The sequence below is a fragment of the Octopus sinensis genome, linkage group LG2 (genome assembly GCF_006345805.1).
Source record: "Octopus sinensis linkage group LG2, ASM634580v1, whole genome shotgun sequence".
Classification (NCBI taxonomy): Eukaryota; Metazoa; Mollusca; class Cephalopoda; order Octopoda; family Octopodidae; genus Octopus; species Octopus sinensis.
Window position 1 is genome coordinate 8,903,500 of NC_042998.1, and position 72,089 is coordinate 8,975,588.

A 72,089-nucleotide genomic window follows, 5' to 3' on the forward strand; every position below is an offset into this window, starting at 1 on the left:
TCTGCCTCCCTTTGGGAGTTATACAAATCTACAATATAGGATTTCTTCAATTACAATTTACCTAGGATTTTTAAGAGTACAATGCATCGCGTCATGCCAGGTCCAGTTTTTAAAATTTAAACTCCAATTAAGCAAAATTTACAGAAAACTCACATTCTGGTGTGTGTGTCAAATGCTTTTCTTAGTCTGGTTTACACCACACGCAAACGCACACACACAGTGGGCAATGAATAAAATGAAAGTAATTCACTTACTGTAGTGAGTGATTCTTTCACTCTGCCGCCCACTTCCTCTTTCCACACATAGACACGCAAATATATAAATAAAATTGTAAGCTAACGTGCGTGTGTGTGAGTGTGTGTGCGCGTGTGTGAGGGTGCGTGTGTGTGTGTGTGTGCGTGTGCGTGAGTGTGTGACAGGAAAGTTTTTTACTACGAATATAAGACCTATATCCAAGTAGCAGAAAGATAAGACAGTAAGGTGTGATTTGAGGGAGATTTGGCTGCTATTTCTACCATGTCTAGCTGCCATGTAGTGGTCTCCCTCATAGGCTCATACATACATATATACATAGATAAGACAGTAAGGTGTGATTTGGGGGAAATTTGGCTGCTATTTCTACCAGGTCTAGCTACCATGTAGAAGTCCCCCTCATTGGCTCATATATATATACATACATAAGACAGTAAGGTGTGATTTGAGGGAGATTTGGCTGCTGTTTCTACCAGGTCTGTTAGGCCTTCTCATGTAAACTCAAGCTTTCTCATGCCTTGAACATAAGACCAAAGCAGAGAATGTATTCTTTTATTCTTCTGCTTTTTCCAGCCATTGGTCTGTGGCCATGCTGGGGCAATGCCTTGAAGAATTGTAGTTTAATGAATCAACTCCAGTTTTATTTTTGTAAGCATTGTACTTATTCTATCTGTTTCCTTTGTCAAACCACTAGTGGACAGGGATGTAAACAAACCAACATTCGTTGTCAAGCAGTGGTGGAGGACAATCACAAGCACAGACACGCACACACACACACACATACATGCATACACATATACACACATACATACATACATGCATATATATATATATATGTGTATATATATATTGCAGCGTGGAAGGTGTTTGTAAGCCATTTAAGAAACACACAAAAACCGTTACATTCACTTCAACATTTAAATTTAATTTGCCAAAATATTTTCGTCGCTTTGAGACCGCGACCTGTTCACTGACAAAAATATCGTGCTTAACAGGTCGTGGTCTCAAAGCGACGAAAATATTTTGACAAATTAAATTTAAATGTTGAAGTGAATCTAACGGTTTTTATGTGTTTCTTAAATGGCTTATAAACACCTTCAACGCTGCAACTGTTTTCGTTCCAGCACACGATCTCAGATCAAGTCACTTGCTATGCAAGTACACATCTGTAACTATATATATATTTATATATATATATATATATATGTATATTGGTAAAAACAGTAAGATAACAAAAGAAAGAAAGAGACCTCAATATTATGTAAATAGAGGAAATCTTTATATATAAAAGTGAGGTTGTGTGTCTGTCTCCTACGATTTAGATTCCTAACTACTCCCACATTTTGCGGTGCAGTTTAACCAAAACCGGGTATCTTATAGTCGTGATTTATATCGAGACCGTCTGGGTATTAGCGCGCATATACGATGAGTCTACGATTTAAAAAAAATTTACCATAAATTTTTCCCATTTTTAATCCATTTTTGACATATATAAGGGAAGTAACTCTCTAAAATTTATTATTAAATCTCAGAACGTAAAAAGCTACAGTAACAACCCTCCCCCTTTGTGGTTAGCCATATTGAGATGGCTATTATACTTTACATCTCTAAAAATGCTTATATAATTATTTCCCTTACAAACCCGAGCAACGCCGGGCGATACTGCTAGTATATATATATATATATATATATATATATATATATATATATATATATATATATATATATATATATATATATATATATATATATATATATATGGGACTAATAGGTGTAAAACGTCGATTTGTCTGTTTCGACGTTGAGTAGAACACTGGCACAGTTTAGGCAACCTGTTTTCATCCAAGGGATCTACTTCAGGAGCTCCGCAGTGTCAGCTAGGGTAATTATATTAATTAAGTAACGAGCAGATGGTATAAAACTCTACACTGTAAAACGTTTGATTCGATCCGTCTTGCTATTGTCATTTATGTGTGGGACTCCATGCAAAATGTTGTGCTACATCGATTTTGCTGTCTCGATCTCATCCGGTACATTGATAGATAAAGTTCTGTCTCACTTAAGATCTCGATTCTCGGCTGTTATTTTGTTAAAGTTTAATATCGAAACTATCTTCTTGTTATTTAATTAATATAATTACTGTGTGCGTGTGTGTGTGTGTGTGCGTGTGTGAGCGTGGGTGTGAGTGTAGATATATGTCCCTTTATGTCTGTGTTTCTACCCCCCCCCCCACCATCAGTGGACAACCGGAAACACTAGAAAAAGTTCAAATCAGGCAACTTAGCGGTTCGTCAAAAGTACCCGATAGAATAAAACCTGCACTTCCAAAAATTAGATCTTGGGTTCGATTTCTTCGTGTAAAATCCCTTAAAGTGGTGCTCAAGCATGGCCGCAGACAAATGACAGAAAGAAGTAACAGAATAAAAGAAGAAAAAATAAGTGTTTGAGAGAGAGAGAAAGAGAGAGAGGGAAGGATTGATAAAATCAACAAAACTTACCTTAAAATTTTGTTCTGTTTTTATCTGTATCCTAGTTACAACAAAACGCAGTGACAACAAAAACTTCTCTGATTCTGCCCGTCACTCACTCCCCTTCCCTTTGTTATTATAATATACTCTACGGGTACGATATCACGCAATCTATTTTATCTTTAACAAAATATCTGCGGCAAGGTCACGGAAATAGTTAACATTGTATAATGGAGAGTGGGAATAATTCAATTGTTATTATTATTTTTATTGTTAAAGTGAAAGTATCTGACATAAAATAGAGAAATATTTTTGTTTCACTTTTAACACGTAATACTGAAATAGTGGAGAAGATATGATATTGCTATGGGCTCGCTCTAGGCAAGAAGTTGAACATTTTTTTTTGCCCATGAAACTACATGGACCCAAAGTAAGGCATGTGTAAAATTTGAATGAAATTGGTTGTGTAGTTCTCAAGTTTTAGGAAATCGTAGTGGAGAAGATATGATATTGCTGTGGGCTCGCCCTAGGCAAAAAGTTAAATTTTTTTGCCGATGACACTCCCCATACCCTAAGTAAGGCATGTGTAAAATTTGAATGAAATTGATTGTGTAGTTCTCAAGTTTTAGGGAAACACACAGACAGACAGACAGACACACATTCTCAGTTTTATATATATAAAGATTTATTCATATGATATATGTGTTTGTGAGTGTATGTATGTATATATGTGTATATGTTTATGTATCTCTTATTATAAAAGGCAGATTTTATCTGCCTCCCTTTGGGAGTTATACAAATCTACAATATAGGATTTCTTCAATTACAATTTACCTTTTATTTTTAAGAGTACAATGCATCGCGTCATGCCAGGTCCAGTTTATAAAATTTAAACTCCAGTTAAGCAAAGTTTACAGAAAACTCACATTCTGGTGTGTGTGTCAAATGCTTTTCTTAGTCTGGTTTACACCACACGCAAACGCACACACACAGTGGGCAACGAATAAAATGAAAGTAATTGACTTACTGTAGTGAGTGATTCTTTCACTCTGCCTCCCACTTCCTCTTTCCACACAGACACGCAAATATATAAATAAAATTGTAAGCTAACGTGCGTGTGTGTGAGTGGGTGTGTGTGGGTGTGCGCGTGTGTGTGTGGGTGAGGGTGCGTGTGTGTGTGTGTCTGTGTGTGTGCGTGTGCGTTAGTGTGTGACAGGAAAGTTTTTTTACGACGAGTATAACACCTATATCCAAGTAGCGGAAAGATAAGACAGTAAGGTGTGATTTGAGGGAGATTTGGCTGCTATTTCTACCATGTCTAGCTGCCATGTAGGGGTCTCCCTCATAGGCTCATACATACATATATACATAGATAAGACAGTAAGATGTGATTTGGGGGAAATTTGGCTGCTATTTCTACCAGGTCTAGCTGCCATGTAGGGGTCTCCCTCATAGGCTCATACATACATATATACATAGATAAGACAGTAAGGTGTGATTTGGGGGAAATTTGTCTGCTATTTCTACCAGGTCTAGCTGCCATGTAGGGGTCTCTCTCATTGGCTCATACATACATATATACATAGATAAGACAGTAAGGTGTCTATGGGACAGGTATGTAAACAAACCAACATTCGTTGTCAAGCAGTGGTGGAGGACAATCACAAGCACAGACACGCACACACACACATATACATGCATACACATATACACACATACATACATATATATATATGTGTGTATATATATATTGCAGCGTTGAAGGTGTTTGTAAGCCATTTAAGAAACACACAAAAACCGTTACATCCACTTCAACATTTAAATTTAATTTGCCAAAATATTTTCGTCGCTTTCAGACCGCGACCTGTTCGCTGACAAAAATATCGTGCTTAACAGGTCGTGGTCTCAAAGCGACGAAAATATTTTGACAAATTAAATTTAAATGTTGAAGTGAATCTAACGGTTTTTGTGTGTTTCTTAAATGGCTTATAAACACCTTCAACGCTGCAACTGTTTTCGTTCCAGCACACGATCTCAGATCAAGTCACTTGCTATGCAAGTACATCTCTGTAACTATATATATATTTATATATATATATATATGTATATTGGTAAAAACAGTAAGATAACAAAAGAAAGAAAGAGACCTCAATATTATGTAAATAGAGGAATCTTTATATATAAAAGTGAGGTTGTGTGTCTGTCTCCTACGATTTAGATTCCTAACAACTCCCACATTTTGCGGTGCAGTTTAACCAAAACCGGGTATCTTATAGTCGTGATTCATATCGAGACCGTCTGGGTATTAGCGCGCGTCTACGATGAGTCTACGATTTAAAAAAAATTTACCATCAATTTTTCCCATTTTTAATCCATTTTTGACATATATAAGGGAAGTAACTCTCTAAAATTTATTATTAAATCTCAGAACGTAAAAACCTACAGTAACACCCCTCCCCCTTTGTGGTTAGCCATATTGAGATGGCTATTATACTTTACATCTCTAAAAATGCTTATATAATTATTTCCCTTACAAACCCGAGCAACGCCGGGCGATACTGCTAGTATATATATATATATATCTCTTATTATAAAAGGCAGATTTTATCTGCCTCCCTTTGGGAGTTATACAAATCTACAATATAGGATTTCTTCAATTACAATTTACCTAGGATTTTTAAGAGTACAATGCATCGCGTCATGCCATGTCCAGTTTTTAAAATTTCAACTCCAATTAAGCAAAATTTACAGAAAACTCACATTCTGGTGTGTGTGTCAAATGCTTTTCTTAGTCTGGTTTACACCACACGCAAACGCACACACACAGTGGGCAATGAATAAAATGAAAGTAATTCACTTACTGTAGTGAGTGATTCTTTTACTCTGCCGCCCACTTCCTCTTTCCACACATAGACACGCAAATATATAAATAAAATTGTAAGCTAACGTGCGTGTGTGTGAGTGTGTGTGCGCGTGTGTGAGGGTGCGTGTGTGTGTGTTTGTGCGTGTGCGTGAGTGTGTGACAGGAAAGTTTTTTACTACGAATATAAGACCTATATCCAAGTAGCAGAAAGATAAGACAGTAAGGTGTGATTTGAGGGAGATTTGGCTGCTATTTCTACCATGTCTAGCTGCCATGTAGGGGTCTCCCTCATAGGCTCATACATACATATATACATAGATAAGACAGTAAGGTGTGATTTGGGGGAAATTTGGCTGCTATTTCTACCAGGTCTAGCTACCATGTAGAAGTCCCCCTCATTGGCTCATATATATATACATACATAAGACGGTAAGGTGTGATTTGAGGGAGATTTGGCTGCTGTTTCTACCAGGTCTGTTAGGCCTTCTCATGTAAACTCAAGCTTTCTCATGCCTTGAACATAAGACCAAAGCAGAGAATGTATTCTTTTATTCTTCTGCTTTTTCCAGCCATTGGTCTGTGGCCATGCTGGGGCAATGCCTTGAAGAATTGTAGTTTAATGAATCAACTCCAGTTTTATTTTTGTAAGCATTGTACTTATTCTATCTGTTTCCTTTGTCAAACCACTAGGTGACAGGGATGTAAACAAACCAACATTCGTTGTCAAGCAGTGGTGGAGGACAATCACAAGCACAGACACGCACACACACACATACATGCATACACATATACACACATACATACATACATACATACATACATATATATATATATGTGTATATATATATTGCAGCCTGGAAGGTGTTTCTAAGCCATTTAAGAAACACACAAAAACCGTTACATTCACTTCAACATTTAAATTTAATTTGCCAAAATATTTTCGTCGCTTTGAGACCGCGACCTGTTCACTGACAAAAATATCGTGCTTAACAGGTCGTGGTCTCAAAGCGACGAAAATATTTTGACAAATTAAATTTAAATGTTGAAGTGAATCTAACGGTTTTTGTGTTTCTTAAATGGCTTATAAACACCTTCAACGCTGCAGCTGTTTTCGTTCCAGCACACGATCTCAGATCAAGTCACTTGCTATGCAAGTACATCTCTGTAACTATATATATATTTATATATATATATATATGTATATATGTATATTGGTAAAAACAGTAAGATAACAAAAGAAAGAAAGAGACCTCAATATTATGTAAATAGAGGAAATCTTTATATATAAAAGTGAGGTTGTATGTCTGTCTCCTACGATTTAGATTCCTAACAACTCCCACATTTTGCGGTGCAGTTTAACCAAAACCGGGTATCTTATAGTCGTGATTTATATCGAGACCGTCTGGGTATTAGCGCGCATATACGATGAGTCTACGATTTAAAAAAAATTTACCATAAATTTTTCCCATTTTTAATCCATTTTTGACATATATAAGGGAAGTAACTCTCTAAAATTTATTATTAAATCTCAGAACGTAAAAAGCTACAGTAACAACCCTCCCCCTTTGTGGTTAGCCATATTGAGATGGCTATTATACTTTACATCTCTAAAAATGCTTATATAATTATTTCCCTTACAAACCCGAGCAACGCCGGGCGATACTGCTAGTATATATATATATATATATATATATATATATATATATATATATATATATATATATATATATATATATATATATATATGGGACTAATAGGTGTAAAACGTCGATTTGTCTGTTTCGACGTTGAGTAGAACACTGGCACAGTTTAGGCAACCTGTTTTCATCCAAGGGATCTACTTCAGGAGCTCCGCAGTGTCAGCTAGGGTAATTATATTAATTAAGTAACGAGCAGATGGTATAAAACTCTACACTGTAAAACGTTTGATTCGATCCGTCTTGCTATTGTCATTTATGTGTGGGACTCCATGCAAAATGTTGTGCTACATCGATTTTGCTGTCTCGATCTCATCCGGTACATTGATAGATAAAGTTCTGTCTCACTTAAGATCTCGATTCTCGGCTGTTATTTTGTTAAAGTTTAATATCGAAACTATCTTCTTGTTATTTAATTAATATAATTACTGTGTGCGTGTGTGTGTGTGTGTGCGTGTGTGAGCGTGGGTGTGAGTGTAGATATATGTCCCTTTATGTCTGTGTTTCTACCCCCCCCCACCATCAGTGGACAACCGGAAACACTAGAAAAAGTTCAAATCAGGCAACTTAGCGGTTCGTCAAAAGTACCCGATAGAATAAAACCTGCACTTCCAAAATTAGGTCTTGGGTTCGATTTCTTCGTGTAAAATCCCTTAAAGTGGTGCTCAAGCATGGCCGCAGACAAATGACAGAAAGAAGTAACAGAATAAAAGAAGAAAAAATAAGTGTTTGAGAGAGAGAGAAAGAGAGAGAGGGAAGGATTGATAAACTCAACAAAACTTACCTTAAAATTTTGTTCTGTTTTTATCTGTATCCTAGTTACAACAAAACGCAGTGACAACAAAAACTTCTCTGATTCTGCCCGTCACTCACTCCCCTTCCCTTTGTTATTATAATATACTCTACGGGTACGATATCACGCAATCTATTTTATCTTTAACAAAATATCTGCGGCAAGGTCACGGAAATAGTTAACATTGTATAATGGAGAGTGGGAATAATTCAATTGTTATTATTATTTTTATTGTTAAAGTGAAAGTATCTGACATAAAATAGAGAAATGTTTTTGTTTCACTTTTAACACGTAATACTGAAATAGTGGAGAAGATATGATATTGCTATGGGCTCGCCCTAGGCAAGAAGTTGAACATTTTTTTGCCCATGAAACTACATGGACCCAAAGTAAGGCATGTGTAAAATTTGAATGAAATTGGTTGTGTAGTTCTCAAGTTTTAGGGAATCGTAGTGGAGAAGATATGATTTTGTTGTGGGCTCGCCCAAGGCAAAAAGTTTAAAATGTTTTTGCCGATGACACTCCCCATACCCTAAGTAAGGCATGAGTAAAATTTGAATGAAATTGATTGTGTAGTTCTCAAGTTTTAGGGAAACACACAGACAGACAGACAGACACACATTCTCAGTTTTATATATATAAAGATTTATTCATATGATATATGTGTTTGTGAGTGTATGTATGTATATATGTGTATATGTTTATGTATGTGTATATAAATGTATATGTATATATATTTATTTATGTGTGTGGGGAGGTATATATGTGTATGTGTATGTATTGCGTATCGTATGTATATATATATATGTATATATAAACAAATCAAATTGCGATAAAATAAAAATAATTATAATCGCTGGTATTACTAACACAAGCCATATATTTTTCATATATCAGTACATTAAGGCGAAATATGTGCTAGGAATACAGAAGCTTGATAAATTAAGTGAAATGAAGATAAAAACATTTACTAAACCGGTAATTCTCAGACTGCAGTTTCTTTCTTTTCAGCAATAAAGATAATTTATTTGCTCAGGGAGAATTCTTCAGTGAGACCCTGTCTTTCTGGGACCCTAACTCACTAGAAGCATGTGCTTCTAATGATTTACTCTCCCTAACTAATCATATCACTGCGCAGACTCCGAACGTCCCGACAAAACTAGGGAATTCTGGTATATCGCCTGGCGCTCGTAATTTATCGAGAAATATGTAAACAAATCAATATATATGTATATATATGTATATATGTATACGCATGTACAGTTATACCTCAAATTATGATAAGTATTTTAAGAGACATTGGTTTTGATCACTAATTTTAGCTTATAATTAAAAGAGTAATTTGGGAAGAATTTAATAGTACGTCGGGGGGTTACTATAATTTTTTTAATATATTTATAAATCATATAAGATTTTTAGAGTATATATAATAATTAGTGGCTTTTAATTATTTAATTTATTTAGTATTAAGTATATTATTTTGGTGTGGAATCCCGAGTTTGACTAAGCACATTTTTTGCGCACGTGAGTTTTAAATTGGTTTTAATCAGCGGTGAGTTTTAGTCACCGTTGGTGTAAATGAAGGGTGATAAATCCATCCCATCCCCAGCATGAAGCGCTGATTCCTTAAAAAAGACTACCAGAAACTCCAGATACATATACATATGGCTGAAAGCGGGCCAGTGAAAGAATGTTTAAAAAAACACCAATTTATCGTGAATTACTTCCAATTTCTCGATTCGGATCTTTTCATTATCGTGGCCAGGACCGCAGATCTTTCTAGTTAACTAAATAATTTGAAACTTCGTGTACTGGTAGAGTGTCTCAAAACAAGACACTAATTCCAACTTGTTTATTTGAGAAAAATCTATTTTATGACTTTAATCGTACATTAAATCTGCGAATTTTAACCAATCATGTTGTCTGTATTGATCTAAAATTATTCGCTGCATAGTGTTAACTGTGACGTAGAAAGCTATTTTATCGTAAACAACTTTTTCGTACACAAATTTTATCGTACACAGCTTTTTCAGTTCCCTAGAATTATATTTGAAACAAAATAAAAGAAAAAGATTCATACGCATAAATATCCATCCTTAGACATCAGAAAGATTAGAAATGCAACAAAAATTTAAAATACCGTATCTTTACCTTTCAAACTTCGTGGAGTATATATAAAATTTGTGTAGATCCTGAGTATATATAAAATGAGTGTTTAAATTATTTTTCATTGTTTGCATTGGTTATGCATATATTTATTTTTATACACACACACATGTATACAAACAAATGCATATATATATACTAGCAGTATCGCCCGGCGTTGCTCGGGTTTGTAAGGGAAATAATTATATAAGCATTTTTAGATATGTAAAGTATAATAGTCATCTCAATATGGCTAACCACAAAGGGGGAGGGGTGTTACTGTAGCTTTTTACGTTCTGAGATTTAATAATAAATTTTAGAGAGTTACTTCCCTTATATATGTCAAAAAGGATTAAAAATGGGAAAAATTGATGGTAAATTTTTTTTTAAATCGTAAACTCATCGTAGACGCGCGCTAATACCCAGACGGTCTCGATATGAAGCACGACTATAAGATACCCGGTTTTGGTTAAACTGCACCGCAAAATGTGGGAGTAGTTAGGAATCTAAATCGTAGGAGACAGACACACAACCTCACTTTTATATATAAAGATTTCCTCTATTTACATAATATTGAGGTCTCTTTCTTTCTTTTGTTATCTTACTGTTTTTACCAATATACATATATATATATAAATATATATATAGTTACAGAGATGTACTTGCATAGCAAGTGACTTGATCTGAGATCGTGTGCTGGAACGAAAACAGTTGCAGCGTTGAAGGTGTTTATAAGCCATTTAAGAAACACACAAAAACCGTTAGATTCACTGCAACATTTAAATTTAATTTGTCAAAATATTTTCGTCGCTTTGAGACCGCGACCTGTTAGCACGATGTTTTTGTCAGTGAACAGGTTGCGGTCTCAAAGGGAGGAAAATATTTTGGCAAATTAAATTTAAATGTTGAAGTGAATGTAACGGTTTTTGTGTGTTTCTTAAATGGCTTACAAACACCTTCCACGCTGCAATATATATACACATATATATATATGTATGTATGTATGTATATATGTGTGTATATGTGTATGCATGTATGTGTGTGTGTGTGCGTGTCTGTGCTTGTGATTGTCCTCCACCACTGCTTGACAACGAATGTTGGTTTGTTTACATCCCTGTCACCTAGTGGTTTGACAAAGAAAACAGATAGAATAAGTACAATGCTTACAAAAATAAACTGGAGTTGATTCATTAAACTACAATTCTTCAAGGCATTGCCCCAGCATGGCCACAGACCAATGGCTGGAAAAAGCAGAAGAATAAAAGAATACATTCTCTGCTTTGGTCTTATGTTCAAGGCATGAGAAAGCTTGAGTTTACATGAGAAGGCCTAACAGACCTGGTAGAAACAGCAGCCAAATCTCCCACAAATCACACCTTACTGTCTTATGTATGTATATATATATATGAGCCAATGAGGGGGACCTCTACATGGTAGCTAGACCTGGTAGAAATAGCAGCCAAATTTCCCCCAAATCACACCTTACTGTCTTATCTATGTATATATGTATGTATGAGCCTATGAGGGAGACCCCTACATGGCAGCTAGACATGGTAGAAATAGCAGCCAAATCTCCCTCAAATCACACCTTACTGTCTTATGTATGTATATATATATATATATACAAGCCACTACGGTTATTTAATGTAAAGTCTTCCTGAAATCACTCTCGCTATTTACTCTCTTCCAAGAACATTTTCACTCACTCTTATCTGTTAGCTTCCCATACATTTTACTCATGTATCTATCAGCGTCATAGACAGAAACAAATATTACATCGCCATCGCATTCTATTTTCTACCTGTCAACACACAGTGAATTAGTTTCACTTTATTCGTTGCACACTGTGTGTGTGCGTTTGCGTGTGCTGTAAACCAGACTAAGAAAAGCATTTGACATACACACCAGAATGTGAGTTTTCTGTAAATTTTGCTTAATTGGAGTTTAAATTTTAAAAACTGGACCTGGCATGACCCGATGCATTGTACTCTTAAAAATCCTAGGTAAATTGTAATTGAAGAAATCCTATATTGTAGATTTCTATAAGATACAAAGGGAGGCAGATAAAATCTGCTTTTTATAATAAGAGATGTCCTGATACATTTCCTGCTGTGGCTGTGTAGTCCTATCCTGGACAAACACTCCCTCTGGCAGGTACCGCAAATATAGCGGAGACTGTTCCTGGCTGGTTGTAGTGCCATAGTCTCTTGTTTACGTCTCTTCCTTTCTTTCCATTTCTCCTCTCTCTCTCTCTCTGTCACTCTTTTGTATTCCCTCTTTTACTGTACGTCGCCATTCTCCACGGTTGCCGGCAACTGCCTCCCAACCGCTAATATTGATGTTGCAGGCCTTCATATCCCTTTTGCAAACATCCCTGTAACGTAAGATCGGTCTACCCACAGACCTAGTACCCCTAGCAAGCTCTCCGTAGAGTATGTCCTTGGGAATTCTGCCATCTTTCAAACGGCTAACATGCCCAAGCCATCTCATACATCTTTGTGTGAGGAGTGCAAACATGCTTGGTATTCCTGCTTGCCTGAAGACATCTTTGTTGGGGATATGATTCTGCCATTTGATGCGGAGGATTTTTCGGAGGCAGCGCAGGTGAAAGATGTTTAGGCGACGCTCTTGGCGTGTGTATAGCGTCCAGGTCTCGCTTCCATACAGTAGAGTGCTGAGTACACATGCCTGGTAGATCTTCATTTTCGTGGTATGTATGTATATATATGTATGTATATATATATATGTATATATATATATGTATATATATGTAAATATATATATATATGTATATATATGTATATATATATATGTATATATATATGTATATATATACATATGTAAATATATATATATGTAAATATATATATATATGTGTAAATATATATATATATATGTAAATATATATATACATATGTAAATATATATATATATATATATATATATATATATATATATATATGTGAATATATATATATGTAAATATATATATATATGTAAATATATATATATATATGTAAATATATATATATATATATATATATATATGTAAATATATATGTATATATGTATATATATATGTATGTATATATATATGTATATATATATATATGTATATATATATATATGTAAATATATATGTATATATATATGTAAATATATATGTATATATATATATGTATATATATATATATGTATATATATGTATATACATATATATATGTAAATATATGTGTATATATATATATATATATATATATATATATATATATATATATATATATATATATATATATATATACTAAGCAATAAAGGGTTTAGCAACGAATTGCCTTACCACATACCGAATTTAGAAATAGCAGTCAAAGAGTTATAGCTATTTCTTCTACTAAAAAGGGAGATCTCAGTAAAAACAGCAATTGGAAGGCAGACACAAACAGGTAAGAGAGAATGAATTGACGGCAATCTATCATACAATTTTAAGTTATCTACGGACGTACGTTTCGAAATCAAGCTTTTAGGAAAGTATAAGAATTAAATATTAAATAATTCTATCTCACCAAAACTTCTTTTCTCTTCAGCGTAGAATACTATAATCATAAATGATTATATATTGAATTTTGAGATACTAGAAGGCACCAACTCAACTCAGTATCAGAGCGAGCTAGAATCCGCAACTAGTATCACCAAATTCAATGTGTGAATGAAAAGATTGTGTCACCAGCCCCTTCCCACCCGCGTGTAGCCAAAACAAGATGCTGTGGTCATCTACTGAGATAAAATATGGTTATCCGTAATAATGAAGGGTGAAATTAATTAATTTGGAATAATTATCAATTACACCAAGTAGTCTTCGGCATGTAAAAGCCTCATTCGAGGAAAATTTAAGTAATACTAAGCAATAAAGTGTTTAGCAACGAATTACCTTACCACATACCGAATTTAGAAATAGCAGTCAAAGAGTTATAGCTATAATTATTCCAAATTAATTAATTTCACCCTTCATTATTACGGATAACCATATTTTATCTCAGTAGATGACCACAGCATCTTGTTTTGGCTACACGCGGGTGGGAAGGGGCTGGTGACACAATCTTTTCATTCACACATTGAATTTGGTGATACTAGTTGCGGATTCTAGCTCGCTCTGATACTGAGTTGAGTTGGTGCCTTCTAGTATCTCAAAATTCAATATATAATCATTTATGATTATAGTATTCTACGCTGAAGAGAAAAGAAGTTTTGGTGAGATAGAATTATTTAATATTTAATTCTTATACTTTCCTAAAAACTTGATTTCGAAACGTACGTCCGTAGATAACTTAAAATTGTATGATAGATTGCCGTCAATTCATTCTCTCTTACCTGTTTGTGTCTGCCTTCCAATTGCTGTTTTTACTGAGATCTCCCTTTTTAGTAGAAGAAATAGCTATAACTCTTTGACTGCTATTTCTAAATTCGGTATGTGGTAAGGCAATTCGTTGCTAAACCCTTTATTGCTTAGTATTACTTAAATTTTCCTCGAATGAGGCTTTTACATGCCGAAGACTACTTGGTGTAATTGATAATTATTCCAATTAATTAATTTCACCCTTCATTATTACGGATATATATATATATATGTAAATATAACTAGCCAGCCAGGACACCAACCGACAAACCAGCCAACCAACCGATTATGACCAACCGACATACCAGCCAACCAGATGACCCACCGACCAACCAGCCAACCAGGACACCAACCGACAAACCAGCCAACCAACCGTTTATGACCAACCGACATACCAGCCAACCAGATGACCCACCGACAAACCAGCCAACCAGGACACCAACCGACAAACCAGCCAACCAACCGATTATGACCAACCGACATACCAGCCAACCAGATGACCCACCGACCAACCAGCCAACCAGGACACCAACCGACAAACCAGCCAACCAGCTGATTATGACCAACCGACATACCAGCCAACCAGATGACCCACCGACCAACCAGCCAACCAGGAATCAACCGACAAACCAGCCAACCAGCTGATTATGACCAATCGACATACCAGCCAGCTAGCTGACCCACCGACCTGTCCACTAACCGACAAACCAGCCAACCAGCAACTCACTGACAAACCAACCAACCTTTAACCAACTGAAAAACCAGCCAACCAGAAGTCCATCCGACAAACCAGCCATGACCAACTGATCCACGACCAGCCGACAAACCTGCCAACAATGCGACCCACCGACCAACCGACAAACCAGCCAACCAACCGTCTAACCAGCCAACCAGCCAGAACTTTTGTTGGCTGTTATTTTTATATAAACGTCACTGAATAAAATATGGATTGGTCACGACTGGATGTCTTCGATCATTGACCTGTTCGATTAGGCTTTCGTGAGGGCTGGACATCAACAACAACAACAAAATATATTTAATACGACTGATTTTCTCTAGAATTAGGAACCAGGCGTTGTTTGCGTGAGGAAGGCAGGGGCATTTTGAAATAGCAGCAACAGGTCGGGAAGAAGAAGAGTTTCCACTTTGATTTTAATATACGTCAATGCATTCTAAGTAGAGAGTTTAATGTAACATTCTTTCTTTTAGTTTTTACTTCCGTCTCACAAAAAATTTGACTGTCGGTTAAATTCCGAATTCATAAATATATAAAGTGATCAACGTCGATACAGACAAAATCGCAGATGACAGCTTCAGATAAAATCGCAGACGACAGCTTCAGATAAAATCGCAGACGACAGCTTCAGATCAAAGAAGGCAAAAGCGTCACAGTCTAAATAGCAAACAACAGAAGAAAATGACTCGCTATTTATTATTTTTACTACTGGTTTCCACTGTCAATGCGGGTTGCCAACAAGAGGAAAATTGTTTGTCTCCGAATTGCTACTGCAGCAGCAAATGGTTTCCAAAAATGAACGTTACAGATATACCCCAGATGGTATACTTCGGGTTCGACGATGCAGTTAATTCCTTAATTAACGAATATTATGATGAAATATTCACCAATAACCGTAATAATCCCAATGGCTGCCCTATCACGATGTCTCTTTATGTATCTGATCTTTATACAGACTACAAATTGGTCAAAAAATACTATGATGCTGGTCATGAAATTGGTGTTCATGGTGTTAATGACAAGAGAATAGATACTGCTGCACATCTTTCAGAAGAGGCCAAACAACAAAGAGACAACTTAATTAAACATGCGGAAGTCAAGACAGACGATATAGTTGGATGGCGAAGTCCGTTTTTAACTTCAGCAGGTGAGGAACAACCTCGAATATAAACAATCTGGGGTTTAAATATGATATAACGGTTACTTACGATGGAAGCCCTCCCAATGACATTATTTGGCCTTCTACATTAGACTACCCTTGGCCCTATACTTGTTTCTTAAACTGTCCGCGCAAAACAGTTAAAGGATTCTGGCTTGTTCCTGTCATTCCTTTGCAGGGTAAAAATAATAACTATAAATGCACGTATGTTGACGGTGTTTACATCAACCCAACAATGAAACGGAAGCTTTTGATTACCTTTGGAATAATTTCAATGCCTATTATACGAGTTCTCGTGCCCCATTCGGCCTCAATATGCATGCGGCATGGTTTGCTTATTCGCCTTACAAAGTTTCTGCAGTGAACAAATTTTTAGAAAAAATTCTTGCTTTAAAAGATGTTTATGTAGTTAGTGTTAAACAGGTATTAGAATGGATGGAAAAGCCCACACCATTATCAAAACTCAAAGATTTCAAACCATGGTCTTGCGCCAATCCAAAATTCTAAAAAAAATACAAAAGAAAAGAAAACGAATTAAAGCACGTAGAAATGAACATTTCAAATTACATATTTTTTAAACTTTTTCTCGGAGAAAACTTAATGTTCTTAAAAACGCTTGTCTATAGCAGAAAGGGTTGTTGTTGGTGTTGGTGTTGGTGTTGGTGTTGGTGTTGGTTGTTATTATTATTATTATTATTATTATTATTATTATTATTATTCTATGTTTGACTTCTGTTACATATTTCTTTTTTACTTTTTCTCGGAGAAAACTTAATATTCTTAAAAACGCTTGCGACGTCGTAAAATTCACCTGAAAACGATCACTCGGTTATTTCAGTTATATAGACTCTGTGCGTTGGAAACAACAAGTTCGAAACATTTATGTTTCAAAATTAATTGAACCTGTATGCGGTTCACTTGACTTACTCACATATGAATATAGAAGACTATTTAAAGCAAATCTTGAAGAACTTTAAAGGATATGCGTTTTATATGTATTTCTTTCCATTAATAATTTATAGAAAAGATATCTTGAAAATTTGACGAAAATAAAGGAAGCAAAACCTGACTTGCAGTTTATTTGGCATTATTTTTTTATGTCTAAAACATTTATAACCACAAAATACGAATGTAAATTAAGTATTGCCTACTTTATTCAATTGTAAATTAACGTAAATTAAAGAATTCTTTTTATAAAGTCAATATTGTGTTATCAGTCGCTACTAAATCTGCCATCATCATTTTATTTCAACAAAGCTTTCTTGTTCGTGAAATTTTTGTGAAATTTCAGTAAAAGGATACCACCACGAATATGGACAGCATAAGTTAAACTATTCTATTTCTAAATCGGTACTACTTAAGAAGAGTGGTCCCGGTGCGCGCACTCGCGTACTCGCGCATCCGCGATAACAAGATGTGACTAGTCGATCCTTACTTTGTGCTTTTGTGTTTTATTTACTTTGTTTAAAAAAATTATATACTTTGTGTTTTTGTATTTCATTTAAATACTTCTAAAATGTAACTGCACGTAATTGTGGGCGATTGGTTTCCTCCTTCGTCTTGGACTTTCCTCTTTCCGAAGAAGCGCTTTGCCCGAAACCTAAAACTACTACTCTTTCCCTTCTCTGAGGATACTTATTATACATTGCTCGTGGTACGTCCACACGTCCGTTTTTCATATTTTTTCTCTGTTTTCTTGATTGCCTATACACATACACACAAACGCACGCACATACATACATGCGTGTGTGTATGCATATGTGTATGCATGTACATGTATGTATGTATATTTGTGTATATTTATGCGTATATTTGTGTATGTATGTATGTGTGTGTGTATGTATGTGCATGTATGTGTGTGTGCATGTATGTGTGTGTGCATGTATGTGTATGTGTGTATGTATATGTGTGTATGTATGTGTATATATATGTAAATATGTGTATATATGTGTATATATATATGTAAATATGTGTATGTATATATATATGTATATATATGTAAATATATGTATGTATATATATATGTGTAAGTGTATACGTGTGTGTATGTATGTGTGTGTGTATATATGTGTGTGTGTGAGTATATACGTGTGTGTAAAGTATATACGTGTATATACGTCTGTATATATACGTGTATATATATGTGCGTATATATACGTGTATATATATGTGTATATATGTATATGTGTGTGCATGTATATATATGTGTGCATGTATATATATATGTGTGTGTGTATATATATGTGTGTGTATATATATGTGTGTGTATATATATATGTGTGTGTATATATATGTGTGTGTGTGTGTATATATATGTGTGTGTGTGTATATATATATATATATATATATACACACACACACATATATATACACTATCCTATCAGACTATGAATGACTAAATTGCAACAGGTATATATATAGCCCATTCTCTGTATTAGAGTGCATTGTTATACGATTCTATTGCTTTTCCTTATTAGAATATTGCGTACGGTTCACTCTTTCTGAATATCCCCGTATATATATATATATATATATATATATATATATATACGGGGATATTCAGAAAGAGTGAACCGTACGCAATATTCTAATAAGGAAAAGCAATAGAATCGTATAACAATGCACTCTAATACAGAGAATGGGCTATATATATACCTGTTGCAATTTAGTCATTCATAGTCTGATAGGATATTTCGGAATAAAATACCTTCTTCAGATATTCTTAGATGGAGTCGCTGCTAATGCATGCACATACAAACATACATACATACATACACACACACACACATACATGAATGCATACTTACATACATACATACACATACACACACACATACATACAAACATACATACACATTCACACATGCATACATACATACATGCATACATACACACACGCGCACATACACACACACACACACATACATACATTCATGCATACAAACATACATATACACATACATACGTACACACATACACAGATACATACATATATATATATATACGCCTAATAGTTCGCGTTACTTTCGTTACCAGTCGATTGAAATAGCTTGTGCAAGGGAGACAACTTTTAATAGATTAAAAGAAAACCCATCGCTCCAGAGTTTGTGCAAAATACATTTGGGTAATTCAAGTTTCGGTCGGCGGTTCACAAATTTTTCTTCTTTCCGTACCCCTAGGAAATGCCGAGTCAGTCTCAATAGCTGTATTGCAAAACTGATGGAATCGTGTGTCAGAGAAACACTCTGGAACTTCTGGAGCTCTCACAGTCTCATCCGACCCTCACAATATGGATTTGTCCCTAACTCCAGCTGCAGTGACCAGCTTGTCGAGTTCCTTGAGGACATTACTCAGATCACTGACAGTGGCTCATGGGTGGATGTTGTCTACCTTGACTTTGCTAAGGCTTTCAACTCTGTGCCACACAAAAGGCTTATGGTGAAACTCTCTGCAATGGGTGTGGGGGATGACCTTTTTAACTGGTTGAAATCCTTCATCCTCAGCCGAAAGGAGGTAGTCACAGTTCTAGGACAGCACTCTACACCATATGAGATGTCATCGGGTGTACCACAGGGATCTGTCCTTGGCCCCCTCTTGTTTGTGGCATACATTAACGACATAGATGCCAATTTAAAGAATGCCACAGTATTGAAATATGCAGACGACATCAAGCTGTACCTTGAAATCAAGAGGACAGATCCTGATGTCTACAACTCTTTCCTGCAATCAGACCTGGACACAATGCAGCAATGGATCACAGACTGGCAACTGAAACTGGCTGTGGACAAGTGTACCACCATGCATTTTGGGAGAAAAAACCCTGCGTTCACATACTCCCTCCACAACACTGATATCAAGAAATCCTCTTGCGAGCGTGACCTAGGCATCACTGTCAGCAGTGATCTGCGTTGGTCAAAGCATATCTCTAAGATTGTCAGGAAGGCCGAGGGTGTCTTGGCATCACTCAGCAGGTCTTTTGTTAGCCGCTCTCCAGCCATCTATTTAAAACTGTATACAGCTATGGTACGACCACACTTGGAATTCGCATCATCAGTTTGGAACCCCTATCTTGCACAGAACATTGACCTCCTGGAATCTGTCCAGAGACGTGCAACCAAACGCATACCCTCCATCAGACACCTACCATATTCTGAGCGCCTTGTTTCCCTGGGCATGGATTCACTGAAGCTCCGGCGTTTGGCGACGGACTTGGTAAACACCCACAAAGTTATCAACCACCTCACCAACAACAACACTGAACACCTTTTTGATCTCCATGTGTCTAACACACGTGGACATGCCTACAAAGTCAGAAAACAATACAGCTCCCATGACTTTCGGAAACATTTTTTCACGCTCAGAGTTGCTGAAGCATGGAATAAACTGCCTGCGTCAGTTGTTGACTGCCATGACACTGCATCTTTTAAGGCCCTCATGCTTTCCGAAATCCGCCGAAACTTCACCTGATTATATATACACTTTAGATGAGTTGTAGTGCACCTGAGCACTGTACACAATTATTATTATTATTATTCTACAGAATATAAAAGAACTCTCGAACGCAGAAAGGCTATGAAAACAGCTTCGAAAATCGGATAAATACCCTTTAGAAGACGGGAAAAAAAGTGGCCAGTAAGCCTCCACGGGAATTCGAACTCTGCACTTCTCAAATTCTGGCTGAGCGCTCTATACCATTTAGCTAAGAGATCCCTAAGAAAAGATGTATGTCTGTATTTTATGTATGTATGTATGTATGCATGCATGCATGCATGCATGTATCTATGTATGTATGTATGTGTGTATGTGTGTATGTATGTATGTATACATGTATGTATTATACATGCATGTATGTATGTATGTATGTATACATGCATGTATGTATGTATGCATGTATGTATGCATGTATACATGTATGTGTGTATGTATGTATGTATGTATATATACATGCATGTATGTATGTATGTATTGTAAGAATGAATGAATGTATGTGTGTATATATATGTGTGTATATATATATATATATATACTACAAAATTAGAAAATGGAGAAACATACTCAAATCAATAAAACATCAACCATCAGATGATACCCAATTAATACTTTATTACACCATTACATAACAGTAAAGGCATTATACAAAATATATTGTAAATATAAATAGACAAGGAAATAGAAATATAAAATATAAAATATGCGACAGGGAAAGTCGCAAATTATACGGTCTCTTGTATCTGCAGTTTATTAAACCAAATGCAGAAGTCGCACAATCACATGGTTCCAGCGAATACTTCGGTAAGCACTCTGTCTTATAAACCCAGCTAGCAGGATGTCCAATCAAGATAACAGCAAACCGTTTAGGCTATTACTACTGTGTAACTGGTGCAAACTGTTAATCCGATATTCGTCACTAATAATTAATTTGGTGTATTAATCACAGGGTATAACACTAATGGAATAAAGAATGAAGGATTATATTCATACAATTCTTCTTTAGCTTACATACGTTTCAGATGATTCAGTGAGATGTAACCATTGTATATTCTGGCCTGCATGCTAAATCTTTTCATTAACTAATCGACTAATCAATTAGTATATTGAACAGATATCTCCCGAGCAATCTTCGCCAAAGTTTTTAAAGTATTTGTTAGATGTTTTCTGAAATATATACGCAATCAGATATAGGCGCAGGAGTGGCTGTGTGGTAAGTAGCTTGTCTACCAACCACATGGTTCCGGGTTCAGTCCCACTGCATGGCACTTTGGGCAAGTGTCTTCTACTATAGCCTCGGGCCGACCAAAGCCTTGTGAGTGGATTTGGTAGACGGAAACTGAAAGAAGTCCGTCGTATATATGTATATATATATATATATATATATATATATGCGTGTGTGTGTTTGTGTGTCTGTGTTTGTCCCCCTAGCATTGCTTGACAACCGATGCTGGTGTGTTTATGTCCCCGTTACTTAGCGGTTCGGCAAAAGAGGCCGATAGAATAAGTACTAGGCTTACAACAGAATAAGTCCCGTGGTCGAGTTACTCGATAAAAGGCGGTGCTCCAGCATGGCCGCAGCCAAATGACTGAAACAAGTAAATGAGTAAAAGAGTAGTCAGAATTAGCGGAAAAGGATAGCTAAAAGAGAACATATCAGATTTCCTCTCATTATTTATTATCTTGTAGCGAGTTCATACTTTTGGGAGGTAAACTTTTTATCAGATACCAGGGAAATGAAGTCTGTAAGAAAACGATAAGAATATAGCCTGCTTAATGACTACATTAATTTGTCCGTTAAGGAGGGGAATGTATTTAAGTGTGTGAGGTTATTTGAGTGCAAACCAATTCTCGGTAGACGACTGAATGTAATAACATGGTCTTTCTAGATTATTTAAGAATTTCAAGTTTACAACCATCAGACAAAATTTTCTATTTATTTCGTATGAAATAAATAGAAAATGTTATGGGAACTCGGTACATATTACGGCTAATATCCAGTGTTGTACGAAAGTAGTTTCACGGATCTTGTCAATCTAAGTCACAGATTTTATAAATAATCTTTCTTAAATAAACAGTTTGAAACTTCGGATACTTGTTGAATGTGTCATAGGTTTTTCTATTCTGTACATAAAAAAGTTTGGCTACTTTTTCTAGCAGGTCATGCAACCACATACAGGCTCCGTCGATGGTCTGTCTCAGTAATAATTTTCTTGTTATTTAGCCTCAAATCAACCCTGATACAGCAAACCTATGTTGCTATAAAAACATCTCTGGTTATTAAAGAAGGGTTTTGTTAGGGGAGTGGACCCGGAAGTTATTGTTCGCAAACAGCAGCAGTAATTTTTTTCAGCTGAATACACGTAATTGATTGGTTTAAATTACCCAAATACGACAACTTTAACACGAAATAACTTCTAAAATACAAAATTTCGTTCAAAACGTTAGGAATAAACCCTGTTCTATGTGACACATTCTACCAGTATCCGAAGTTTCAAAGTGTTTAGTTAAGAAAAATTAATTTAAAAATCTGGTCATCAAATTGAAAAGATCCTTCCATTCCTTAACTCTTGTATATGTGTGTATATATATATCAAGGATTGAACAAACAGAACATAACAAGGAGAGAAAGTTAGACGAAAGCAGAGCAAACAGGAAACAAGATGAAAACTTAACGGGCGGGGAATATAGACAAGGACACAATGCACGACATATTCGCAGCTGAGTTTTCCGCGTCAGTCAATGACCAAAATATCATCGTGGTTTTGCGCCAATATCATTGAGACTACTCAATCTTGGAGGTGCCAGTGCTGTTAAGCTACTGGAAAAAAGCTAGCGAGTGTATACTGAAACAGAAACAAATAAGACCTTATATAAGTACAACAGATGAAGATTTATGCATACATAACAATGCGAAGCCTTACGGCTATATACAACAGGAGAAAAAATAATTATAATTATACAAATACCACAAATACAACAGAAAGAGCTTTGATAACTGGCTCTCCGTCGAATACAACGACGAGTATTCCAGAAACAGCTTGCTCGTGAAATTGACGGGCTGGGCACAACACGAACTCACTTATACATAACGTAGTGCTCAATAAAGATTCAACGTGACACAGATTTACAGCTACAACTCATTTTTTTTTCCAGCTGAGTGAACTGGAACAACGTGAATTAAAATGTCTTACTCAAGGACTCAGCGAACTTATAAGTGAACAAAACACCTCCACTATTCTACGCGCCTTCACACACACACACACACACACACACACAAATACACATCCACACACACATACATACATATATATGTGTATCATCATCATCATCATCATCGTTTAACGTCCGTTTTCCGCGCTAGCACGGGTTGGACGGTTCGACCGGGGTCTGGGAAGCCAGGGCTGCACCAGGCTCCAGTCTGATCTGGCAGTGTTTCTACAGCTGGATGCCCTTCCTAACGCCAACCACTCCGCGAGTGTAGTATGTGTGTGTGTGTGTATATATATATATATATATATATATATATATATATATATATATATATATATATATATATATTCTCTCTTTTATCTCTTTTACTTGTTTCAGTCATTTGACTGCGGCCATGCTGGAGCACCGCCTTTAGTCGATCAAATCGACCCCAGGACTTATTCTTTGTAAGCCCAGTACTTATTCTATCGGTCTCTTTTGCCGAACCGCTAAGTGACGGGGACGTAAACACACCAGCATCGGTTGTCAGGCAATGCTAGGGGGACAAACACAGACACACAAACACACACACATATATATATATATATATATATATATATATATATATAATATATATATATATATATATATACATATATACGACAGGCTTCTTTCAGTTTCCGTCTACCAAATCCACTCACAAGGCATTGGTCAGCCCGGGGCTATAGCAGAAGACACTTGCCCAAGATGCCACGCAGTGGGACTGAACCCGCAACCATGTGGTTGGTTAGCAAGCTACTTACCACACAGCCATATATATATATACACATTATTTTTTTCATTTATTTGTTTCAATCATTAGAATGTGGCCATGCTGGAGCACCGTCTTGAAACAATTTAGTCGAATGAATTGACCCCAGTACTATTTTAAAGCCTGGTACTTATTCTATCGGTCTCTTTTCCCGAACCACTGAATTACGAGGAGATAGACAAACCAACATTGGTTTTCTTTCACTCTCCGTCTACCAAATCCACTCGTAAGGCTTTGGTCGGCCTAAGGCAATATAGAAAACACTTGTCCAAGGTGCCACGCAGTGGGACTGAACCCGGGGCCATGTGGTTGGGAGGCAAGCATCTTTACCATAGATAGATAGATAGATAGATAGATAGATAGATAGTAATATCCATACATATAATATATATATATGTGCGACCGCACATCACCTGTCAACTATCGCCCAGTCAGTCTCAATAGCTGTATTGCAAAACTGATGGAATCGTGTGTCAGAGAAACACTTTGGAACTTCTGGAGCTCTCACAGTCTCATCCGACCCTCACAATATGGATTTGTCCCTAACTCCAGCTGCAGTGATCAGCTTGTCGAGTTCCTTGAGGACATTACTCAGATCACTGACAGTGGCTCATGGGTGGATGTTGTCTACCTTGACTTTGCTAAGGCTTTCAACTCTGTGCCACACAAAAGGCTTATGGTGAAACTCTCTGCAATGGGTATGAGGGATGATCTTTTTAACTGGTTGAAATCCTTCATTCTCAGCCGAAAGGAGGTAGTCACAGTTCTAGGACAGCATTCTACACCATATGAGATGTCATCGGGTGTACCACAGGGATCTGTCCTTGGTCCCCTCTTGTTTGTGGCATACATTAATGATATAGATGCCAATTTAAAGAATGCCACAGTATTGAAATATGCAGACGACATCAAGCTGTACCTTGAAATCAAGAGGACAGATCCTGTTGTCTACAGCTCTTTCCTGCAATCAGACCTGGACACAATGCAGCAATGGATCACAGACTGGCAACTGAAACTGGCTGTGGACAAGTGTACCACCATGCATTTTGGGAGAAAAAACCCTGCGTCCACATACTCCCTCCACACACTGATATAAAAAAATCCTCTTGCGAGCGTGACCTAGGCATCACTGTCAGCAGTGATTTGCGTTGGACAAAGCATATCTCTAAAATTGTCAAGAAAGCCGTGGGTGTCTTGGCATCACTCAGCAAGACTTTTGTTAGCCGCTCTCCAGCCATCTATTTAAAACTGTATACAGCTATGGTACGACCACACTTGGAATTCGCATCATCAGTTTGGAACCCCTATCTTGCTCAGAACATTGACCTCCTGGAATCTGTTCAGAGACGCGCAACCAAACGCATACCCTCCATCAGACACCTACCATACTCTGAGCGCCTTGTTTCCCTGGGCATGGATTCACTGAAGCTCCGGCGTCTGGCGATGGACTTGGTAAACACCCACAAAGTTATCAACCACCTCACCAGCAACAACACTGAACACCTTTTTGATCTCCATGTGTCTAACACACGTGGACATGCCTACAAAGTCAGAAAACAACACAACTCCCATGACTTTCGGAAACATTTTTTCACGCTCAGAGTTGCTGAAGCATGGAACAAACTGCCTGCGTCAGTTGTTGACTGCCATGACACTGCATCCTTTAAGGCCCTCATGCTTTCCGAAATCCGCCGAAACTACACCTGATTATACATACACTTTAGATGAGTTGTAGTGCACCTGAGCACTGTACACAATGTTTTTATTAATATTATTATTATTATATACAGGGTGCGATGGGTAAACTGTCGCCATTTTATAATTTCAATTTTGCGCATGCGCATTGTTTGTTCTTGATTTTGTCGACCACATAGTATAATAGGGTCAGTTGGGTACCGTTTGTGAGAAAAACAGCACCATGAAGCAATTCACTCTGCCAGAAATTTTGAAACGACGTGCTGTGCTGCTTGGCATTCGCAACGGAAGTTCCAATACGAACATTTCAGAGTGTTTGGGCATCAATCTGAGGACATTGCAGTCTGAGGACATGTACCGAGAAAGATAAAAATTAAACATCTAGTCAGAATCATGGTGTATGGAGTGAACACTAGTGACAGCGACGTTATGCCTCCATTCATCTTCCCATACGGTCTCAGACTCAACACAGAGGCCTACATCAAGTGCCTGGAGGAGGTAGTGCTGCCCTGGGTCAAGATGGTGGCTGCTGGAAAACCCTGTGTCTGATAACTGGACTCTACACCATGCCACACAAACAGGAGAACCAAGTCATGGCAGTCAGACAATTCCTGTGACCACATCGCCCCCAAACTCTGACCACCTACCTCCTCCGACTACAACCTCCTTGATTATTATGTGTGGGGCGCAGTTGAGCAAAAGACCAACAAAACTCCTTGAAACACCAAAGATGGACTGAAGGCAAGCGTTATGGCGGCATTCACCAACTTAAACAAGAAGACTGTCCAAAAGAGTTGCAGAAGATTCCGAAGTTATCTGGAGTCCAGGGTTGAAGCAAAATGGCGAGTTTATTGAATAAATTTAATATTTAGTATTTTTGATATTTTTATGTAATTTTGGTAAATACATCTGTAGTGGATCTTGCAAGCATGAAGTGGATTCGATCCACCAAATTAAAATTAACACTCCAACAGAACTTTTCCCACGGTGGAACAATGGGTTTTCTTTGACAGCAGTTTTACATTTTCCATGTGCCTTTAGCTAGGCCGAAATCATTTCTTCACCACTTGACTCTTTCCAAAAGCTAGAATAGAGATAACAAGGCCACCAACTAAATCTATTGTTCTCAATGATATATCTATCCTTCTGGATAGTTATATAAGCAGGCACACCCCAAGCAAAAATGAGTTAGTCACAGTCGGTGACGACTCAATGACAACGAAATCTGGCTGACCAGCTACAATCTTGGCCAGAAGGAGAAATGAAGTTTACTGTCAGCAACTGTGAGACAACACCCTACAATTCTCTCTAGCTCTAATTCTGTTCTCTTACAACATCATACTATCTATCTCTGTAATTACTACTAAACAATGAAGAGGATACAAACACAAACTTTATTTCGCATGCTTTTGGGTTTATCATAACCTGTTCGTCGAGGCAAGGTATTGTAACGTAACGGTAAATAGATATTTCCTTAAAACTTCATGCATTGTTCATCTTTCACATCCTACAGTATGCAATTATAATAACAAAAAACTTTATTGTTACATATCTGTTAAAATGAAACGTCAGTGTTATTTTCATTTCTGCGTAATTTAGACGACAGTTTATTCACCGCACTCAGTATATATATATATATATATATATATATATATATATATATATATATAATAGAAAAGAGTGAAAAAAACTACAGAAGGCTTGTTTTATAAGGTTAAAGAATATATTTAAGTCGTTATGTTAGAAGAATGTTATAAAATTTTTCTTACAGTAAAACTATGTTACTGTATGAAACATTTTATAACATTCTTCTAACATAACGACTTAAATATATTCTTTAACCTTATAAAACAAGCCTTCTGTAGTTTTTTTTCACTCTTTTCTATTTTGTGTATGTGTACTCCCATCGCATTTCTGATCTAAAATTCTAAAATGCCGACCTAAATTAGTAATCAGTTAGAAGGTGGGATATTTATTATTCGTATAAAACTTTCGGTCGACACCGGTGACAAAAGAGTAAACTACACCGGTAAACAACTGTTTAAGTATATTTATTGCGTTGTATTTTGAAAAAGTGTACTAATTAAGGTAAGTGCTTAAAGCCTTAATTATTTTCATTATTCTGTGTGATTTAAGTATTATTATTGTCCTTTTTTATGTTTTGAATTTATGTTGTGAATTTACTTGTATATTTTACAATCAAAGTTGAGGAAAATCAACGAAATGACATGTGTCCTTTGCATTCTTTTATTGTTTGATGTCACATTACGGAAAGATAGATGTAGCGTTTAGTTTGTCACTTGACAATTTGTCTGGATTGTTGTTTAGCCCTGAATCAGCCTCTATTATTCATATATATATATATATATATATATATATAGGCTGTGTGGTAAGTAGCTTGCTTATGAACTACATGGTTCCGGGTTCAGTCCCACTGCGTGGCACCTTGGGCAAGTGTCTTCTACTATAGCCTCGGGCCGACCAAAGCCTTGTGAGTGGATTTGGTAGACGGAAACTGAAAGAAGCCCGTCGTATATATGTATATATATATATATATATATATATATATATATATATGTGTGTGTGTGTGTGTGCCTGTGTTTGTCCCCTAGTATTGCTTGACAACCGATGCTGGTGTGTTTACGTCCACGTAACTTAGCGGTTCGGCAAAAGAGACCGAGAGAATAAGTACTAGGCTTACAAAAGAATAAGTCCCGGGGTCGATTTGCTCGACTAAAGGCGGTGCTCCAACATGGCCGCAGTAAATGACTGAAACAAGTAAAAGAGTAAAGAGTATATATATCATCCAAAGCGTAGCTAGCAATTTTTTCCAGGTACCGTCTATCAGGAACCGGCAAAGATTTACTATTACAACCGTCAGAGTTGCTGAAGCATGGAACAAACTGCATCGTTTAAGGCCCTCATGCTTTCCGAAATCCGCCGAAACTACACCTGATTGTCCCCCTTCCATACTCATACACATATGTATATGTTATGACTCATGCACTGTTCTTTTCCTGACGCTTGTACTTTACCCTATGTACTATACATACACTTTAGATGAGTTGTAGTGCACCTGAGCACTGTACACAATGTTTTATTATTATTATACTTTCAACGAGTGATTTTCGATTATTTTTGATGGTCAGATTCGTTCAAAACATCAAAACCCATGGGCAGACTTAAATTCATCCTTCAAATTTAGACGGGTTTAATACTAAAAATTTATCCAAGAACTTCATTATAAAACGGGACCTAGCTTCTTCGTTTTGTATATAAAGTTTAGCTGCTGTTTCAACAAAATAGAACAACCACACTGAATCCTCCCTGAAGTGGTTCATATGTTGGTTAAACTAAAGCGTTATTTGTTGTTGAATGTAATACTTTTATTGTCTTTTGGGGCAAAATGAGTAAGACAAGATAATATAAATTTGCCTCATCAGTTCTCCAGAATTACATTTGAAAAAAGATTCAGACACGTCAATATTCATCTATAGACATCAGAAATGCAAAAGAAAATTAAAAAAATTAATATCTAGGTCAACTGAAAGAGGATCATGGAAAAATGACACATGATATGCAATTAACAAAACTTGACTAAATCTAAAAACTCAGCATAAAATATTCTTTATAGGTTCTTCATGATCTGGTGGAGTGGCTCTCTCCCTGATGTCTTTAAGCACCATGCAGTTAAAGAGAAGAAACTATTGAAATTAATTATTACTCATTTTGCCCCGATTTGGACTTTTTTTTTTATTGAAAATTATAAAATTAGACATTAAGTTGGGGAAAATTGACTTGGAATCCATAATCGAATATTGATGGTTCAACATCAAAAATTATCCAGATATTTTATTAGCAATCTCAGTTATAATCGAGTCAAGGAAAATTTTCTTGAAACAAAAGTACCTGTCACCTGACTATGTTTTAAATTCTCTGTGTAAAGAGATATTCTTTAAGGAGAAAATCGGAAATTACTCATTTTGCCCCACTCTCCTATTGATGTACTAAAATTTTTGTGTTTCTTTTTGTATTAGTTTAATCGTATTTAACTACTTTATTTTTTAGTTGTGACTCATGTCTCTGGCAGATGAATTGTTGGCTGATTTAGAAGAGGGTGGAGAAAACTTGGAAACTCAAGACATTGAGCAAGAAGATGTTACCGAGGTGTCTGATACAGTTATGGAAGTTGACACTACCAAACATTCTGTGCGGAGTGTTGCCAAGCTCCGAGATAGCACAGAGGTTCGTGATTTACATTAATTATATTTCTTTAGTTAAAAGACAGCCAATAGTATTAAACATATTGAAACTACAAGCATCTGCCAACATTTATCATATACTTCCATTCAATTTCTGTGATAGGGATAGGACTTTTGCTATTATTATTAATGGAGTTGAAGAATCTGTCAACAATACGGAGACTATTTATGCATATATATATATATTCCTCCCTTGGACACACAAAGACCTGTTGAGGCAAGCGAAGTCGATATCGAACCTCATCCGACGACTGGCACCTATGCCAACCCCCCTTTGCTTGCGAAGACCTGTTGGGGCAATCAAAATTGAAATTGAACCAATCCTATGACTGGCACCCGGCAGATGCCAGGACCCCTGGACTGGAGATACGTAAAAAGCACTATCTGAATCGTGGCCGATGCCAGCGCCGCCTCGACTGGCTTCCGTGTCGGTGGCACGTAAAAAGCACCATCCGAATCGTGGCCAAAGCCAGTGCCGCCTCGACTGGCTTCTGTGCAGGTGGCGCGTAAAATGCACCAATCCGACCGTGGCCGATGCCAGCCTCGCCTGGCACCAGTGCAGGTGGCACGTAAAAAGTACCCACTACACTCACGGAGTGGTTGGCGTTAGGAAGGGCATCCAGCTGTAGAAACATTGCCAGATAAGACCGGAGCCTGGTGCAGCCTTCTGGCTTCCCAGATCCCCGGTCGAACTGTCCAACCCATGCTAGCATGGAGAACGGACGTTAAACGATGATGATGATGATGATATCTTATTTAGAGATAGAAGTCCCCATGCAATTCATCAAATCCTAATATACATCACACCATATCATAGAATTATATTTTAATACTTACTAATCATTTCTAAATTTCTCTTCTACTCGTGTTTCATGAGGTGCGCTTTATGTTCCTTAGACGGACAATTTGTAAGAAAGTGGAATAGTCATTTGAATTAACTCTTAGTTATAGTTTATTAGATCAACTTATGTCATAAAGTATTAAGTCCTGTATTGTACTATTTTTGCCAATTCAATAATAACTCAGTAACGATGATTCTTTTTTTTTTTATCATTTCAAGCTTAAATATGTTTTGCAAGAAATTGAAAAATTTTCTACCATGCAACGGAAAGATGGTGGTAAGTTTAAATTTTCCTTTGATTTAAAAAAAAAAAGAAGAAGAAATTACACTTGTAGAAATATATATTTTTTTTTCCTTGTGTAATTGAAAGAAAATGAACAAAGTTAAGTCTTTTGTATTACTGGTATTTATTTTACCAGCCTTTGAAAGGTAAAGACAAAAACAATCCTGAAAGAACACTCATAAAGGGAAACAAAATTAAATGCTTTTAGTCATTTAGTCAAATGGCTTATTATTTCTACCAATAGATCATTTTTTTTTCTTTTGAAATAACCATTTTCCCCTGCTAACATGGTTTGTACAGGTATTATCATTGTACAGCATATTATCATTCTTCTTCATCTTATATCATCTCATGTGAGAGGCTCAGCTTGCTATAAGGGGCGCCCTCCCTACTCACTATTTCTCATATCTTACTTTGTCTTTCTCTACATGGGTTCTTGGATATTTCCCATTCTCAGCATACAATATACTTTTGCATTCAACAATTGTATCTCTTTATTTATTCAACATACTGCTCAATATCTCCCATCCTTCAAACACCCTGGTACTTCAAACCAGCTGAATCTTATACTGACTACTCTTGCCAGTAAATAGGATTCACATTGACTCAAGCAAGACAATTATGCGATTGAAGCCATCCTCCAAAACATATACCCTGCCATATTCAGGTGTAGGCATAACTATATGGTTAAGAAGTTTGCTTCCCAACCACACGATTCCAAGTTCAGTCCCCTGCATGGCTCCTTGGGCAAGTGTCTTCTACTATAGGATAGGTCAACCTATTTCATTTACTCTCTTTTCTCTCTCTTTTACTTGTTTCAGTCATGTGACTGTGGCCATGCTGGAGCACTGCCTTTAGTCAAGCAAATCGACCCCGGGACTTATTCTTTGTAAGCCTAGTACTTATTCTATCAGTCTCTTTTGCCGAACCGCTAAGTTACTCGGACATAAACATAGACACACAAACATATACACACACATACATATATACATATATATATATATATATATATATCATCATCATCATCGTTTAACGTCCGTTCTCCATGCTAGCATGGGTTGGACGGTTCGACCAGGGTTCTGGGAAGCCAGAAGGCTGCACCAGGCTCCAGTCTAATCTGGCAATGTTTCTACAGCTGGATGCCCTTCCTAACGCCAACCACTCCGTGAGTGTAGTGGGTGCTTTTTACGTGCCACCTGCACAGGTGCCAGGCGAGGCTGGCAACGGCCACGGTCGGATTGGTGTATTTTATGTGCCACCGGCACGGAAGCCAGTCGAGGCGGTGCTGGCATCAGCCACGAGTCGGATAGTGCTTTTTACGTACCACCAGACCAGAGATCCTGGCTGGTTCAATTTGATTTCGATTTCGCTTGCCCCAACATGTCTTCACAAGCAAAGGGGGTTGGCATGGGTGCCTGTCGTACGGTCGCATTGGAGTATTTTACGTGCCACGGCCACGAGTCGGATAGTGCTTTTTACGTACCACCAGACCAGGGATCCTGGCTGGTTCAATTCGGTTTCGATTTCGATTTCGCTTGCCCCAACATGTCTTCGCAAGCAGGGGGGTTGGCATGGGTGTCTGTCGTCGGATGAGGTTCTATATCGACTTCGCTTGCCTCAACAGGTTTTTGTGTCCAAGGGAGGAAAGGCATTCATAAGTGGGCTGGGCTCACTTGTCCTGCCTGGTCTTCTCACGTACAGAATATTTCCAAAGGTCTCGGTCGCTGGTCATTTCCTCAGTGAGGCCTAAAGTTCGAAGGTCGTGCTTCACCACCTCGTCCCAGGTTTTCCTGGGTCTACCTCTTCCACGGGTTCCCTCAACTGCTAGGGATTGGCACTTTCTCACACACCTATCTTCATCCATTCTCGCCACATGACCATACCAGCGCAATCGTCTCTCTTGCACACCACAACTGATGCTTCTTAGGTACAACATTTCTCTCAAGGTGCTAACGCTCTGTCGAGTATGTACACTGACATTACACATCCATCGGAGCATACTGGCTTCATTCCTCACGAGCTTACGCATGTCCTCAGCAGTCACGGCCATGTTTCGCTGCCATGTAGCATGGCTGTTCGTACACACGCATCATACAGTCTGCCTTTTACTCTGAGCGAGAGGCCTTTAGTCACCAGCAGAGGTAAGAGCTCCCTAAACTTTGCCCAGGCTATTCTTATTCTAGCAGTTACACTTTCAGCGCACCCACCCCCACTACTGACATATATATATATATACATATATACGACGGGCTTCTTTCAGTTTCCGTCTACCAAATTCACTCACAAGGCTTTGGTCGGCCCGAGGCTATAATAGAAGACACTTGCCTAAGGTGCCACGCAAGTGAGACTGATCCCAGAACCATGTGGTTTGTAAGCAAGCTACTTACCACACAGTCACTCCTACGCCATTTGATTTCTTTTTAAAATCTTTTACTCCTGATCAGATCTTTTTGGGGATTTTTGCTATTTATTTCTACCAAAAGAATTAGATTCATTTTTGCATGGTATATTCAACTCCCCAAGACTTAGTTTTAGCAAATATTTGTATCATTTGTTTTTTTCTTTGCATTGTTTTTGCTTCCCAGCAGATAGCTCTCCTTAAAAAGCATGCTTAAGGATTATGCTCATTCCCCATTTGTAATAAAGGACCAGTCCACCTCAGCTGATGGGAAACCAGCATAGTATGAATGGTTGAGGTTCCTGCTCTCTCTAAAACTTTTGTATCAGGTGTAAGCAATGTCAAGCTAATCCTCAGAATTTGACAGACACTTTTGGTGAAAGTGTTCTAAGGATTTTCTGTGGTAGTTGTAAACAGCTCATGTTTCTGCTATATAAACAAAAGAGGATAGTACAAATCCACAATAAACCAAAGTTTTTGTGCTGACCTTAATATGTCATTGTAATCATATACGATTCCATCTTCATACCATTGGCCCAATGATGCAAAGATCATTCCAGCAGACATGGTCTGGTGCCATATTTGTAATAAGATTTCTAAGTCCCACATTGGTCTAAAAAGATGTTTAACTGTCTGTAAATCAGACAAGACAAACAACACTGTGCTGTTTGAGGTGAGACATTTGCACTATTTGTAATGCAAATTTCAAGCAGCTCTCAGGACTAAAAAACATGTACTCATGAATGGAAAAAGTACATTGAACAAGAAGTGACCAAGCTTTGTATAAATGCAGACTTTCTCTCTCTCTCTCTCTCACTCCATATACATATATATATAAGAGAGCAAAGTGTACATACGCTGCTATATATATATATATATATATATATATATATATATATATATATATATATAATAATCAATATAGGGTGGCAAAAAATTTCGTAGAATTTTTTTGCCACCAGCGGCAAAAAATTCTACGAAATTTTTTGCCACCCTATATTGATTAATTATGAATTTTCTGGTTAATTCCGTAATGGAATCGGCGGCTTATATTTGCTGCCGATAAATTTGGCGCGAGTGCGATGATTTGAAAATTTTAGGTCAGATATTGCCGAGACAGTGATAGAAGTGCCTCGTGTAAATATCTGCTCCGATCTGGCTGTTCTTTACTGACGAATCTATCGGCCTATGGAAGACTAGCTTGATTTAATTTAATTTAATTTAATCAGGTTAGTTTACCATTAAACAATAGATGAAACGGTGCATCGTATAAGGAACTACAGGGTAAATGTTTTTTTAATTTTCTCCTGGTTTGCGGAATTAATGTTGTTTTGCGGTTGAAGCTTTGGCTGTTATTTCTAGTGGGTGAATGGCCTATTATGGCCGTTCCTTGATTTGCTATATATATATATATATATATATATATAAAATACAAAATGGGTCAAGAACGCAAAACATCTGGACAGCTAGGGGATATTAAAAGGGACAGCAAAACATCCAGATAGATGATACAAAGAAAACAAGGACTGGTCATTTGAAGCCCTCTATCCTCAGTCAAGCACCAAATTATCATTGCAGTTTTTAAGTTACGAAACAATTTGTCATGATATTAGAATTTTCTTATTGTTAAATAAAATTTCATCAATTTCTGTCATTTATGACTTTATACACTCCTTATCATTTTCTCTTGTATCATACTATATATTCTACACATACGCGCACATATAAATATATATATATGTATGTATAACAAATAATTTTGTTTCTGTCATTTACTATTGTATAGTATTGTAATATTGAATTGATTTTAATTTCCAGTCAGTGGTCCAGTCGAGGCAGATCCAGAATATAAACTCATTGTTGAAGCTAATAACATGACTGTTGAGATCGATACAGAAATCAGTAAGTGATTTTGTTTTACCTTTGTTTGCATAGACTAGGGTAGTGTTTGGGGTGGTAAATTTGGACATTTCTATATTGCTGAAGTGAGATGGGGTTTTTTTTTTTCTAACTATTTTCTCAGTTATATATTTTTCCTACTGCAAACCGCTCACTGTGAAGTTGATCTTGGCAAGCTGAGTTGTTATGTATCTAACTCACCTGGCTCAAAGACTTAACACAGCAGGTGTGTTGAGATTTTTAATCCATGACCAGTAATGGTTTCTAACATCAATGCAAAGCTATAGTTTATTATATTGGTGTGTGGGGTGTAGATTTGGTCAACTACAGTTCTTGACTGGGGCACTACTGTCAAGACTTCTAGTCAGTCATATCAACCCCATTGACTATTTCAGATTGGTACTTATTTTTATCAAATGGTTACAGTTACTCTGTTGTGTCTGGGGAGGGTCATTTTCTTTTTGTGCCTTATAATGTAACACACTCACTGGTAAAATTTCCACTTATTTTTTTATTTTTATTTTCCTAAAATTTTCGTTGCGTCTTGCAACCTTTCCATTAGTCTTGACAGTTACCTTTTGATGAAAAGAGGCATTATAGTATACTAATATGTACACACACAGTCTCTGACTGCCAGATTATACTCACAAAACGTCAACCCAGAGCATCAAAGAAAACAGTTTCCTGAGGGGCTGCACAGTGGTTTTGTTTATGGAACCACATGATTATGAAGAAAAACGTTTTAACCACACATCTAATCGTTGTGTCAATAATAAAAATTATTTCTACTTCAAACTTCTCTCATCCTTGCAAACATGGAACCTCATGCATGGAAACTAAGTGGGTGAAGAAATTATTGTAGCCTCAGATGAACCTCATGACACTATCAGGTACTTAAGTGACCTAATTAGTGCTGGACGTGGTTGTAGAAAAGCACAGTAGCCAGAGTAAGAAAGGACGTTGAGGAATTTGACAACAAAAATGATCCCACTTATACATGAAAAGCAAACTGCATGAAACGTATGTAAGAAATGGATGCCGCTTGGTAGCAGAATCTATCTCTGGTTATTGCATGTGGAAGCTGGGGAGAAATCTAAGTGGGCTTCATATACTGGATATGCTGTGTTAACTGCATGAGAAGCTGAAAAAGTAGGCAAGCATTAAAAGTGTTGTCGTGCATATATACAAGGGAGACAACTATACTGATCTCATTCAACGTCCACTTTCCTTCCATGCTTGCATGGATTAGACCAGTGCTTTTCAAACTTTTTGCTGGAGTGGAACCCCAAGGGAACATTCCACTGGCTTGAGGAACCCCTGTGCAATAATTTAATAGTTTTATGCACACATATCTGCACAGGAGAATTAAAAATTACTGCCGATTTTTGAAGTTTTGTAACTTTTTGCGGAACCCTGGTTGAAAACCACTGGATTAGACAATATTTGAGGCAGATTTTCTATGGCTAGATGCCCTCCCTACAGCCAACCCTCACCTATTTCCAGCCAAAGTAATACTTCCCCGTGACCAGACATTTTCATGCAGAATATTGGAAATGAATGACACTGTATGACAATAACACTCATTTACATATATCAAACGATTTCAAGATAAGGAAACTCACACAGTCATATCTACATAACAAATTTCTTTCAGTTTCCATCTACTAAATCCACTCACAAGGCTTTGGTCAGCCTAAAGTAGATGACACTTGCCCAAGGTGCCATGCAATGAGACTGACCCAGGCAAACCTCACCATGCAGCAATGCCTGCACCTCTGACTGTGAAAATTCTATTTGCTGTCAGTAGAGATCATCATCATTATCGTTTAACGTCCGCTTTCCATGCTAGCATGGGTTGGACGATTTTGACTGAGGGCTGGCGAACCAGGTGGCTGCACCAGGCTCCAGTCTGATCTGGCAGAGTTTCTACAGCTGGATACCCTTCTTAATGCTAATCTCTCCAAGAATTTAGTGGGTGCTTTTACGTGCCAGTTAGGTGGTACTGGCAACAGACACACTCAAATGGTGTTTTTTACGTGCCACCTGCGCAGGAGCCATCATCATCGTTTAACGTCCTCTTTCTATGCTAGCATGGGTTGGACGATTTGACTAAGGACTGGCGAACCAGATGGCTGCACCAGGCTCCATGTGTCCAAAAGGAAAACGTTGGGGTGAAGCATTATAGCCAGACCCCAAGATACTAGACTTCAAAGAAAAGATGCAAAAATATGACTGGAATGGTTGGTACTGACACTAATGAGATTGCCATGTAGCTTGCAGGAGTAAGATTCCTTTCAACTGAGTAGGACTGCAGTAGAGAGGTAGGTAGCTTTATGGTAAGTTATGAAAGAAAGGGCTAGAACAGGTTTCTTACTGTAGACTGGGAGTTAACAGGGTGGAGTTAGAAAGGGAGCTGAGGATGGAGGTTTGGAGACAACAGGTGTAGTAGGAAGAGGATGCAAGTGTGTATGGGGGTGAGTGAGGGATGAGGAAGTGGAGGCAGGAGAAGGAGGAGACCCTCTTCGGTCATGAATGACCATGGGATTGCACCTAGAAAGTTACCCTCCGAGGCGCAGGTCCAGGCAAGGTTGTTTGTGGAAGGCCAGCAGTCGCCCATGCATACTGGCCTCTCCTCTCCACACCACTGATGTTATCCAAGGGAAAGGCAGTGGAGACAAATATACTGAATCAAATATACTGATCAATAAAAAACTAATAGTTGGGAGGAAGGTAGGAGAGAGATGATGAATGTAGAGATTGGATATGGCTAAGGAGTGAAGAGTAAAAATTACCTTGTTTTCAGCTCTACAACAATGTCCAGCAAACTGGACTCTTCTACCTTTCACAAAAGATGATACAGGTGGTAGTTTCCCATATATTTGTACTTTGGTTGGATGACGCTTCCACGAGAGATTTTGAGCTCTCATAAGGAGGCGAGTGTAGGTTCCATCCAACCGCTTCTCAAGCTTCTTTGATAACGTCCAGGTTTCTGAGCCATATTGTAGAATGGAAGCCATCTGCTCGTGATACCAGAGGGCGAACACTCTCCTACCCTGATGTAATCTCCAGGGAAACAGGCATCCAGCAACGGGACCTCCGTAATGCTATGATGGACCGTGAAGTCTGGCGTAACATAGTAAATTCCATTGTCTCAACCATGGTTGAACAATAATGATGATGAAGGAGTGAAAATAATGAATGGTGAACCTATGTATATATGTAATTGATAGAAAGCTTCTGATAGAATTAGTTAATGAAAACTATTTTAAAATTCAAAACTGATGAAAGTAATACTACATACTTTGCATTAGACATAAACGCTTTTTTTTTTGTTTTGTTTCTTTTAATGAACAGATGTTATTCATAAGTTCACCAGAGACCACTATGCAAAACGTTTCCCAGAATTGGAGTCACTCATCCCTACTCCAATGGAATATGTGAAAACTGTAAAAGTAAGTTTTAGTCTTCTTTAACCCTTTAGTGTTTAAACCGGCCATACTAGGCCAAAATTGTCTTCCTGTTTTATGCCCAAACCAGCCAGCTCTGACCTCTCACACCTACCCTACAAAGTCATTCTAAAAATAAACAGGGACATCATCAATATTCCAGAGTTACAAGATGCTGTACAATTAATTTAAAACAATGTGATTAAACAGGCTTTACATTTGACAGAGTAATCTGAATGCTAAAGGGTTAATCTATATGTTTTTGCCATGATGTGGTTATAAGTTTGTGGAAGTGTAATTTGAATTCCAATTAAGTATTTTTTTCATTTCCATTTCTAACTCTTAGAATAAACTCAGAAAATTTCTGTTTTACATTTCCTGCATGTTGGATGTTTTAAGAATTCAAATGTTTGCAGGAAACTTCTCTCTGTATACCATTTTCCTTTAACAGTCAGAATTCGTCGTGTGTGTCTATACATAGGCGCAGGAGTGGCTGTGTGGTAAGTAGCTTGCTAACCAACCACATGGTTCCGGGTTCAGTTCCACTGCGTGGCATCTTGGGCAAGTGTCTTCTGCTATAGCCCTGGGCCAACTAATGCCTTGTGAGTGGATTTGGTAGATGGAAACTGAAAGAAGCCTGTCGTATATATGTATATATATATATATATATATATATGTATGTATGTGTGTGTTTGTGTCTGTCTCCCTAGCATTGCTTGACAACCGATGCTGGTGTGTTTATGTCCCCGTCACTTAACGGTTCGGCAAAAGAGACCGATAGAATAAGTACTGGGCTTACAAAGAATAAGTCCCGGGGTCGATTTGCTCGACTAAAGGCGGTGCTCCAGCATGGCCACAGTCAAATGACTGAAACAAGTAAAAGAGTATATGGTCATTTGCATTTCTTAGGTCACTGCCCTCAAGAGAAAAGCGATGACCACCCTCAATCTTTAACAATGAATGTTTGTTGGGATTCCTTTTATCACAATTATATTTTAATCTATCCATTTTTATCTTCGTGAGTTGGGAGAAAAACTATTCCTTGTTCATTTGCTGCATAGCAAAAATATCTACAGTTGAATTTTAATCATCATTTTGCTACAAATTAAATAAACAAGAAATACAATTTCTCCCCATAGACACAGGTATTGCTTTATATGTGTGTGTGTGTATTTTTGTAGTAGACAGGATACATATTCTGTATAATTAGTTCTTTGTAATCAAGAAAAAAAATTTCAGAAAATTATGGAAATTATTAGTGTCCTTTCTATTGAACTGTAGATGGGAATAATGAAAACAGCACATTGGATATATATCTTCTAGTGTAAACTTCTTATAAGGAAAGCAATTGCAATATATGTTATTTGTTACTGTCAATGGCATTTTTAAATAGATTTGTATGTCTTTTGCAGGAATTGGGAAACAACATTTTGGAGAAATCAAAAAGCAATGAAGTGTTACAAGAAATTTTGACCCCTGCCACATTGATGGTTGTTAGTGTAACATCTTCCACAACACAAGGGTAATAACTGATTGTTCAGTGCAAATCATCATTATTATTTATCATTATTTTTGCAGAAGTAGATAAACAAAACTGACAAGTTTTCATTGATTCAATATAACTAATAAAGAGGTTCTTCATTCTTGTGTTCTCATTAAAAGAGAATATCAGACTGTTATCTTTATCTTTTACTTGTTTCAGTCATTTGCCAACCACTTTACTGGATGTATAGAGTACTTAGTTAGTTAGTTAATTTTTTTTGGCTCAAAAAGCAAACAGCAAGGCCATGTAGGGGGACATGGAGTTATGTACAGGGTGGTGTTCATGTAAAGAGGTCAAGGGAGACTTTGAACCAAGCGGTCGTCAGCATCTTGTACATTCACCCTGGGCGGGTTGAGTCGGCTTCTTCTATTCATGGAAGAAGTTTCGTGGGAATATGTGGATTTCACAAGCGGTCCCCAACAATCCCGCATGTGGAGACATCCTGTTTGCCACAGATTGTCCGCAGATGCAGGGACAGAACGACCGATGAGCCGCCGGTTGCCAAAGCAGACACTCCGAGGATTTTCACCAGAGCCCCGTCTGCCGGGTTGTTGCCCTAATACCACTCGATGTCAGACCAATCCGCCTTGGGTGGCCCTACCAGGAACTGAAGTTCCCGGCGGCATAGCTGTGACACTACCCGTTACCAGCGTCCCCACCACGGTGAGGAGGGGATGGACTTTGGGGACGCAATGTATAGAGTGCATTTTATCAAGGCACCAGTACTAATGTGCCCTGATGAAACGGACTCAATTCACTCTGTAAAATGGTCAGCAAACCAAGCAGAGACAACTTAGGATCAAGAGGTCTCTTTAGTCTTGCTGAGAGCAAGAAACCTCTCTGGTGCTGATGCCACAATATAATTCACCCAGTTCGCTCCACTGCAAAAACCAAACCAAAACTGAGATGTGTTCCTCCAACCCATCTATGAGGGTAGAAACTCCAAATAAGAACTGGTGCAGATCATGTCAAACCTTCTAACCCATGCCAACATAGAAAATGGCCTTGAAATGACAATAATAATGATGACGATATCCAATCAAATTTAATATTTTTGAACAGAGTTAGAATGCTATCTTTCAAAGCATTGAACCATTTTTGTGTTATAGTAGTTCCATATAGACAAACAGAAACACCAGCGGAGACCAACATCTCATATTTCTCTCTCTCTCCCTTTATTTTCCCCAGGGGGTAAAATTATAAACTTTTAATTGCAAGGCTATCCCAGCTGATAGCTATTTTACAGATTATCAAAGTGTGGCAAGTTGGTAGAAGTAGCAAGACACCAAGTTAAAATGATGTACCGTCTCTTTCCTCTCTGTCTCTCTCTCTTCAATCTGCAAATGTTGACATTGGTTATTCATCTCACTATAATCAATAAAAATAACTAAGTAGTGTGATTGGGAAGAGTCAGTCATCTATAATAATGATTCAATCATCCTCAAGGCAAATATTGGTTCTGTGCCAAATTCTAATAAAAGATTAGAAACAACTCATTCACCTTGATTTTAAGATTATTCTTATTAATCCTTTCATCTTTGCATACAATATATCTTTTTTTTTTTTTACCCACTTTCTTTCTCTCTCTTTCTCATTGCAGGACAGAATTAACAGTTGAAGAAATGGATCGTGTCATTGAAGCATGTGACATGGTAAACCACTTAATTTCTTTCTATTCAATGAAATTGATTTTTTGATTATTATTATTATTTATAATTTATAGCTCCTTATCGTCCACGCTTCTCCCATAGGTTAGGCAAAATTTAGGTATTTATTTATAGCTACTAATAACTATTTCTCTCCCAAGGAAGGAAGAAATGGCTGCCGGCCGATTCTTGGTGGGCCACGACCCCCCCGTTCCTCTTCAATTGTCTTATATCTCTTTCGATCGCCATTCGCCCCCCCCCTTCTCCGCCACCCTATATGCATATAAACCAGCGACTGATTTCAACGGCCTCACTTGAATTCAGACTGGTATCCGACTCCCTACGAAAATACGAAATACGAAATATGAATCCAAGCTAAGCAATCTATATTTAATTTCAACCCGTGTACCTACTTAACTATCTGCAACTGATCTGATCTTTTAGTTAGCCCTGTTTATCTCTATTAGTATTATTGTTATGACTTGTGAAATTTAGCCTCACGCCTTGTGTCTTTTTTTATATGTACATATAATTCTAATTCTATAGTTCATCTTAATTATATATCGTTGTCTCATGTCTTGTGTTAAATATATATTTAATCTTAAAGCTTGCCCCTAATTTTATTTTATTTTATCGATCAGTCTCACGCCTCGTAGATATAGAATAAATGTATTTATAATTTATAGCTCCTTATCGTCCACGCTTCTCCCATAGGTTAGGCAAAATTTAGGTATTTATTTATAGCTACTAATAACTATTTCTCTCCCAAGGAAGGAAGAAATGGCTGCCGGCCGATTCTTGGTGGGCCACGACCCCCCCGTTCCTCTTCAATTGTCTTATATCTCTTTCGATCGCCATTCGCCCCCCCCCCTTCTCCGCCACCCTATATGCATATAAACCAGCGACTGATTTCAACGGCCTCACTTGAATTCAGACTGGTATCCGACTCCCTACGAAAATACGAAATACGAAATATGAATCCAAGCTAAGCAATCTATATTTAATTTCAACCCGTGTACCTACTTAACTATCTGCAACTGATCTGATCTTTTAGTTAGCCCTGTTTATCTCTATTAGTATTATTGTTATGACTTGTGAAATTTAGCCTCACGCCTTGTGTCTTTTTTATATGTACATATAATTCTAATTCTATAGTTCATCTTAATTATATATCGTTGTCTCATGTCTTGTGTTAAATATATATTTAATCTTAAAGCTTGCCCCTAATTTTATTTTATTTTATCGATCAGTCTCACGCCTCGTAGATATAGAATAAATGTATTTATAATTTATAGCTCCTTATCGTCCACGCTTCTCCCATAGGTTAGGCAAAATTTAGGTATTTATTTATAGCTACTAATAACTATTTCTCTCCCAAGGAAGGAAGAAATGGCTGCCGGCCGATTCTTGGTGGGCCACGACCCCCCCGTTCCTCTTCAATTGTCTTATATCTCTTTCGATCGCCATTCGCCCCCCCCCTTCTCCGCCACCCTATATGCATATAAACCAGCGACTGATTTCAACGGCCTCACTTGAATTCAGACTGGTATCCGACTCCCTACGAAAATACGAAATACGAAATATGAATCCAAGCTAAGCAATCTATATTTAATTTCAACCCGTGTACCTACTTAACTATCTGCAACTGATCTGATCTTTTAGTTAGCCCTGTTTATCTCTATTAGTATTATTGTTATGACTTGTGAAATTTAGCCTCACGCCTTGTGTCTTTTTTATATGTACATATAATTCTAATTCTATAGTTCATCTTAATTATATATCGTTGTCTCATGTCTTGTGTTAAATATATATTTAATCTTAAAGCTTGCCCCTAATTTTATTTTATTTTATCGATCAGTCTCACGCCTCGTAGATATAGAATAAATGTATTTATAATTTATAGCTCCTTATCGTCCACGCTTCTCCCATAGGTTAGGCAAAATTTAGGTATTTATTTATAGCTACTAATAACTATTTCTCTCCCAAGGAAGGAAGAAATGGCTGCCGGCCGATTCTTGGTGGGCCACGACCCCCCCGTTCCTCTTCAATTGTCTTATATCTCTTTCGATCGCCATTCGCCCCCCCCTTCTCCGCCACCCTATATGCATATAAACCAGCGACTGATTTCAACGGCCTCACTTGAATTCAGACTGGTATCCGACTCCCTACGAAAATACGAAATACGAAATATGAATCCAAGCTAAGCAATCTATATTTAATTTCAACCCGTGTACCTACTTAACTATCTGCAACTGATCTGATCTTTTAGTTAGCCCTGTTTATCTCTATTAGTATTATTGTTATGACTTGTGAAATTTAGCCTCACGCCTTGTGTCTTTTTATATGTACATATAATTCTAATTCTATAGTTCATCTTAATTATATATCGTTGTCTCATGTCTTGTGTTAAATATATATTTAATCTTAAAGCTTGCCCCTAATTTTATTTTATTTTATCGATCAGTCTCACGCCTCGTAGATATAGAATAAATGTATTTATAATTTATAGCTCCTTATCGTCCACGCTTCTCCCATAGGTTAGGCAAAATTTAGGTATTTATTTATAGCTACTAATAACTATTTCTCTCCCAAGGAAGGAAGAAATGGCTGCCGGCCGATTCTTGGTGGGCCACGACCCCCCCGTTCCTCTTCAATTGTCTTATATCTCTTTCGATCGCCATTCGCCCCCCCCCCTTCTCCGCCACCCTATATGCATATAAACCAGCGACTGATTTCAACGGCCTCACTTGAATTCAGACTGGTATCCGACTCCCTACGAAAATACGAAATACGAAATATGAATCCAAGCTAAGCAATCTATATTTAATTTCAACCCGTGTACCTACTTAACTATCTGCAACTGATCTGATCTTTTAGTTAGCCCTGTTTTATCTCTATTAGTATTATTGTTATGACTTGTGAAATTTAGCCTCACGCCTTGTGTCTTTTTTATATGTACATATAATTCTAATTCTATAGTTCATCTTAATTATATATCGTTGTCTCATGTCTTGTGTTAAATATATATTTAATCTTAAAGCTTGCCCCTAATTTTATTTTATTTTATCGATCAGTCTCACGCCTCGTAGATATAGAATAAATGTATTTATAATTTATAGCTCCTTATCGTCCACGCTTCTCCCATAGGTTAGGCAAAATTTAGGTATTTATTTATAGCTACTAATAACTATTTCTCTCCCAAGGAAGGAAGAAATGGCTGCCGGCCGATTCTTGGTGGGCCACGACCCCCCCGTTCCTCTTCAATTGTCTTATATCTCTTTCGATCGCCATTCGCCCCCCCCCTTCTCCGCCACCCTATATGCATATAAACCAGCGACTGATTTCAACGGCCTCACTTGAATTCAGACTGGTATCCGACTCCCTACGAAAATACGAAATACGAAATATGAATCCAAGCTAAGCAATCTATATTTAATTTCAACCCGTGTACCTACTTAACTATCTGCAACTGATCTGATCTTTTAGTTAGCCCTGTTTATCTCTATTAGTATTATTGTTATGACTTGTGAAATTTAGCCTCACGCCTGTGTCTTTTTTATATGTACATATAATTCTAATTCTATAGTTCATCTTAATTATATATCGTTGTCTCATGTCTTGTGTTAAATATATATTTAATCTTAAAGCTTGCCCCTAATTTTATTTTATTTTATCGATCAGTCTCACGCCTCGTAGATATAGAATAAATGTATTTATAATTTATAGCTCCTTATCGTCCACGCTTCTCCCATAGGTTAGGCAAAATTTAGGTATTTATTTATAGCTACTAGCCCGGTTTTCGCGGTGCACCCGCCCTCCCACCCCCACCACCGGTACAGGAAGTCCTAAATTTTTCTCATCCTTGTCTCCCTTATACACTCAAAGTCTTACGCCACCCCCACCTCCTTCCATAAAAGGTAGTGTTCAGTCATTGCAAGATATGTTTAGTGTTGTATACGAGGTTTGAACTTAAGTTCCATTGTTTGTCTATGAATACTGCCAAACGCGAGTTTTCTTTTCAGGTACATGACGCTATTAGGACCAATACCACTTCCACCCCCACCCACAGCCTCAGGGTTGGCACCCTCAACGTCGGCACACTGAAAGGCAGATCTGGCGAGATAGTTGAATTGCTTGAACGGAGGTGGGTTGATATATGCTGCATTCAAGAAGTGAGGTGGAGAGGAGGTTCTGCTAGGTTCCTCACAGGCAAAGGACAGAGGTACAAGATTTTCTGGGCTGGGAATACTGACGGAGTCGGGGGTGTGGGCATGCTTATCGCCGAAAAATGGGTAGATAAGGTAATCGAGGTAGTCAGAGTAAGTGACAGAATAATTAAGATTAGATTAGTGCTCCACCATAGTTTAGCAACTATTATATCGGCCTATGCCCCTCAGCCAGGGCTACCTGATGGACAGAAAGACTGTTTCTATGACACCCTACTGCAGACCACATCATTGACGAACGACAGGGACCTTCTCTTTGTGGCTGGTGACTTCAATGGGCATGTTGGACGACGTGCTGGGGGCTTCCATGGCGTGCATGGAGGCTACGGTTATGGTTCCCGCAACGAGGAGGGAACCAGGCTGCTGGAGTTCTGCGATGCGAATAGTCTTATGATTTGCAACACTAACTTCAGGAAACCGACAAGCCACCTGGTCACCTACCGATCGGGCCGGCATACTAGCCAAATCGACTACATCCTTGCCAGAAAAAGGGAAAGATGGCTGCTTATAAATGCCAAAACCTTCCCAAGTGAAGAATGCACCCCACAACATAGACTGGTAGTTAGTGACTTTAGGATCAGGACTAAGAGGGCGACTAGAAGACGACCAACATGGAGAAGAAGGGTCTGGAAGCTTAAAGACCCTGCGAATGGACAGAGATTTAGAGATATGTTATTTGAAGCTTTAGACGAAATGGAAGGGAGTATAGCTACGCATGGGGTAGAAGACAACTGGACGCTTCTGAGGGACAACCTGCTGAAAGCCGCTGACCAGATCTGTGGCTGGTGCAAAGTCCCCTTAAGACCCAAAATAACGTGGTGGTGGAACAATATTGTTGACAGGGCTATTAGACAAAAGAAACAGGCTTGGAAGGCCTGGAAGAACGGTGGTAGCAGGGAAGTGTATCAGTCTGCCAGAAGGGAAGCCAGGAGACAGGTCTATCTAGCCAGAGGGGAAGCAGAGAAGGAAAAATTTGCCAATGTCCTGCGTCGTGAGGATGAAAGACTTGAGGTATTTCGTGTTGCAAGACAGTGTGTGAGAGAGAATCGTGACGTGGTAGGAGAGAAATGTGTTCGCAAGGAGGACGGTTCACTTGCACTTAATGAGGGTGCAAAGAGAGAGACTTGGAGACGCCACTATGATAGGTTGCTGAATGAAGAAAATGAATGGGATAAAGAGAGTCTGCCGAATGTCGACCCAACAGAGGGACCAGCAATCCGAGTTAACAGTTCCTTAGTAGATAAGGCAATTAGAAGCATGAAAACAGGGAAAGCCCCAGGCCCATCAGGAATTACTGCAGAGATGCTCAAAATATCTGGTGGTGTCGGCTATAGCTTAGTCACCCGTATAGTTAACCAGGTGATACACGAGGGGGTCATACCCAATGACTGGTGTAGCAGCATAATAGTCAACTGCTACAAAGGTAAAGGCGACGCCCTAGAGACAAATAACTACAGGGGCATCAAGCTGCTGGATCAGGTAATGAAGGTTACGGAGAGGGTTGTAGCCGAACTAATTAGAGAGAGAGTTACCTTAGATGATATGCAGTTTGGGTTCGTGCCAGGGAAAAGTACTACTGATGCTATATTCCTGGTAAGACAGCTGCAGGAGAAATACCTAGCCAAAGATAAGCCCTTGTACCTGGCTTTTGTTGACTTGGAGAAAGCCTTTGACAGGGTCCCCCGGTCCCTTATCTGGTGGTCAATGAGGAAACTAGGGATAGAAGAATGGTTGGTGAGAGCTGTGCAAGCCATGTACAGAGACGCTGCTAGTAAGGTGAGGGTGGGCAACGAGTACAGTGAAGAATTCCGGGTAGAGGTTGGGGTCCACCAAGGTTCAGTCCTCAGTCCCCTCCTATTTATCATAGTCCTCCAGGCAATAACGGAGGAATTCAAGACAGGTTGCCCCTGGGAGCTCCTCTATGCTGATGACCTTGCTCTAATTGCTGAGTCACTATCAGAACTGGAGGAGAAGTTCCAGGTGTGGAAACAAGGATTAGAATCGAAGGGCCTTAGAATCAACCTAGCCAAAACCAAAGTTCTAATAAGTAGGAAGGTAGATCAATCACAAACGCCTTCAGGTAGATGGCCCTGCTCGATCTGTAAAAAAGGTGTAGGTAGAAACTCTATAAGATGCACCAAGTGTAAGCTATGGACACATAAGAGGTGCAGCAATGTCAAAGGAAGGCTAACTAGGAAAATAGTTTTTGTCTGTGGCAAATGCTCAGGAGCAATAAACACTGGAAATATGCAGAGACCAACTTCTGCCACGTTCCAGGGAGACAAACTAGAAGTAGTTGATAGCTTCCGCTACCTAGGAGACCAAGTCAGTAGCGGGGGTGGGTGTGCTGAAAGTGTAACTGCTAGAGTAAGAATAGCCTGGGCAAAGTTTAGAGAGCTCTTACCCCTGCTGGTGACAAAAGGCCTCTCGCTCAGAGTAAAAGGCAGACTGTATGATGCATGTGTACGTACAGCCATGCTACATGGTAGTGAAACATGGGCCGTGACTGCTGAGGATATGCGTAAGCTCGCAAGAAATGAAGCCAGTATGCTCCGATGGATGTGTAATGTCAGTGTTCATAATCGTCAGAGTGTAAGTTCCTTGAGAGAAAAGCTGAACCTAAGAAGCGTCAGTTGTGGCGTGCAAGAGAGACGGCTGCGCTGGTATGGTCATGTGACAAGAAAGGCTGAAGATAGTTGTGTGCAAAAGTGCTACACCCTAGCAGTGGAGGGAACCTGTGGAAGAGGTAGACCCAGGAAAACCTGGGACGAGGTGGTGAAGCACGACCTTCGAACTTTAGGTCTCACTAAGGAAATGTCTAGAGACCGAGACCTATGGAAGTATGCTGTGCATGAGAAGACCCGGCAAGACTAGTCAGGCCATAACCCGTGGCCCCGACCTGGGACGTAGTCAGTCCTGTGCATACCTTCCTTCTTGTGACACTTATGAAGACCTGTTGAGGCAAGTGAAAATCAAATCAAATCAAAACAAATCAAAATAGATGAACATCAGTGGAATTGTATTCTTTGTGGTACCAGTGCCGGTGGCACACAAGAAAACCACCCAAACGTGGCCGTAACCAGTACCGCATCGACTGGCCTCCGTGCTGTGGGCACAACAAACACCATCCGATCGTGGCCGTTCGCCAGCCTCATCTGGCACCTGTGCCGGTGGCACATAAAGACACCATCCGAAGACCCGGCGACGTAGTCAGTCCACCTGTGCATACCTTCCCTCTTATGACACTTGTGAAGACCTGTTGAGGCAAGTGTGTGACACTTGTGAAGGCCTGTTGAGGCAAGTGAAAATCAAACCAAATCAAAATAGATGAATATCAATGGAATTTGTATCTTTGTGGTTCCAGTACCGGTGGCACACAAGAAAACCATCCGAAGTGGCCGTAGCTGGTACCGCATCGACTGGCCTCCGTGCTGTGGGCACAACAAACACCATCTGATCGTGGCCGTTCGCCAGCCTCACCTGGCACCTGTGTCGGTGGCACATAAAAACACCATCCAAAGACCCGGCGACGTAGTCAGTCCACCTGTGCATACCTTCCCTCTTATGACACTTGTGAAGACCTGTTGAGGCAGAGGCAAGTGTGTGACACTTTGTGAAGACCTGTTGAGGCAGAGGCAAGTGTGTGACACTTGTGGAGACCTGTTGAGGCAAGTGTGTGACACGCGTGACACTTGTGAAGACCTGTTGAGGCAAGTGAAAATCAAACCAAATCAAAATAGATGAACATCAATGGAATTTGTATCTTTGTGGTTCCAGTACCGGTGGCACACAAGAAAACCATCCGATCGTGGCCGTTCGCCAGCCACATCTGGCACCTGTGTCGGTGGCACATAAAGACACCATCCGAAGACCCGGCGACGTAGACAGTCCACCTGTGCATACCTTCCTTCTTGTGACACTTGTGAAGACCTGTTGAGGCAAGTGACACTTGTGAAGACCTGTTGAGGCAAGTGAAAATCAAATCAAATCAAAACAAATCAAAATAGATGAGCATAAATGGAATTTGTATCTTGTGGTACCAGTGCCGGTGGCACACAAGAAAATCATCCGAACGTGGCCGTAGCCAGTACCGCATAGACTGGCCTCCGTGCTTTGGGGACGTAACAAACACCATCCGATCGTGGCCGTCCGCCAGCCTCATCTGGCACCTGTGTCGGTGGCACATAAAAACACCATCCGAGCGTGGCCGTCTGCCAGCCTCGTCTGGCACCTGCCAGCCTCATCTGGCACCTGTGTCGGTGGCACATAAAAACACCATCCGAGCGTGGCCGTCTGCCAGCCTCGTCTGGCACCTGTGTCGGTGGCACATAAAAACACCATCCGAGCGTGGCCGTTCGCCAGCCTCGTCTGGCACCTGTGTCGGTGGCACATAAAATCACCCACTACACTCTCGGAGTGGTTGGCGTTAGGAAGGGCATCCAGCTGTAGAAACACTGCCAGATCTGACTGGCCTGGTGCAGCCTTCGGGCTCCCCAGACCCCAGTTGAACCGTCCAACCCATGCTAGCATGGAAAACGGACGCTAAATGATGATGATGATGATGATGATGATTGTGGCATTATTTCTATGATGTATCATATAATTATGACTATGACACATTATATAACCATAACTATGTTGTATCATATAATTAATAGTCATAATAAATATTTTAGTGCTACATCCACTAAAGAATGATTATTACTATAGTTGACTGACATTCAAATGATTTTCCTAAGAAGAGTTTTTACATTAAACATTCTGGGTATACTACAGTGTTGCAATCTGTTATCATAACAAGAGCCAAGGAAAGAATCACACTGGTCATATAAAAATAAGCCAAGAGCTTGAGGTTGTCCTCATCTTGGATGTTATAGCCACAGCTGTTCAGCTGTTGTATTCTTCAGACTTCTTCAGGTGCTTGGTATGTACAGTAGCATTCTTAAAATTTCAAACTGAACTCTATTAAATCTAACCCCGCTTTCCATTGTCCATATTAATGATATTCTCCTATTAGTTGCTGTTCAATCTATGATGCCTCTTGCTCATTCCACTTAAGCCAGGGTATATAATGTTCGTGAAGGCATGTGCCCTGTGATAAGGGTGTTGGATTTATGATCATAACATTGTGCTTTCAATTCCTGGACTGGGCATTGCGTTGTGTTCTTGAGTAAAACACTTCATTTCACATTACTCCAGCCCACTCAGCTGGCAAAAACAAATGAGTAGGTGTATGTAAAAAAAAAAAATAATAATAATAAAACATTGTGTACAGTGCTCAGGTGCACTACAACTCATCTAAAGTGTATGTATAGTACATAGGGGTAATGTACAAGCGTCAGGAAAAGAACAGTGCATGAGTCATGACATACACATATGTGCATGAGTATGGAAGGGGGACAATCAGGTGTAGTTTCGGCAGATTTCGGAAAGCATGAGAGCCTTAAAGGATGCAGTTTGTTCCATGCTTCAGCAACTCTGAGCGTGAAAAAATGTTTCTGAAAGTCATGGGAGCTGTGTTGTTTTCTGACTTTGTAGGCATGTCCACGTGTGTTGGACACATGGGGATCAAAAAGGTGTTCAGTGTTGTTGTTGGTAAGGTGGTTGATAACTTTGTGGGTGTTTACCAAGTCCATCGCCAGATGCTGGAGCTTCAGTGAATCCATGCCCAGGGAAACAAGGCGCTCAGAGTATGGTGGGTGTCTGATGGAGGGTATGCGTTTGGTTGCACGTCTCTGAACAGATTCCAGGAGGTCAATGTTCTGAGCAAGATAGGGGTTCCAAACTGATGATGCGAATTCCAAGTGTGGTCGTACCATAGCTGTATACAGTTTTAAATAGATGGCTGGAGAGCGGCTAACAAAAGTCTTGCTGAGTGATGCCAAGACACCCTCGGCCTTCTTGACAATTTTAGAGATATGCTTTGTCCAACACAATGTATGCCACAGAAACTTGGAAACTGGATCTTATGAGTTCATAGGGCTCAAGAAGGATGCTTTATCCTTATGTATTGTTTGACTGAACCAGGATTGAACTTACACCTACTACTTAAACTATTACACTTAATACTTAATCAACCATATGTATTATCCCATTGTCCTTTAGGACAACTGAGTTTTGTAAATTAGAATCTGTAAACCTAACTTTTATTGTCTTTTTTTTTTATCCAGTTGATGTATAAAATTGTTGGAAGCACTCTGAGCACTCTATTGTTGGAAGCACTCTGTAGCAAAATGCTACAGTACCATAAAACTATTTTCATCAGTATCTCATTTATAGAGTGGCTGTGTGGTTAAGAAGTTTGCCTCCCAACCACATAGGTTCAAGTTCAGTCCCACTTGTAGCACCTTTGACAAGTGTCTTCTATCATCATCAAATTGTTGTGAGTGAATTTCTTAAACAGAAACTGGAGGAAGCCTGCCATACATGAATATATGTGTTAGTGTCTCCTTGTCTCGACGTCGCAAGATAATTGTAAATAATAGTCATTATCATACAAGCAGTGTCATTCATTTTCATTTTTCTGTGAAAACATGTCTGGTCATGGGGAAAATATTACCTTACTTGGAAACAGGTGAGGGTTAGGGCCTGGAAATGCATTCGGCTGTAGAAATTTGTCTCAACAAACTCTGTCGCATTCAAGCACTGAAAAACAATCGTTAAAGCAACAATAATGATGATGATTATTTTGTGTAATTATTTACCACAAGAGCAGAAATTTACATGTAATTTACATGTATTTATATGTAATTTATTTGTTGTGTATGTAGTTTAAGTGGTACTTTTATCTCATTCTCAGTTTTTTGTGATATTCTTACAAATATGATGTTTGAAATTTTTTTTATTTTTGAACTTTTTATCTGCTAGGCTATTGACTTGAATGACTACAAACAGCGTATTTTCCACTATGTAGAGTCTCGGATGAGCTTTATTGCACCCAACATCTCTACAATTGTCGGTGCCTCAATAGCTGCTAAATTGATGGGTAAGAATTTTTCTTTTCATTTTGCAATTTCTGCAAGTAGATAACCGTAACAGTCTGGGAAGACTTGCAAATGATATGGCACTGTCCTTCTTTCCTGATCTAAATGATTCTTCTACTATAGGCCCAAGGCCTGAAACGTTTCAAGTGGGTGGTCAGTAACACCAAAACCTAATGCTTAGCTGGTACTTTTGTAGCCCCCAAAAGGATGAAAAGCAAAGTTGGCTTTGGCAGTTTTTGAACTCAAAAAAGTAATACATTACTGAAAACACGGTTTTCTTTCTCTCAAACTATGAAAATCTTTCTTTTGTTGTTTTTTTTTTTCCATTTATTTGGAAAACTTGAACTTTATGATTACATCTCACCTTTAAACATTTCTACTCTACTGGAGTCTATTCAGGCTATAAGCTCCGTCAGCCTCTTTTGTATTAGACATCATATTATGCTAGCACACGCCTGATTGGTGTCTGTGTCGGTGACACATGAAAAACACCAACCAATTGTGGCCGTTTGCCAGCCTCCCCTGGCCTCTGTGCTGATGGCACGTAAAAGCACCCACTACACTCATGGAGTGGTTGGCATTAGGAAGGGCATCCAGCTGTAGAAACACTGCCAGATCAGACTGGAGCCTGGCACAGCCTCCTGTCTTCCCAGACCTCGGTCAAACCGTCCAACCCATGCTAGCATGGAAAACAGATGTTAAACGATGATGATGATCACATGGAATAAACTATGGTGCTTTGTATACCATCATATAAACCTATGCTTTTTGTGTCTTTGTCAGTGTATTGAGAGAGCCTCTATGTGGTTGCACAATCTGCTAGAAAAGTAGCCATGTCTTTCTCATATCACCTCCTTTTTTCTTTAAAAATGGAAAAGACATAGATAATGCTGACCAAGGTAAACTGCCTGAAACAAGAGGACTGTTATGGCTGGAATGCCTTGGTCTGCACAATCAAGGTAGACCTGGACTAAGCAACAATAATAACTATGTAATGATTTAGTGGCACAAGTTAAGCAACCAAGTTTCTTTAAAAATACCTGCAAATAACTAAACCTGGGACATGGTTGTTTGTATATACTGAAATTTGAAGTCACTTGTTTAGTTGAAGGTTTCACTTTGTAACTACATGGTGTAGGGTTCAGTTCCTTTGCATGTCAGGTTGACCAATGCCTTGTAAATGGAATTGTTAGATGGAAAATTTAAAGGCTTGTCATATATCCATAAATTTGGATGTGTGCATGAGTGTGGTCACCATACATAGTGCCTTTGTTTGCAATCTGTCCAGAAAACATGTCTAACCTTTGAGCTAGTCATTATTTCAAGGACTAATTATTAATTTAATTGCAAAGAGTTCAGAGATTGACAGGAAGAGTTTTCCAGTTGTTGAAAATTTGCCTCAAAATGTTCCATCTGATCCATACCAACAGGAAAAGTTGTTAAAACAAGGACGGGAATGAATTTTTTGTCTCTTTTCCTGTGTAGTGATTTCACTATTGCTTGGTTCTTTTTATTGAAATTTGATCCTAACAAATTCTGTTGACTCATTTATACAATTTTTCAATATTTCTTAGGAAAATTGAAAACTGAATTTATTCCATTCATTACCATATTTTTGTTGCAACACTGCTTGTTTTTTCAATTAATTTTGAAAATAATTAAAAATTTATCAAAATCTCTTTGTCATTATTATGCTGGTGTTTGGAACTTAATTTAACATGAAATTTTGATGGCAGGTTCTAATTTAAATCACTTTAACCATTTTACTGTGAAATTAAATTTTGTGGCTATTCCAGTAAAGATGTTAAATATCTATCAAAAAATAGTATTGATATTTTCTGCGAGTTACATGGCCTTAACCCTTTAGTGTTCGCATTATTCTGCCAAAATTAATGCTTCTTTATCCATATTGTTTTGAATTAATCATGCATTATCTTGTAGCTATGAGATTTTGATGAGGTAGCTGTTAATTTTAAAATGATATTGTAGGGTGGTGTGAGAGACCAGATAGGGCTAGTTTGAACATAAAACAGGCAGAATACTTTTGGCCGGATATGGCCAGTTTAAATGCTAAAGGGTTAATAAATTTGAGATATATCAACAAAAAATATTTTCAAACATGAAGACCCAACAAATAAAGTGAGTTCATGGCTCACAGGACGGCCTGCTGTGCTTACCTTGGATCATAGGGTGACCTGGTGTGCTTGAGGAGACCTATTGAGTCAAGTATATCAAGATCAAATAAAATCAAATGGAAATTGTAGTTGTGATACCCGTGCCAGTGGCATGTAAAAACACCATCCGAACTTGGCCGATGCCAGCGCCACCTTGACTGGCGTCTGTGCTGGTGGCACGCAAAAAGCACCAACCGATCGTGGACGTTGCTAGCCTCCTCTGGCCCCTGTGCTGGTGGCACATAAAAAGCACCCACTACACACGCATGGAGTGGTTGGCATTAGGAAGGGCATCCAGATCAGACTGGAGCCTGGTGCAGCCTCCTGGCTTCCCAGACCCCGGTCGAACTGTCCAACTCATGCTAGCATGGAGACAGACGTTAAACGATGATGATGACATTCCTCAACAGAAGATAGCTTGGTATATAAAACTGTTTTCTGATGTTCAGTGAAATGAAATTTTGAGTTGATATAACTGGTTTCTTGCAGTAATAGGAAATTCATATCATAGAGCCAGGGACAGTCTAGACATGTTGATAGCAAAAACATTAAGAACTATTAAATAGTCCTTAGATTCCGTAATTGTTTAAATCTTTCTAATATAAGCACAAACTCCAAAATCAGAAATTTATTGTACAAAATACATTCTTTTACCATTATGCCTCTGGTATTTTTCTTGTCACTGTATCACATTAGAAACTTGTTTCTTTTCAGATAACACTGTTAATATTTCAATTAAACATTTAATTTCTTAAGCATTTAAATTTTTACATTTTACAGGTGTTGCTGGTGCTTAACGAACCTCTCAAAAATGCCAGCCTGTAATCTCTTAGTTCTTGGTGCACAGAAAAAAACCCTCTCTGGTTTCTCCACTGCAGCTATAATGCCTCATACAGCTTTATTTATCAATGTGAAATTTGCACCAAAACACCACTAGTAAGTTTCCTTTTGAATTTTCATAAAATCTTTTTCTTTTTATTATACACAAATTAAGATGGTGCTGGTGCCATGTAAAAAAACACTAGTTCTGGTACCACATAAAAAAAGCCCTGGTGCTGGTACCACATAAAAAGGCCCTGGTGATGGTACCACATAAAAAAAGTCCTGGTGCTGGTACCACATAAAAATGGCCCTGGTGCTGGTACCACTTAAAAAAGGCCCTGGTGCTGGTACCACATAAAAAAGGCCCTGGTGCTGGTACCACATAAAAAAGGCCTTGGTGCTGGTACCACATAAAAATGGCCCTGGTGCTGGTACCACATAAAAATGGCCCTGGTGCTGGTACCACATAAAAAAGCACTGGTGCTGGTACCACATAAAGGCCCTGGTGCTGGTACCACATAAAAATGCCCTGGTGCTGGTACCACATAAAAAGCCCTGGTGCTGGTACCAGATAAAAGGCCCTGGTGATGGTACCACATAAAAAAAGCCCTGGTGATGGTACCACATAAAAAAGACCTGGTGCTGGTACCACATAAAAAGCACTGGTGTTGGTTCCACATAAAAAAGGCCCTGGTTCTGGTACCACATAAAAAAGCCCTGGTGATGGTACCACATAAAAAGACCTGGTGCTGGTAACCACATAAAAAGCACTGGTGTTGGTTCCACATAAAAAGGCCCTGGTTTCTGGTACCACATAAAAAAAGCCCTGGTGATGGTACCACATAAAAAAGACCTGGTGCTGGTACCACATAAAAGCACTGGTGTTGGTTCCACATAAAAAAGGCCCTGGTTCTGGTACCACATAAAAAAAGCCCTGGTGATGGTACCACATAAAAAGCACTGGTGTTGGTTCCACATAAAAAAGGCCCTGGTTCTGGTACCACATAAAAAAGCACTGCTGATGGTACCACATAAAAAGCACTGGTGTTGGTTCCACATAAAAAGCACTGGTGTTGGTTCCACATAAAAAAGGACCTGGTTCTGGTACCACATAAAAAGCACTGCTGATGGTACCACAAAAAAGCACTGGTGTTGGTTCCACATAAAAGCACTGGTGTTGGTTCCACATAAAAAGCACTGGTGTTGGTTCCACATAAAAAAGCCCTGGTGCTGGTACCACATAAAATGGCCCTGGTGCTGGTACCACATAAAAAAGCCCTGGTGCTGGTACCAGATAAAAAGGCCCTGGTGATGGTACCACATAAAAAAAAAGCCCTGGTGATGGTACCACATAAAAAAGACCTGGTGCTGGTACCACATAAACACTGGTGTTGTGTTCCACATAAAAAAGGCCCTGGTTCTGGTACCACATAAAAAAAGCCCTGGTGATGGTACCACATAAAAAAGACCTGGTGCTGGTACCACATAAAAAGCACTGGTGTTGGTTCCACATAAAAAGGCCCTGGTTCTGGTACCACATAAAAAAAGCCCTGGTGATGGTACCACATAAAAAAGACCTGGTGCTGGTACCACATAAAAAGCACTGGTGTTGGTTCCACATAAAAAAGGGCCTGGTTCTTGTACCACATAAAAAAAGCCCTGTGATGGTACCACATAAAAAGCACTGGTGTTGGTTCCACATAAAAAAGGCCCTGGTTCTGGTACCACATAAAAAAGCACTGCTGATGGTACCACATAAAAAGCACTGGTGTTGGTTCCACATAAAAAGCACTGGTGTTGGTTCCACATAAAAAAGACCTGGTTGGCTGGTACCACATAAAAAAGCACTGCTGATGGTACCACATAAAAAGCACTGGTGTTGGTTCCACATAAAAAGCACTGGTGTTGGTTCCACATAAAAAAGACCTGGTGCTGGTTCCACATAAAAAGCACTGGTGTTGGTTCCACATAAAAAAGGACCTGGTGCTGGTACCACATAAAAAGCACTGGTGTTGGTTCCACATAAAAAGCACTGGTGTTGGTTCCACATAAAAAAGGACCTGGTTCTGGTACCACATAAAAAAGCACTGCTGATGGTACCACATAAAAAGCACTGGTGTTGGTTCCACATAAAAAGCACTGGTGTTGGTTCCACATAAAAAGCACTGGTGTTGGTTCCACATAAAAAGCACTGGTGTTGGTTCCACATAAAAAGCACTGGTGTTGGTTCCACATAAAAAGCACTGGTGTTGGTTCCACATAAAAAAGGACCTGGTTCTGGTACCACATAAAAAAGCACTGCTGATGGTGCCAAGTAAAAAGCATTGATGTTAGGTAAAAGGCACCCAGTACACTCTGTAAAGTGATTGGCATTAGAAGGGCATTCAGCTACAGAAACCATGCCAAAACAGACTAAGGAACCTGGTCTTGCCGGCTCCTGTCAAATCATCCAACCCATGCCAGCATGGTAAAACAGATGTTAAATGATGTTGTTGTATATTAAGAACAAAGAAATGTCACAGTGGTTTGATATACTTTTTCGTTTACTAAGTCTTCAAATTGATACATTCATTTTTAAAAATTCGATTTCTTTCACTAGGATTTAAGGAAAACTGCAGCTAAGTTTGTTGCCGCCAAAAGCACTTTGGCTGCACGTGTTGATAGCTTCCATGAAAGTCAAGATGGTCATGTTGGAGAAACTCTCAAAGCAGAAATTGAGCACAAATTGGACAAGTTGATGGAACCTCACAAATATAAACATGTCAAGCCATTACCTGCACCCATTGACCCCCCTCGCAAGAAGCGTGGTGGCCGCAGGTAAGAAAAACATTTACATACGTACAACAATTTTGTGGGAATCTGGGCAGGGTGATTAAAATGGAAAATTGATAATCTCTTTGAATCTAATTCTAACTTTCAAATTTGAATTAGATTTAATTAAAGAATTTAGTTAATATCTGTAAAATTCTATGAAATCTCTGTGGTATCCAACTGCACTTGTCGTCATTTATACTGGGTTGTCCAGAAAGTTTGTGCCGATTTTTAAAGGAGAGAAAAGGTCAATAAACTTGCCGTTAATTTTTAATCAACCATATTTGAACCATTTTGTTGCACAATGTGTCTCCATCTTTCCTTTAACTTGAAATACCCTCTTCCCAGAATTGAGGTGGTTTCATGGCAAAGAATTCATCAAGGTATCTTTTTATGTCATCCAAGGAATTAAAATTTTTACCATTAAGACTATTCTGCAGAGACCTGAATAAGTGGAAATCCAAAGGAGCAATATCTGGTGAATATTGAGGGTGGTAACACATCCCAGCCGAGCTGCAGCAATTTTTGTCTGGTTCCCAAAGCATCAAGTACCGAAAATGAACTTTCTTAACTTCCATTTAAAAGGGTTACAGAATTAACACTGGTTATAGGAACATAAACTTTCTTCCGCAAAAAGATAGCTTAAACTGTGCTCTAAGTGGAGGTGTAGTAAAATCCTATTTTATGGACTCAACCATGTTCTAAAATAAGTCGAAAGGTAAGCTACTATAAATCGGCATGAACTTTCCGGACACCCCCAATACTAATCAATTCACATTTATATACTGTGGAAACCAAAGGGTTTCCATTTAAATTTGCAAATATCTTCTTAAAACCAGGAGTACCATATTCAATTTTCATGCCAAAATTCAAGATAAAGAAGTGGAAATATTTGCAAGTGTCACATGACCAAAGTTTTAACCCTTCAGCATAGAAATCCGCCATATCAAGCCCAAATACTCTACCTGCTTTTATGTTCTAACTGGCCAGATCTGGTGTCCCACCTCTACCCTACAATGTTGTTCTAAAAATGAACAATCGCATCATTAAATCTCAAAGCTATAAAATAATGCATAATTATTCAAAACAATGAATAAATATGTATTACCAGTGGCGGCTTGTGTATAGGAGCTGCAGCAGCACCCCTATTTCCACTCGATATTATCGATAACATTCAATATAATGCGTCCTTTTTTTCTTTAATTCTTTCTTTATATTTGTACATTATACAATCCTTAAGTTTAATGTCAGTAGCCATCCCCTAGTTTATGAAAAAAAAAAAAAAACCCTGTATAGAACTCTGCGATTCACAGTTCCAGTGATGCGGTGTTTGGCTGTTGTGCGCATGCTCACATGTCCAAGATAGAAAGCTTCACACTAGGGAGAAGAGCACTGCGTGAATGACAGTGCCAGGCGGAAGGTACATGTTGTGCTTAAACACGTATTTATATTCTTGAATGTGATAAAGTGTAGAATTAGATTATTAACCTGCTTCCAACTTCAATGTTGCTGCCAGGATTTGAAAAAGGGCACATTTCCCCACCCCCTTATTTTGTGATTTAGTTGGGATTTTTGAAAAACAAGGGGGAATTCACGGCAGTGTTCAGTGAACAAATTAAACACACTACTCAGCAGTGGCTAAAATACAAACCATTCAAATTTATGTGTAAATTTTCTTTTTATATGTTTGTTTCCTTTTATACAGTATTAAAACAAAGGCTAAAAACTTTCTGAAGCAGCACCCCAACTAATTTTATCTATGAACCGCAACTGAGTTTAATATTTGACAGAGTAAACTGAACACTAAAGCTTTTAATCAGTATGTTTTCTGCCTAAGATAAATCTGTACACATTTCAAAGTGATGCAGTGAAAGCCATGGTCAAGCTTGTTAATTACTGCTGTATGTTACTATACTTAACAAAAAAGATTTGACAATTATATGAAGGTAGTTATGATTTATGGATGATGCCATTATAAAAATTGAGGTAAATTGCTTGAAATCTTAAAATTGATCTGATGCTATGTGTGAGATATCATCCAAAGCATAAAGGGACATAACCAAATGCCATAAGATGTTTTGTCAGATGTTCTGTGTTTCAATATAGGCACTGAACCTCTTATCTGGCAGCCTTGATTGAGACCAGAGTTGGTCCGAATTCAGGTCACAGGCTAAATATATACAGAAAATATAAAATAAACTACGAAAAGTAAATTTAAAAAATTGCATAGCAGACAAATTATACATTTTTAAAGTAGGGTTTGTTTGATCTTTATTAAGCCACTTAAAATTCTTAAAACTCTTAAATATAGAATACTGTACTATGTATATATATAGTTGAATTACTACAGTCCACAAAATTCAAAGCTAACCAGTTCCAAAAATAGCCAGATTTCTGATAATTCTGGATTTCTGGATTCCAGATAAGAGGTTCGGTATTTGTATTTCTGAAGTATTGTGTTAAACTTATTATAAAAATTATATTTTGTTAGTTATTTTCTATTCTGTTGTAAAAGAAGTCAACAGCCAAGTGAACTATAACTGTTTCAGTATTTGGCAGGCAGAGTTCATATTATTTAAGCTACATCACTTTTGTCCTTCGAGAAGTTTTGAATGTCTCAACTTGCTTTCCTCTCTACCCATAGTATCATAATTGAAGTAAGAAACACTTAGTTCATATTAAATTATAAAGGAAACGAAAGTCAAGCAAATTCTGAAAAGCATGTTGATTTGTCTGTTTAAAGACTGCATTATAAATTTTTCAATCTTTACACTCTATCTTCTAATGAAGCCATTTTCTCTTTCCTTGTATTGTTATCAAATGTTTTACATATTTACTTTACAGAGCAAGAAAAATGAAAGAGCGTCTTGGACTAACAGAGATAAGGAAACTTGGTAACAGAATGAATTTTGGTGAAGTGAGTTTCATTTAGTACTTTTGCATTGTATTTTTAAGTGGGTGTTTTGGTCAACTCAAAGTTTAATAATCATTCTTTTTCTTGTTTTCCATTGTTTATTTATTTATTTTGTGTGTGTGTGTGTGATAGCCTTGATAGAAGCAGCACTTGTAATAAATTACAAGTAAAAATTACCTGTAATAAATTACAAGTTAAGGCGGCGAGCTAGCAGAAACGTTAGCACACCAGGCAAAATGCTGAGCGGTATTTTGTCTGCCATTACATTCTGAGTTCAAATTCCTCCGAGGTCGACTTTACCTTTCATCCTTTCAGGGTCGATTAAATAAGTACCAGTTACGCACTGGGGTCGATATAATCACTTAACTAATCCGTTTGTCTGTCCTTGTTTGTCCCTCTGTGTTTAGCCCCTTGTGGGCAATAAAGAAATAAGTACTTGTAATAAATTTTAGACACATCTAAACTCAGGAGCAAATCCCAGATTAGGAGATTTCAATGCTGTTTGGATTATTGAAATGGTCAGTGGAGAAAGTATTGATAGAAAAGGATCTCTAAAGGTGTGTAATTCTGGGGAAGAAGATATTACAAATCATTATGAAGCAAGGATGCTGGAAGGTAAAAGCATTGTGCACCTTATTGGTCTAAGCGAGGCTGATTGATATGCAGTGTTGGCAAGTTTGGAAAACAATGGATTTTGTATGAGCAAAGCAGGTTTTTTCATTCGGTACTTATTCTAGTTATATTCTGCTTCTCATCAATTCTTTACTAACATTCTCTGTCAATACAGGTTTTAATGGAAGTTTTCAATTTACCTTACATTGAGTTAAGTTTATTAATTGCACATGTCAAAAAAAAGCACCATCCGAACGTCATTAATGCCAAGTCCGCCTGACTGGCTCCTGTGCTGGTGGCATGTAAAAAGCACCATCTGAATGTGGTCAGTGTCAGGACCGCTTGACCTGGCTCCCGTGCCAGCGGCACATAAAAAGCAGCATCCCAATATGGTTGATGCCTCGTGGTGCGTAAAAAGCACTATTCGAACATGATCGATGCCAGGGCTGTGCCTAACTGGCTCCCATTCCACCAGCACGTAAATGCTCCCACTACACTGTCAGAGTAGTTGACATTAGGAAGGGCATCTTGCTGTAGAAATATTGCCAGACCAGACTGGAGCCTGGTGCACATGCTGGCTCTCCAGACCTCAGTCGAACCATCCAACCCATGCCAGCATGGAAAACGGACATTAAACAATGATGATGATGATGTCGAAAGTCATGCATATTTTATTACTTTCCACACTGACATTTTTCAGTTTTATTTTAAGAGATTTTCTAAACAAATTATATTATGTATTAGCAAGTGTTAAAGATATTGGGGGAAAATTTTAAACAAACAAGATTACATGTTTAGTAACGAGAAAAACAAATCAGTAACTAAATGGGTAATTCTAATTAGGAGGCAAATCTAGAATATTAAGTTTAAATATTTGGAAACAAAGTAGAGCGAGAAGTAAGTCTAGTCTTACAAATATATTAACTCTTTTGATGTCATTCTACCTAAATTGCTGCTGATTCTATTACACAAACTGTTTTAAGGTGTTCGTATTTATATCACAATTTTGAATAAAAAGAATTTATGTAAGAACATTCTCTTTATGTTCAAAATATTTGACTTAATCATGAAAAAAATTGACTAAAACCCTTTAAATTGTTGATTATATTCAAATTATTTGAAACACATAACTAGTATATTTCATGAAAGGTTTAAGTTATAGATGCTTTTTATTAATGTTGTTGTATTTAGGAATGGTCATTTTGCCAGTTTTCCAATAAAAATACATGCACTAACTGATGAGGTCACAGAAGTGTGACGAAAGAACTCTGGCCGAAATAAGATTAAGATTAATGTAAAAAATAAATAAAGCTGAAGCAAAGTAACACCAAATATATAGTGCATGTGTTTTCATTGGCTAAACTGGCAAAATGACCATTCCGAAATACATGTTTCAACACACGATTTCACATCAAGAATCTTGCAAAACAAATATATTAACGTTGCTTTTTATTAAGTTTATTAATAAATAGATAAGAATTTCTAATTATCTGAGATGGTTTCATTTTCCATTGCATACGTCATTGTTTCAGACACATTTTATCTCCCTCACCAAAACATCATCAAACAGCATAATCCATTTTCCATTCCTTTTAAGTAAACCATCTAGTTTTCCTTCTATTTTCTTCTCTATAAGTGATACATCTAATATTTGGAACAACAGCTTTTTTCTGTAAATGTTCCTGTTATAGACTCAAAAATTCTAAGTTCATCATCATCGTTTAACGTCTGCTTTCCATGCTAACATGGGTTGGACGATTTTGACTGAGGGCTGGCAAACCAGATGGCTGCACCAGGCTCCAATCTTGATTTGGCAGAGTTTCTACAGCTGTTATACTTGCATAAAGTGTAACAGCAATGCTTATATGATCCCCCCCCCTCCTGTTTGTGGCATACATTAATGACATAGATGCCAATTTAAAGAATGCCACAGTATTGAAATATGCAGACGACATCAAGCTGTACCTTGAAATCAAGAGGACTGATCCTGATGTCTACAACTCTTTCCTGCAATCAGACCTAGACACAATGCAGCAATGGATCACAGACTGGCAACTGAAACTGGCTGTGGACAAGTGTACCACCATGCATTTTGGGAGAAAAAACCCTGTGTCCACATACTCCCTCCACAACACTGATATCAAGAAATCCTCTTGCGAGGTGACCTAGGCATCACTGTCAGCAGTGATTTGTGTTGGACAAAGCATATCTCTAAAATTGTCAAGAAGGCCGAGGGTGTCTTGGCATCACTCAGCAAGACTTTTGTTAGCCGCTCTCCAGCCATCTATTTAAAACTGTATACAGCTATGGTACGACCACACTTGGAATTCGCATCATCACTCTTGGAACCCCTATATCTTGCTCAGAACATTGACCTCCTGGAATCTGTCCAGAGACGTGCAACCAAACGCATACCCTCCATCAGACACCTACCATATTCTGAGCGCCTTGTTTCCCTGGGCATGGATTCACTGAAGCTTCGGCGTCTGGCGATGGACTTGGTAAACACCCACAAAGTTATCAACCACCTCACCAACAACAACACTGAACACCTTTTTGATCTCCATGTGTCTAACACACGTGGACATGCCTACAAAGTCAGAAAACGACACAGCTCCCATGACTTTCGAAACATTTTTTCACGCTCAGAGTTGCTGAAGCATGGAATAAACTGCCTGCGTCAGTTGTTGACTGCCATGACACTGCATCCTTTAAGGCCCTCATGCTTTCCGAAATCCGCCGAAACTACACCTGATTATATATACACTTTAGATGAGTTGTAGTGCACCTGAGCACTGTACACAATTATTATTATTATTATTATTATTATTATAATCAATATCATCATCAGACATTCTACTTCTACTAAAATAGCCTCTGTTCTTCGAGATTGGTGGATCTTGTATCTCTGCCATTCAGACACTCTCCACCCATTCATTTCACCCTCACATTAATTTGTCCTGTTCAAACCTCCTCTCCTCACTCCAGCCAGGCCTCACACTAACAACTATTCCCAGTCCTTCATCCCCAGAACATGGCTGTCTGTCATCTCCCTGCTCACGTTTTCCTGGCAGGTGTCAACTTGGCATCAATGTCACCAGTTTCAGAGTACTTGCAGAGGCCACAAGGCCTACCCTTACCTCCAGACCCTGCAAATAAAAACAAAAAAATATTCTTTCATAAGCATTTCAGATTAGATTCCAATCCAAATGCTGACTGTCATCATCATCATCATCATTTAACGTCTGTTCTCCATGCTAGCATGGGTTGGATGGTTCAACCGGGGATCTGGGAAGCCAGGAGGCTGCACCAGGCTCCAGTCTTATCTGGCAATGTTTCTACAGCTGGATGCCTTCCTAACGCCAACCACTCCGTGAGTGTAGTGGGTGCTTTTTACGTGCCACTGCACTGTGCCAGGGGAGGCTGGCATCGGCCACGGTCGGATTGGTGCATTTTACGTGCCACCGGCACGGAAGCCAGTCAAGGAGGCGCTGGCATCGGCCATGAGTCGGATAGTGCTTTTTACGTACCACCAGTCCAGGGGTCCTGTCATCTGCCGGTGCCAGTCATAGGATTGGTTCAATTCGATTTCGATTTCACTTGCCCCCAACATGTCTTCTTCGCAAGCAAAGGGGGTTGGCATGGGTGGCCTGTCGTCGGATGAGGTTCTATATCGACTTCGCTTGCCTCAGCAGGTTTTTGTGTCCAAGGGAGGAAAGGCATGCATAAGTGGCTGGGCTCACTTGTCCTGCCTGTCTTTTCTCACGTACAGCATATTTCCAAAGGCATAAAGTAATACATTTAGAAACCCATATGATTGTATCTAGTTAGAGAGCTGCTGAAAAGTTCAAGGTTGCAAGAAGAGGCAATTGAACTTGTATTGAATATGTAACAATTAAATGAGATACTTGGTAGCTGAGAAGTGCTCTGGATTGGCAGTGGAAGTTTGGCATACTAGAATTAGACCGAGTAAGACACAGAAAGAAGTGATGAGGTTATTTAAGGCCTGAGAACAGGCCTTTCCCTTGATTCTGCATCATGTTGTCTTATAGATGAGACAACATGACACAGATTCAAGGGAAAAGGAAATGTATGTTGCAAATGTACTCGATTCTTGAGTGCCACCTGTCAGCAAGAATAAAAAGGGCAGACCATTCGGCAACAGACATTTCAAGATGACCTGAAGACATTCAGCATTGCATAGAATGGATGTACAAGAGCAGCAGTGAAGAAAGCTTGCTGCACTTTGTGCCGAGCAATGCAAGAAGAGGACTTGAAGCCAAAGCTTTCTATGATGGAAACACATGATGATAACGATGCCAACAGCAGTGACAATTTCTTCACTAATTAAAATTACTTAACCTTTTGTTACTGTATTTCTATTGAGATGCTCTGTGTTTCTTTCAATTACTTGAAATATAACAAAGAAATTAGTAAAATACTTGGTTATCATTCAGCTAGTGTTAGGAACATAAATTGTGATTAAAGTCTGGTGAAGATTATGAAAACAAGACATTTGTACTCAGAGTCAGAGCCGGTTTCAGCCGGTTGGTAACGAAAGGGTTAATGTTTTTTTTCTTTTATTCTTTTTGTCACTAACTTTTCATTTATGAAACTAATGGCATTCAAAATAGGCTCTGGTTGATGATATAGCTCGCTATTGTTGCAATGCTGGTTAGTTCTTCATACGTTATAGTTTCCATGGTATTTGATGCATGATACACCAGAATGGTTCCTTGTCATCTCCAATACATTGAAACCTTAAGAATTACAGACAGTCATTGTTCTGTTCTGTTGTTCTATTTTCAAGAGGCTTCACATAGTAAACTGAGATGGAAGAGAATAGCTTTAACTGGGAGCATACTTAGCTCCACTTGAAACTTCATTTTTGCTCTTTACTGCACACTTATTTTTTAGTGCTGTTTATTGCTAATAAGTGGAAGCAGGCTTGTGTGTAAAATTTTGCTTCCCAACCACATGGATCCTGGTTCAATCCCACTGTGTGGCACCGGGGCATACCTTGGGCCAATCAAATCCTTGTCAGTGGATTTGGTAGATGAAAACTGTAAGAAATCTTGACCACGTGTGTACCGTTGGCGATTTTTCCCTCTGTCTTCCCTTCTCTGGATCTTTCCTTTTCCTATGTTTCCCGACGAAGAGCTCCGCTCAAACATTAAAACCCTCCTTCTTTCCTTCTTTCCTGAGCATCCATAACACTATGCTTGTTCCACGTCCTCGCGTTGTTGTGTTTTCATGTTTTGGATTAACTTTATATATATATATATATATATATATATATATATATATATATATATATATATTATACTAGCAGTATCGCCCGCGTTGCTTGGGTTTGTAAGGGAAATAACTATATAAGCATTTTTAGAGAGTTATAGCCAAAAATAGCAAAAAATGCATTAAAAATGGAAAAAAAATTATGGTAAATTTTTTTTTAATAATCGTTGACTCATCGTAGACATTTTTAGAGAGTTACTTCCCTTATATAATAGTGAAAAAATACATTAAAATGGAAAAAAAATGATGGTAATTTTTTTTTTTAAATCGTAGACTCATCGTAGACACGCTCTAATACCCAGAAGGGCTCGATATGAATCACGACTATAAGATACCCGGTTTTGGTTAAACTGCACCACAAAATGTGGAGTAGTTAGGAATCTAAATCGTAGGAGACAGACACACAACTTCACTTTTATATATAAAGATATAAATATAAAATATAAGTTCAAATTCTATAATTATGAGTATAATTATAATTAGGGTTCAACAAAATTGCTTCATTCACACCACATACCTGTCTGGGAGATATCTTATGATAGTAAAATAGTAGTTTAACTGCTAAATGTCAGTATGTGGTGAAACAATTTTGCTGAACCCTAATTATATTATACTCATAATTATAGAATTTTTGTATAAGTTTACCAATAATGGTTTCATTAACATACCGAACTACTTGGTAAAATTATTAATTAATTAATTAATTTACCCTTTATTATTATTAAAATGTATGTATAAAGTGTTGAAAATCTCCATCCATCTCAGGAGAACTGAGGCTCTGTCAAGCTTTCCCCCACTCCTCATCTATTTTCTCCACTTCCACTTCCCACTACACTGAACTGATATCCTCTGTGTTTAACTGACTCCCTGTCTGTAATCATCTGTCAGAATATTTTCACTCCACTATCCTATTCTGTTCATATTCATATTGTACCCAGCCCTCTTTTCTCTTCTCTCTCTTTTCTGTCACTTCCAGGTGGGCAAACCAATGTATTCACCTCTTCAACAAGACACATGCTTCCCTCCTATTACAGTTTTTTTCCTCGATTTTATACCCGACTCAGTTGAGGGGTCTTATCTTGTGGGTACTTGACCACCTCACCAGTGCTGGTGCCATATAAAAAGCACCCAGTACACTCTGTTAGGTGGTATTAGGAGACATCCAACTGTAGAAACCATGCCAAAACAGACATAGAACTTGTAAGAGCCCTCTGGCTCATTTGTTCCTCGAACCATCCAACCTATGCCAGCAAGGAAAAGGGTCATTAAATGATGATTGATGATGATATATATATATATTTATGTATGTATGTATGTACACCTGTGTGTACTTGTGTTTGTTCCTCAACACTACATAACAGTTGGCGTTGGTGTTTACATCCCTGTAACTTAGCAGTCTGGCACAAAGAGATCAATAAAAAAAAAGTACTAAGCTTTAAAAAATATATACTGGGGTCAATTTGTTCGACTAAAACCTTTAGGGCGTGCTTCTCCAACATGGCCACAGTCCAATGACTGAAACAGGTAAAAAATTAAAGAGGAAAATAATTCCATTGTAAATTTGTGAGTCAGTCTCATTAACAAAAAATGTCTGTTTATGTCGTTGTTCGTTTTAACCTTTTTTTTTTATGTTATCTGTTATGAGTCTCTTAAATTGCTGTTATTTTTTCATTTGCTTTTGTAATTTTACTTTTCTGTTTCTCTAGATTGAGGAAGATGCCTACCAAGAAGATCTTGGCTTCTCCTTAGGAAATATCAAGCGCTCCAAATCAGGTCGAGTTAGGGGCCCTGTTGTGGATTCTAAAACTAAAGCAAGGATCTCCAAAACACTTCAAGTAAGAATCTTTCAAATTCATTCTCTCTCTCTCTCCTGTCTTTGTGTCAGCCTCTCACACTTTTTTCTTTTTCCCTCGAATTCCTATCATTCCCCCATCTCTCACATATTCTATTTATCTATATTTCCACCATGTGGAAAGGCGGCGAGCTGGCAGAAACGTTAGCACGCCGGTGAAATGCTTAGCAGTATTTCGTCTGCCGCTACGTTCTGAGTTCAAATTCCGCCGAGGTCGACTTTGCCTTCATCCTCCTTCGGGTCGATAAAATAAGTACCAGTTACGCACTGGGTTCGATGTAATCGACTTAATACCTTTGTCTATCCTTGTTTGTCCCCTCTATGTTTAGCCCCTTATGGGTAATAAAGAAATATATATTTCCACCATGTTGCATTTTTTTTTATGATAACCAAGTACACCATCTTTTGGATATGGTTGCAAAATTACAGAACTAAATTGGTTGGTAAGCAAGCTACTTACCACACAGCCACACAGCTTAAATGCTAAAGGGTTAATTAATTGATTAATGTTTTAATTTTGAGCTGTTGCAGAATAGTAGGTTGGGGGGAAAGGAACTGTGCAAGGTATTTAGATTAGGCTCTTAGAATAGAAAGGTAATAAATGAGAATAAAAAAGGTAATAAATAGGAGAAAAAGATTGAAATGAAATAATCAGTTCAGGTGAAATTAGAATACAGTAAGAAATCTCTGAGGAGCAAAGAGTATTATTGTAGTAATACGAGTAGAAAAGATGGTTTTACGATATTAAGATAATTGAAGAATATTGGTTTCAAATTTGGCACAAACAGAGCATTTTCAGGAAAGGGGTGAGGTCAATTACATCAACCCCAGTGCTTAACTGGTACCTATTTTAATAACCCCAAAAGGATGAAAGCCAGAGTCAACCATATCAGATTTGAACTCAAAACGTAAAGACAGGCAAAAATGCTTAGCAGGATTTTGCTTGGTGCACTGACAATTCTGCCAGTTTGCTGCCTAATAATTGAAGAAATATAAGTCTGTCTATAGGATAAATGGGTATGGCATTTTTAATGGTCCAGAATGTACTGCATGTGTGGTGAGAACAATTGTGGAAGGAAGGTAAGGACAGAGAGAGAGTCCTCAAGCAGGAGATCTCTATCCCGAGTCTTTGCAACGGAATGGACTCTGCTAAAGGCAATGACCTGATGATGGTACTAATCCAGGGAATAGAATAAAGTCTTTTCCACCCATGTTAGGCACTGGCAATTGAACTCAGAAAACAAAGCGCTAAAACAAACCCCAAGGTATCCCATCTAATGGTGCGTTATCACCCCCCAGACAAGATGGAAACAACGAGGGTTTTGGCAGGATTTTGAACTCAGAATGCAAAGACCAGAATAACTATTTTGTTTTTTATAAATTTGGCACCAAG

General features: G+C 38.3%; 3 protein-coding genes across 3 annotated transcripts in view; 2 read left to right on the forward strand and 1 right to left on the reverse strand.

Moving 5' to 3' along the window:
* LOC115232395 overlaps window positions 1-2,800 on the reverse strand; it is a 137,693-nt gene extending 134,893 nt beyond the window's left edge. The window contains exon 1 of the mRNA XM_029802252.2: window positions 2,751-2,800. The gene's annotated coding sequence lies outside the window, so the exon portion shown is untranslated. The remainder of the gene's footprint in view (window positions 1-2,750) is intronic.
* Window positions 2,801-16,025: 13,225 nt separating this feature from the next.
* LOC118767092 (chitin deacetylase 1-like) lies at window positions 16,026-16,514 on the forward strand. Its single transcript, XM_036511125.1, has one exon. The coding sequence runs from the start codon at window positions 16,026-16,028 to the stop codon at window positions 16,512-16,514; it is 489 nt and encodes a 162-aa protein (XP_036367018.1).
* Window positions 16,515-28,635: 12,121 nt separating this feature from the next.
* Window positions 28,636-60,033, forward strand: LOC115231706 (U4/U6 small nuclear ribonucleoprotein Prp31-like). The gene is given in 12 exon segments (XM_029801669.2): window positions 28,636-28,772; window positions 30,754-30,934; window positions 32,012-32,069; window positions 36,292-36,375; window positions 39,727-39,824; window positions 41,231-41,340; window positions 42,962-43,013; window positions 54,101-54,218; window positions 57,171-57,179; window positions 57,182-57,283; window positions 57,286-57,326; window positions 59,812-60,033. Coding segments are annotated over 11 exon segments (1,062 nt in total). The 5' UTR covers window positions 28,636-28,772; window positions 30,754-30,766.
* Window positions 60,034-72,089: the final 12,056 nt, after the last annotated feature.

What these genes read in the sequence shown, in the direction of transcription:
- LOC118767092 (XM_036511125.1), top strand. Translation starts at nt 16,026, where the DNA reads ATGACTCGCTATTTATTATTTTTACTACTGGTTTCCACTGTCAATGCG.